We start from the raw sequence: 72,089 nt of genomic DNA, 5'->3' as shown, positions 1-72,089 counted from the left end.
CCATCCTGTGGGCAGTAGTGGACCCTATACCCATTCTGCGGGCACTTGTGGACCCCATACCCATTCTGCGGGCAGTAGTGGACCCCATACCCATTCTGTGGGCAGTAGTTGACCCCATACCCATTCTGTGGGCAGTAGTTGACCCCATACCTATCCTGCGGGCAGTAGTGAATCCCATACCCATCCTGTTGGCAGTAGTGGACCCCATACCCATCCTGTGGGCAGTAGTGGACCCCATACCCATTCTGTGGGCAGTAGTGGACCCCATACCCATTCTGTGGGCAGTAGTTGACCCCATACCTATCCTGCGGGCAGTAGTGAACCCCATACCCATCCTAAGACAATAGTTGACCCCATACCCATCCTGCGGGCTGCAGTGGACCCCATACCCATTCAGTGGGCAGTAGTGGACCCCATACCCATTCTGTGGGCAGTAGTGGACCCCATACCCATTCTGTGGGCAGTAGTTGACCCCATAGCTATCCTGCGGGCAGTAGTGAACCCCATACCCATCCTAAGACAATAGTTGACCCCATACCCATCCTGCGGGCTGCAGTGGACCCCATACCCATTCAGTGGGCAGTAGTGGACCCCATACCCATTCTGCGGGCAGTAGTGGACCTCATACACATCCTGTGGGCAGTAGTGGACCCCATACCCATCCTGTGGGCAGTAGTGGACCCCATACCCATCCTGTGGGCAGTAGTGGACCCCATACCCGTCCTGTGGGCAGTAGTGGACCCCATACCCATTCAGCGGGCAGTAGTGGACCTCATACCCATCCTGCGGGCAGTAGTAGACCTCATACCCATCCTGTGGGCAGTAGTTGACCCCATACCCATTCTGCGGGCAGTACTGGACCCCATACCCATCCTGCGTGCAGTAGTGGACCCCAGACCCATACTGCGGCAGTACTGGACCCCATACCCATCCTGCGGGCAGTAGTGGACCCCATACCCATCCTGCGGGCAGTAGTGATCCCCATACGCATTCTGCGGGCAGTAGTGGACCCCATACTCATCCTGTCGGCAGTAGTGGACCCCTTACTCATCCTGTGGGCAGTAGTGGACCCCATACCCATCCTGTGGGCAGTAGTGGACCCCATGCCCGTCCTGTGGGCAGTAGTGGACCCCATACCCATCCTGTGCGCAGAAGTGGACCCCATACCCATCCTGTGGGCAGTAGTGGCCCCAATACCCATCCTGTGGGCAGTAGTGGACCCCATACCCATCCTGCGGGCAGTAGTGAACCCCATACCCATTCTGCGGGCAGAAGTGGACCCCATACTCATCCTGTCGGCAGTAGTGAACCCCTTACTCATCCTGTGGGCAGTAGTGGACCCCATACCCATCCTGTGGGCAGTAGTGGACCCCCATACCCATTCTGCGGGCAGTAGTGGACCTCATACCCATCCTGTGGGCAGTAGTGGACCCCATACCCATTCAGTGGGCAGTAGTGGACCCCATACCCATTCTGCGGGCAGTAGTGGACCTCATACCTATCCTGTGGGCAGTAGTGGACCTCATACCCATCCTGTGGGCAGTAGTGGACCCCATACTCATCCTGTGGGCAGTAGTGGACCCCATACCCATCCTGTGGGCAGTAGTGGACCTCATACCCATCCTGCGGGCAGTAGTGGACGTCATACCCATTCTGCGAGCAGTAGTGGACCTTATACCCATTCTGCGGGCAGTAGTGGACCCCATACACATCCTGTGGGCAGTATTGGACCCCAAACCCATTCTGTGGGCAGTAGTTGACCCCATACCCATCCTGCGGGCAGTAGTGAACCCCATACCCATCCTAACACAATAGTTGACCCCATACCCCTCCTGCGGGCTGTAGTGGACCCTATACCCATTCTGCGGGCAGTACTGGACCCCTTACTCATCCTGTGGGATGTAGTGGACCCCATACCCATCCTGTGGGCAGTAGTGGACCCCATGCCCGCCCTGTGGGCAGTAGTGGACCCCATACCCATCCTGTGGGCATAAGTGGACCCCATACCCATCCTGTGGGCAGTAGTGGACCCCATACCCATCCTGTGGGCAGTAGTGGACCCCATACCCATCCTGTGGGCAGTAGTGGACCCCATACCCATCCTGTGGGCAGTAGTGGACTCCATACCCATCTTATGGGCACTAGTGGACTCCATACTCATCCTGTGGGCAGTAGTGGACCCCATACCCATCCTGTGGGCAGTAGTGGACCCCATACCCATCCTGTGGGCAGTAGTGGACCCCATACCCATTCTGTGGACAGCAGTGGACCCCATACCCATCCTGTGGGCAGTGGCTGACCCCATACCCTTTGCGTGGGCGGTAGTGGACCCCATACCCATCCTGTGGGCAGTAGTGGACCCCATACCCATCCTGTAGGCAGTATTGGACCACATACCCATTCAGTGGGCAGTAGTGGACCTCATACACATCCTGTGGGCAGTAGTGGACCCCATACCCATCCTGTGGGCAGTAGTGGACCCCATACCTGTCCTGTGGGCAGTAGTGGACCCCATCCCCATCCTGTGGGCATTAGTGGACTCCTTACCCTTCTTGTGGGCAGTAGTGGACCCCATACTCATCCTGTCGGCAGTAGTGGACCCCTTACTCATCCTGTGGGCAGTAGTGGACCCCATACCCATCCTGTGGGCAGTAGTGGACCCCATGCCCGTCCTGTGGGCAGTAGTGGACCCCATACCCATCCTGTGCGCAGAAGTGGACCCCATACCCATCCTGTGGGCAGTAGTGGCCCCAATACCCATCCTGTGGGCAGTAGTGGACTCCATACCCATCTTATGGGCACTAGTGGACCCCATTCTCATCCTGCGGGCAGTAGTTGACCCCATACACATCCTGTGGGCAGTAGTGAACCCCATACGTATCCTGTAGGCATTAGTGGACCCCATACCCATCCTGTGGGCAGTAGTGGACCCCATACCCCTTCTGTGGACAGCAGTGGACCCCATACCCATCCTGTGGGCAGTAGTGGACCCCATATCCATCCTGTGGGCAGTGGTTGACCCCATACCTTTGCGTGGGCGGTAGTGGACCCCATACCCATCCTGTGGGCAGTATTGGACCCCATACCCATCCTGTAGGCAGTAGTGGACCCCATACCCATTCTGCGGGCAGTAGTGGCCCCCTTATACCCATCCTACGGGAAGTAGTGGACCCCATACCCATCCTGTAGGCAGTAGTGGACCCCATACCCATTCTGCGGGTAGTAGTGGACCCTATACCCATTCTGCGGGCAGTTGTGGACCCCATACCCATTCTGCGGGCAGTAGTGGACCCCATACCCATTCTGTGGGCAGTAGTTGACCCCATACCCATTCTGTGGGTAGTAGTTGACCCCATACCTATCCTGCGGGCACTAGTGAACCCCATACCCATCCAGCGGCAGTACTGGACCCCATACCCATCCTGCGGGCAGTAGTGGACGTCATACCCATTCTGCGAGCAGTAGTGGACCCCATACACATCCTGTGGGCAGTAGTGGACCCCATACCCATTCTGTGGGCAGTATTTGACCCCATACCTATCCTGCTGGCAGTAGTGAACCCCATACCCATCCTAAGACAATAGTTGACCCCATACCCATCCTGCGGGCTGTAGTGGACCCCATACCCATTCTGCGGGCAGTACTGGACCCCATCCCCATCCTGCGTGCAGTAGTGGACCCCATACCCATCCTGCGGCAGTACTGGACCCCATACCCATCCTGCGGGCAGTAGTGGACCCCATACCCATCCTGCGGGCAGTAGTGAACCCCATACCCATTCTGCGGGCAGTAGTGGACCTCATACACATCCTGTGGGGAGTAGTGGACCCCATACCCATCCTGTGGGCAGTAGTGGACCCCATACCTGTCCTGTGGGCATTAGTGGACCCCATCCCCATTCTGTGGGCATTAGTGGACTCCTTACCCTTCTTGTGGGCAGTAGTGGACCCCATACTCATCCCGTGGGCAGTAGTGGACCCCATACCCATCCTGTGGGCAGTAGTGTCCCCAATACCCATCTTATGGGCACTAGTGGACCCCATACTCATCCTGTCGGCAGTAGTGGATCCCTTACTCATCCTTTGGACAGTAGTGGACCCCATACCCATCCTGTGGGCAGTAGTGGACCCCATACCCATCCTGTGGGCAGTAGTGGCCCCAATACCCATCCTGTGGGCAGTAGTGGACTCCATACCCATCTTATGGGCACTAGTGGACCCCATACTCATCCTGTGGGCAGTAGTTGACCCCATACACATCCTGTGGGCAGTAGTGAACCCCATACGTATCCTGTAGGCATTAGTGTACCCCATACCCATCCTGTGGGCAGTAGTGGACCCCATACCCCTTCTGTGGACAGCAGTGGACCCCATACCCATCCTGTGGGCAGTAGTGGACCCCATATCCATCCTGTGGGCAGTGGTTGACCCCATACCCTTTGCGTGGGCGGTAGTGGACCCCATACCCATCCTGTGTACAGTATTGGACCCCATACCCATCCTGTAGGCAGTAGTGGACCCCATACCCATTCTGCGGGCAGTAGTGGCCCCCTTATATCCATCCAACGGGAAGTAGTGGACCCCATACCCATCCTGTAGGCAGTACAGGACCCCATACCCATCCTGTGGGCAGTAGTGGACCCTATACCCATTCTGCGGGCAGTTGTGGACCCCATACCCATTCTGCGGGCAGTAGTGGACCCCATACCCATTCTGTGGGCAGTAGTTGACCCCATACCCATTCTGTGGGCAGTAGTTGACCCCATACCTATCCTGCGGGCAGTAGTGAATCCCATACCCATCCTGTTGGCAGTAGTGGACCCCATACCCATCCTGTGGGCAGTAGTTGACCCCATACCCATTCTGTGGGCAGTAGTGGACCCCATACCCATTCTGTGGGCAGTAGTTGACCCCATACCTATCCTGCGGGCAGTAGTGAACCCCATACCCATCCTAAGACAATAGTTGACCCCATACCCATCCTGCGGGCTGCAGTGGACCCCATACCCATTCAGTGGGCAGTAGTGGACCCCATACCCATCCTGTGGGCAGTGGCTGACCCCATACCCTTTGCGTGGGCGGTAGTGGACCCCATACCCATCCTGTGGGCAGTAGTGGACCCCATACCCATCCTGTAGGCAGTATTGGACCACATACCCATTCAGTGGGCAGTAGTGGACCTCATACACATCCTGTGGGCAGTAGTGGACCCCATACCCATCCTGTGGGCAGTAGTGGACCCCATACCTGTCCTGTGGGCAGTAGTGGACCCCATCCCCATCCTGTGGGCATTAGTGGACTCCTTACCCTTCTTGTGGGCAGTAGTGGACCCCATACTCATCCTGTCGGCAGTAGTGGACCCCTTACTCATCCTGTGGGCAGTAGTGGACCCCATACCCATCCTGTGGGCAGTAGTGGACCCCATGCCCGTCCTGTGGGCAGTAGTGGACCCCATACCCATCCTGTGCGCAGAAGTGGACCCCATACCCATCCTGTGGGCAGTAGTGGCCCCAATACCCATCCTGTGGGCAGTAGTGGACTCCATACCCATCTTATGGGCACTAGTGGACCCCATTCTCATCCTGCGGGCAGTAGTTGACCCCATACACATCCTGTGGGCAGTAGTGAACCCCATACGTATCCTGTAGGCATCAGTGGACCCCATACCCATCCTGTGGGCAGTAGTGGACCCCATACCCCTTCTGTGGACAGCAGTGGACCCCATACCCATCCTGTGGGCAGTAGTGGACCCCATATCCATCCTGTGGGCAGTGGTTGACCCCATACCTTTGCGTGGGCGGTAGTGGACCCCATACCCATCCTGTGGGCAGTATTGGACCCCATACCCATCCTGTAGGCAGTAGTGGACCCCATACCCATTCTGCGGGCAGTAGTGGCCCCCTTATACCCATCCTACGGGAAGTAGTGGACCCCATACCCATCCTGTAGGCAGTAGTGGACCCCATACCCATTCTGCGGGTAGTAGTGGACCCTATACCCATTCTGCGGGCAGTTGTGGACCCCATACCCATTCTGCGGGCAGTAGTGGACCCCATACCCATTCTGTGGGCAATAGTTGACCCCATACCCATTCTGTGGGTAGTAGTTGACCCCATACCTATCCTGCGGGCACTAGTGAACCCCATACCCATCCAGCGGCAGTACTGGACCCCATACCCATCCTGCGGGCAGTAGTGGACGTCATTCCCATTCTGCGAGCAGTAGTGGACCCCATACACATCCTGTGGGCAGTAGTGGACCCCATACCCATTCTGTGGGCAGTATTTGACCCCATACCTATCCTGCTGGCAGTAGTGAACCCCATACCCATCCTAAGACAATAGTTGACCCCATACCCATCCTGCGGGCTGTAGTGGACCCCATACCCATTCTGCGGGCAGTACTGGACCCCATCCCCATCCTGCGTGCAGTAGTGGACCCCATACCCATCCTGCGGCAGTACTGGACCCCATACCCATCCTGCGGGCAGTAGTGGACCCCATACCCATCCTGCGGGCAGTAGTGAACCCCATACCCATTCTGCGGGCAGTAGTGGACCTCATACACATCCTGTGGGGAGTAGTGGACCCCATACCCATCCTGTGGGCAGTAGTGGACCCCATACCTGTCCTGTGGGCATTAGTGGACCCCATCCCCATTCTGTGGGCATTAGTGGACTCCTTACCCTTCTTGTGGGCAGTAGTGGACCCCATACTCATCCCGTGGGCAGTAGTGGACCCCATACCCATCCTGTGGGCAGTAGTGTCCCCAATACCCATCTTATGGGCACTAGTGGACCCCATACTCATCCTGTCGGCAGTAGTGGATCCCTTACTCATCCTTTGGACAGTAGTGGACCCCATACCCATCCTGTGGGCAGTAGTGGACCCCATACCCATCCTGTGGGCAGTAGTGGCCCCAATACCCATCCTGTGGGCAGTAGTGGACTCCATACCCATCTTATGGGCACTAGTGGACCCCATACTCATCCTGTGGGCAGTAGTTGACCCCATACACATCCTGTGGGCAGTAGTGAACCCCATACGTATCCTGTAGGCATTAGTGTACCCCATACCCATCCTGTGGGCAGTAGTGGACCCCATACCCCTTCTGTGGACAGCAGTGGACCCCATACCCATCCTGTGGGCAGTAGTGGACCCCATATCCATCCTGTGGGCAGTGGTTGACCCCATACCCTTTGCGTGGGCGGTAGTGGACCCCATACCCATCCTGTGTACAGTATTGGACCCCATACCCATCCTGTAGGCAGTAGTGGACCCCATACCCATTCTGCGGGCAGTAGTGGCCCCCTTATATCCATCCAACGGGAAGTAGTGGACCCCATACCCATCCTGTAGGCAGTACAGGACCCCATACCCATCCTGTGGGCAGTAGTGGACCCTATACCCATTCTGCGGGCAGTTGTGGACCCCATACCCATTCTGCGGGCAGTAGTGGACCCCATACCCATTCTGTGGGCAGTAGTTGACCCCATACCCATTCTGTGGGCAGTAGTTGACCCCATACCTATCCTGCGGGCAGTAGTGAATCCCATACCCATCCTGTTGGCAGTAGTGGACCCCATACCCATCCTGTGGGCAGTAGTTGACCCCATACCCATTCTGTGGGCAGTAGTGGACCCCATACCCATTCTGTGGGCAGTAGTTGACCCCATACCTATCCTGCGGGCAGTAGTGAACCCCATACCCATCCTAAGACAATAGTTGACCCCATACCCATCCTGCGGGCTGCAGTGGACCCCATACCCATTCAGTGGGCAGTAGTGGACCCCATACCCATCCTGTGGGCAGTGGCTGACCCCATACCCTTTGCGTGGGCGGTAGTGGACCCCATACCCATCCTGTGGGCAGTAGTGGACCCCATACCCATCCTGTAGGCAGTATTGGACCACATACCCATTCAGTGGGCAGTAGTGGACCTCATACACATCCTGTGGGCAGTAGTGGACCCCATACCCATCCTGTGGGCAGTAGTGGACCCCATACCTGTCCTGTGGGCAGTAGTGGACCCCATCCCCATCCTGTGGGCATTAGTGGACTCCTTACCCTTCTTGTGGGCAGTAGTGGACCCCATACTCATCCTGTCGGCAGTAGTGGACCCCTTACTCATCCTGTGGGCAGTAGTGGACCCCATACCCATCCTGTGGGCAGTAGTGGACCCCATGCCCGTCCTGTGGGCAGTAGTGGACCCCATACCCATCCTGTGCGCAGAAGTGGACCCCATACCCATCCTGTGGGCAGTAGTGGCCCCAATACCCATCCTGTGGGCAGTAGTGGACTCCATACCCATCTTATGGGCACTAGTGGACCCCATTCTCATCCTGCGGGCAGTAGTTGACCCCATACACATCCTGTGGGCAGTAGTGAACCCCATACGTATCCTGTAGGCATCAGTGGACCCCATACCCATCCTGTGGGCAGTAGTGGACCCCATACCCCTTCTGTGGACAGCAGTGGACCCCATACCCATCCTGTGGGCAGTAGTGGACCCCATATCCATCCTGTGGGCAGTGGTTGACCCCATACCTTTGCGTGGGCGGTAGTGGACCCCATACCCATCCTGTGGGCAGTATTGGACCCCATACCCATCCTGTAGGCAGTAGTGGACCCCATACCCATTCTGCGGGCAGTAGTGGCCCCCTTATACCCATCCTACGGGAAGTAGTGGACCCCATACCCATCCTGTAGGCAGTAGTGGACCCCATACCCATTCTGCGGGTAGTAGTGGACCCTATACCCATTCTGCGGGCAGTTGTGGACCCCATACCCATTCTGCGGGCAGTAGTGGACCCCATACCCATTCTGTGGGCAATAGTTGACCCCATACCCATTCTGTGGGTAGTAGTTGACCCCATACCTATCCTGCGGGCACTAGTGAACCCCATACCCATCCAGCGGCAGTACTGGACCCCATACCCATCCTGCGGGCAGTAGTGGACGTCATACCCATTCTGCGAGCAGTAGTGGACCCCATACACATCCTGTGGGCAGTAGTGGACCCCATACCCATTCTGTGGGCAGTATGTGACCCCATACCTATCCTGCGGGCAGTAGTGAACCCCATACCCATCCTAAGACAATAGTTGACCCCATACCCATCCTGCGGGCTGTAGTGGACCCCATACCCATTCTGCGGGCAGTACTGGACCCCATCCCCATCCTGCGTGCAGTAGTGGACCCCATACCCATCCTGCGGCAGTACTGGACCCCATACCCATCCTGCGGGCAGTAGTGGACCCCATACCCATCCTGCGGGCAGTAGTGAACCCCATACCCATTCTGCGGGCAGTAGTGGACCTCATACACATCCTGTGGGGAGTAGTGGACCCCATACCCATCCTGTGGGCAGTAGTGGACCCCATACCTGTCCTGTGGGCATTAGTGGACCACATCCCCATTCTGTGGGCATTAGTGGACTCCTTACCCTTCTTGTGGGCAGTAGTGGACCCCATACTCATCCCGTGGGCAGTAGTGGACCCCATACCCATCCTGTGGGCAGTAGTGTCCCCAATACCCATCTTATGGGCACTAGTGGACCCCATACTCATCCTGTCGGCAGTAGTGGATCCCTTACTCATCCTTTGGACAGTAGTGGACCCCATACCCATCCTGTGGGCAGTAGTGGACCCCATACCCATCCTGTGGGCAGTAGTGGCCCCAATACCCATCCTGTGGGCAGTAGTGGACTCCATACCCATCTTATGGGCACTAGTGGACCCCATACTCATCCTGTGGGCAGTAGTTGACCCCATACACATCCTGTGGGCAGTAGTGAACCCCATACGTATCCTGTAGGCATTAGTGTACCCCATACCCATCCTGTGGGCAGTAGTGGACCCCATACCCCTTCTGTGGACAGCAGTGGACCCCATACCCATCCTGTGGGCAGTAGTGGACCCCATATCCATCCTGTGGGCAGTGGTTGACCCCATACCCTTTGCGTGGGCGGTAGTGGACCCCATACCCATCCTGTGTACAGTATTGGACCCCATACCCATCCTGTAGGCAGTAGTGGACCCCATACCCATTCTGCGGGCAGTAGTGGCCCCCTTATATCCATCCAACGGGGAGTAGTGGACCCCATACCCATCCTGTAGGCAGTACAGGACCCCATACCCATCCTGTGGGCAGTAGTGGACCCTATACCCATTCTGCGGGCAGTTGTGGACCCCATACCCATTCTGCGGGCAGTAGTGGACCCCATACCCATTCTGTGGGCAGTAGTTGACCCCATACCCATTCTGTGGGCAGTAGTTGACCCCATACCTATCCTGCGGGCAGTAGTGAATCCCATACCCATCCTGTTGGCAGTAGTGGACCCCATACCCATCCTGTGGGCAGTAGTGGACCCCATACCCATTCTGTGGGCAGTAGTGGACCCCATACCCATTCTGTGGGCAGTAGTTGACCCCATACCTATCCTGCGGGCAGTAGTGAACCCCATACCCATCCTAAGACAATAGTTGACCCCATACCCATCCTGCGGGCTGCAGTGGACCCCATACCCATTCAGTGGGCAGTAGTGGACCCCATACCCATTCTGTGGGCAGTAGTGGACCCCATACCCATTCTGTGGGCAGTAGTTGACCCCATAGCTATCCTGCGGGCAGTAGTGAACCCCATACCCATCCTAAGACAATAGTTGACCCCATACCCATCCTGCGGGCTGCAGTGGACCCCATACCCATTCAGTGGGCAGTAGTGGACCCCATACCCATTCTGCGGGCAGTAGTGGACCTCATACACATCCTGTGGGCAGTAGTGGACCCCATACCCATCCTGTGGGCAGTAGTGGACCCCATACCCATCCTGTGGGCAGTGGTTGACCCCATACCCTTTGCGTGGGCGGTAGTGGACCCCATACCCATCCTGTGTACAGTATTGGACCCCATACCCATCCTGTAGGCAGTAGTGGACCCCATACCCATTCTGCGGGCAGTAGTGGCCCCCTTATATCCATCCAACGGGGAGTAGTGGACCCCATACCCATCCTGTAGGCAGTACAGGACCCCATACCCATCCTGTGGGCAGTAGTGGACCCTATACCCATTCTGCGGGCAGTTGTGGACCCCATACCCATTCTGCGGGCAGTAGTGGACCCCATACCCATTCTGTGGGCAGTAGTTGACCCCATACCCATTCTGTGGGCAGTAGTTGACCCCATACCTATCCTGCGGGCAGTAGTGAATCCCATACCCATCCTGTTGGCAGTAGTGGACCCCATACCCATCCTGTGGGCAGTAGTGGACCCCATACCCATTCTGTGGGCAGTAGTGGACCCCATACCCATTCTGTGGGCAGTAGTTGACCCCATACCTATCCTGCGGGCAGTAGTGAACCCCATACCCATCCTAAGACAATAGTTGACCCCATACCCATCCTGCGGGCTGCAGTGGACCCCATACCCATTCAGTGGGCAGTAGTGGACCCCATACCCATTCTGTGGGCAGTAGTGGACCCCATACCCATTCTGTGGGCAGTAGTTGACCCCATAGCTATCCTGCGGGCAGTAGTGAACCCCATACCCATCCTAAGACAATAGTTGACCCCATACCCATCCTGCGGGCTGCAGTGGACCCCATACCCATTCAGTGGGCAGTAGTGGACCCCATACCCATTCTGCGGGCAGTAGTGGACCTCATACACATCCTGTGGGCAGTAGTGGACCCCATACCCATCCTGTGGGCAGTAGTGGACCCCATACCCATCCTGTGGGCAGTAGTGGACCCCATACCCGTCCTGTGGGCAGTAGTGGACCCCATACCCATCCTGCGGGCAGTAGTAGACCTCATACCCATCCTGTGGGCAGTAGTTGACCCCATACCCATTCTGCGGGCAGTACTGGACCCCATACCCATCCTGCGTGCAGTAGTGGACCCCATACCCATACTGCGGCAGTACTGGACCCCATACCCATCCTGCGGGCAGTAGTGGACCCCATACCCATCCTGCGGGCAGTAGTGAACCCCATACCCATTCTGCGGGCAGTAGTGGACCCCATACTCATCCTGTCGGCAGTAGTGAACCCCTTACTCATCCTGTGGGCAGTAGTGGACCCCATACCCATCCTGTGGGCAGTAGTGGACCCCCATACCCATTCTGCGGGCAGTAGTAGACCTCATACCCATCCTGTGGGCAGTAGTGGACCCCATACCCATTCAGTGGGCAGTAGTGGACCCCATACCCATTCTGCGGGCAGTAGTGGACCTCATACCTATCCTGTGGGCAGTAGTGGACCTCATACCCATCCTGTGGGCAGTAGTGGACCCCATACTCATCCTGTGGGCAGTAGTGGACCCCATACCCATCCTGTGGGCAGTAGTGGACCTCATACCCATCCTGCGGGCAGTAGTGGATGTCATACCCATTCTGCGAGCAGTAGTGGACCTTATACCCATTCTGCGGGCAGTAGAGGACCCCATACACATCCTGTGGGCAGTATTGGACCCCATACCCATTCTGTGGGCAGTAGTTGACCCCATACCCATCCTGCGGGCAGTAGTGAACCCCATACCCATCCTAACACAATAGTTGACCCCATACCCCTCCTGCGGGCTGTAGTGGACCCTATACCCATTCTGCGGGCAGTACTGGACCCCTTACTAATCCTGTGGGATGTAGTGGACCCCATACCCATCCTGTGGGCAGTAGTGGACCCCATGCCCGTCCTGTGGGCAGTAGTGGACCCCATACCCATCCTGTGGGCATAAGTGGACCCCATACCCATCCTGTGGGCAGTAGTGGACTCCATACCCATCCTGTGGGCAGTAGTGGACCCTATACCCATCCTGTGGGCAGTAGTGGACCCCATACCCATCCTGTGGGCAGTAGTGGACTCCATACCCATCTTATGGGCACTAGTGGACTCCATACTCATCCTGTGGGCAGTAGTGGACCCCATACCCATCCTGTGGGCAGTAGTGGACCCCATACCCATCCTGTGGGCAGTAGTGGACCCCATACCCATTCTGTGGACAGCAGTGGACCCCATACCCATCCTGTGGGCAGTGGCTGACCCCATACCCTTTGCGTGGGCGGTAGTGGACCCCATACCCATCCTGTGGGCAGTAGTGGACCCCATACCCATCCTGTAGGCAGTATTGGACCACATACCCATTCAGTGGGCAGTAGTGGACCTCATACACATCCTGTGGGCAGTAGTGGACCCCATACCCATCCTGTGGGCAGTAGTGGACCCCATACCTGTCCTGTGGGCAGTAGTGGACCCCATCCCTATCCTGTGGGCATTAGTGGACTCCTTACCCTTCTTGTGGGCAGTAGTGGACCCCATACTCATCCTGTCGGCAGTAGTGGACCCCTTACTCATCCTGTGGGCAGTATTGGACCCCATACCCATCCTGTGGGCAGTAGTGGACCCCATGCCCGTCCTGTGGGCAGTAGTGGACCCCATACCCATCCTGTGCGCAGAAGTGGACCCCATACCCATCCTGTGGGCAGTAGTGGCCCCAATACCCATCCTGTGGGCAGTAGTGGACTCCATACCCATCTTATGGGCACTAGTGGACCCCATTCTCATCCTGCGGGCAGTAGTTGACCCCATACACATCCTGTGGGCAGTAGTGAACCCCATACGTAACCTGTAGGCATTAGTGGACCCCATACCCATCCTGTGGGCAGTAGTGGACCCCATACCCCTTCTGTGGACAGCAGTGGACCCCATACCCATCCTGTGGGCAGTAGTGGACCCCATATCCATCCTGTGGGCAGTGGTTGACCCCATACCTTTGCGTGGGCGGTAGTGGACCCCATACCCATCCTGTGGGCAGTATTGGACCCCATACCCATCCTGTAGGCAGTAGTGGACCCCATACCCATTCTGCGGGCAGTAGCGGCCCCCTTATACCCATCCTACGGGAAGTAGTGGACCCCATACCCATCCTGTAGGCAGTAGTGGACCCCATACCCATTCTGCGGGTAGTAGTGGACCCTATACCCATTCTGCGGGCAGTTGTGGACCCCATACCCATTCTGCGGGCAGTAGTGGACCCCATACCCATTCTGTGGGCAGTAGTTGACCCCATACCCATTCTGTGGGCAGTAGTTGACCCCATACCTATCCTGCGGGCACTAGTGAACCCCATACCCATCCAGCGGCAGTACTGGACCCCATACCCATCCTGCGGGCAGTAGTGGACGTCATACCCATTCTGCGAGCAGTAGTGGACCCCATACACATCCTGTGGGCAGTAGTGGACCCCATACCCATTCTGTGGGCAGTATTTGACCCCATACCTATCCTGCGGGCAGTAGTGAACCCCATACCCATCCTAAGACAATAGTTGACCTCATACCCATCCTGCGGGCTGTAGTGGACCCCATACCCATTCTGCGGGCAGTACTGGACCCCATCCCCATCCTGCGTGCAGTAGTGGACCCCATACCCATCCTGCGGCAGTACTGGACCCCATACCCATCCTGCGGGCAGTAGTGGACCCCATACCCATCCTGCGGGCAGTAGTGAACCCCATACCCATTCTGCGGGCAGTAGTGGACCCCATACTCATCCTGTGGGCAGTAGTGGACCCCATACCCATCCTGTGGGCAGTAGTGGACCCCATGCCCGTCCTGTGGGCAGTACTGGACCCCATACCCATCCTGTGTTCAGAAGTGGGCGCCACACCCATCCTGTGGGCAGTAGTGGACCCCATACCCATCCTGTGGGCACTAGCGGACTCCATACTCATCCTGTGGGCAGTAGTTGACCCCATACACATCCTGTGGGCAGTAGTGAACCCCATACCCATTCTGTGGACAGCAGTGGACCCCATACCCATCCTGTGGGCAGTAGTGGACCCCATACCCATCCTGTGGGCAGTAGTGGACCCCATACCCATTCTGTGGACAGCAGTGGACCCCATACCCATCCTGTGAGCAGTAGTGGACCCCATACCCATCCTGTGGGCAGTGGTTGACCCCATACCCTTTGCGTGGGCGGTAGTGGACCCCATACCCATCCTGTGGGCAGTACTGGACCCCATACCCATCCGTTGGGCAGTAGTGTACCCCATACCCATTCAGTGGGCAGTAGTGGACCCCATACCCATTCTGCGGGCAGTAGTGGACCTCATACACATCCTGTGGGCAGTAGTGGACCCCATACCCATCCTGTGGGCAGTAGTAGACCCCATACCCATTCAGTGGGCAGTAGTGGACCCCATACCCATCCTGTGGGCAGTAGTGGACCCCATACCCATTCTGCGGGCAGTAGTTGACCTCATACCCATCCTGCGAGCAGTAGTGGACGTCATACCCATTCTGCGAGCAGTAGTGGACGTCATACCCATTCTGCGAGCAGTAGTGGACCTTATACCCATTCTGCGAGCAGTAGTGGACCTTATACCCATTCTTCGGGCAGTAGTGGACCCCATACCTATCCTGCGGCAGTAGTGGACCCCATACCCATCCTGCGGGCAGTAGTGGACCCCATAACCAATGTGCGGGCAGTAGTGGACCCCATACCCATCCTGCGGGCAGTACTGGACCCCATACCCATCCTGCGGGCAGTAGTCGACCCCATATTCATCCTGCGGGCAGTACTGGACCCCATACCAATCCTGCGGGACGTAGTCGACCCCACACCCATCCTGTGGGCAGTAGTGAACCCTATACCCATTCTGCGGGCAGTAGTGGACCCCATACCCATCTTGTAGGCAGTGGTGAACCTCATACCTATCCTGCGGGCAATAGTGGACCCCATACCTATCCTGTGGGCAGTAGTGGACCCCATACCAATCCAGTGGGCAATAGTGGACTCCATACCCATCCTGTGGGCAGTAGTACACCCCGTACCCATCCTGTGAGCATTACTGGACCCCATACTCATCCTGTGAGCGGTAGTGAACCCCATACCCTTCCTGTTGGCAGTAGTGGACCCCATACCCATTTTGTGGGTGGTAGTGGACCCCATACACATCCTGTGGGCGGTAGTGAACCCCATACCCATCTTTTGGGCAGTAGAGGACCCCGTACCCATTCTGTGGGCAGTAGTGGACCCCATACCCATCCTGTTGGCAGTAGTGGACCCCATACCTGTCCTGTGGGCAGTAGTGGACCTCATACCGATCCTGTGGGCAGTAGTGGACCCCATCGTCATCCTGTGGGCAGTAGTGGACCCCTTACCCATCCTGTGGGCAGTAGTGGACCCCACACCCATCCTGTCGGCAGTAGTGGACCCCCTACCTATCCTGTGGGCAGTAGTGGACCCCATACCCATCCTGTGGGCAGTAGTGGACCCCATGCCCGTCCTGTGGCCAGTAGTGGACCCCATACCCAGCCTGTGGGCAGAAGTGGACCCCATACCCATCCTGTGGGCAGTAGTGGACCATATACCCATCCTGTGGGCAGTAGCGGACTCCATACCCATTTTATGGGCACTAGTGGACCCCATACCCATCCTGTGGGCAATAGATGGCCCCATACACATCCTGTGGGCAGTAGTGAACCCCATACCCATCCTGTAGGCATTAGTGGACGCTATACCCATCCTGTGGGCAGTAGTGGACCCCATACCTATTCTGTGGACAGTAGTGGACCCCATACCCATCCTGTGGGCAGTGGTTGACCCCATATCCTTTCTGTGGGCGGTAGTGGACCCCATACCCATCCTGTGGGCAGTAGAGGACCCCATACCCATTCTGTGGGCGGTAGTGGACGACACACCAATCCTGTGGGCGGTAGTGGACCCCATACCCATTCTGTGGGCAGTAGTGGACCCTCATACCTATTCTGTCGTCGGTGGTGGACCCTACACCCATCATATGGGAGGTAGTGGACACTAATACCCATTCTGTGGGCAGTGGTGGACCCTATACCCTTTCTTTGGGCGGTAGTGGACCCCATACCCATCCTGTGGGCAGTAGTGGACGCCATACCTATCCTGTGGGCAGTAGTGGACCCCTTACCCATCGTGTGGGCAGTAGTGGACCCCATACCCATCCTGTAGGCAGTAATGGACCCCATACCCGTCCTGTGGGCAGTAGTGGACCCCATACGTATCCTGTGGGCAGAAGTGAACCCCATAATACCCATCCTGTGGGCAGTAGTGGACCCCATACCCATCCTGTCGGCAGTAGTGGACTCCATACCCATCTTATTGGCACTAGTGGACCCCATACACATCCTGTGGACAGTAGTGAACCCCATACCCATCCTGTAGGCATTAGTGGACCCCATACCTATCCTGTGGGCAGTAGTGGACCCCATACCCATTCTGTGGACAGTAGCGGACCCCATTTCCATCCTGTGGGCAGTAGTGGACCCCATACCCATCCTGTGGGCAGTGGTTGACCCCATACCCTTTCTGTGGGCAGTAGTGGACCCCATACCCATCCTGTGGGCAGTAGAGGACCCCATACCCATTCTGAGGGCGGTAGTGGACCACACACCAATCCTGTGGGCGGTAGTGGACCCCATACCCATTCTGTAGTCAGTAGTGGACCCCCATACCTATTCTGTAGTCGGTAGTGGACCCCACACCCATCATGTGGGAGGTAATGGACACCCATACCCATTCTGTGGGCAGTGGTGGACCCCATACCCTTTCTCTGGGCGGTAGCAAACCCCTATACCCATCCTGTGGCCAGTAGCGGACCCCATACCCATTCTGTGGGCAGTAGTGGACCCCATATCCATCCTGTGGGCAGTAGTGGACCCCATACCCATCCTGTGGGCAGTAGTTGACCCTTATACTCATCCTGTGGGCAGTAGTGGACCCCATACCCATCCTGTGGGCAGTAGTGGACCCCATAAACATCCTGCGGGCAGTAGTGAACCCAATACCCATCCTGTGGGCAGTAGTGGACCCCATACCCATTCTGCGGGCAGTAGTGGACCTCATACACATCCTGTGGGCAGTAGTGGACCCCATACCCATCCTGTGGGCAGTAGTAGACCCCATACCCATTCAGTGGGCAGTAGTGGACCCCATACCCATCCTGTGGGCAGTAGTGGACCCCATACCCATTCTGCGGGCAGTAGTTGACCTCATACCCATCCTGCGAGCAGTAGTGGACGTCATACCCATTCTGCGAGCAGTAGTGGACGTCATACCCATTCTGCGAGCAGTAGTGGACGTCATACCCATTCTGCGAGCAGTAGTGGACCTTATACCCATTCTGCGGGCAGTAGTGGACCCCATACCTATCCTGCGGCAGTAGTGGACCCCATACCCATCCTGCGGGCAGTAGTGGACCCCATAACCAATGTGCGGGCAGTAGTGGACCCCATACCCATCCTGCGGGCAGTACTGGACCCCATACCCATCCTGCGGGCAGTAGTCGACCCCATACTCATCCTGCGGGCAGTACTGGACCCCATACCAATCCTGCGGGACGTAGTCGACCCCACACCCATCCTGTGGGCAGTAGTGAACCCTATACCCATTCTGCGGGCAGTAGTGGACCCCATACCCATCTTGTAGGCAGTGGTGAACCTCATACCTATCCTGCGGGCAATAGTGGACCCCATACCTATCCTGTGGGCAGTAGTGGACCCCATACCAATCCAGTGGGCAATAGTGGACTCCATGCCCATCCTGTGGGCAGTAGTACACCCCGTACCCATCCTGTGAGCATTAGTGGACCCCATACTCATCCTGTGAGCGGTAGTGAACCCCATACCCTTCCTGTTGGCAGTAGTGGACCCCATACCCATTTTGTGGGTGGTAGTGGACCCCATACACATCCTGTGGGCGGTAGTGAACCCCATACCCATCTTTTGGGCAGTAGAGGACCCCGAACCCATTCTGTGGGCAGTAGTGGACCCCATACCCATCCTGTTGGCAGTAGTGGACCCCATACCTGTCCTGTGGGCAGTAGTGGACCTCATACCGATCCTGTGGGCAGTAGTGGACCCCATCCTCATCCTGTGGGCAGTAGTGGACCCCTTACCCATCCTGTGGGCAGTAGTGGACCCCACACCCATCCTGTCGGCAGTAGTGGACCCCCTACCTATCCTGTGGGCAGTAGTGGACCCCATACCCATCCTGTGGGCAGTAGTGGACCCCATGCCCGTCCTGTGGCCAGTAGTGGACCCCATACCCAGCCTGTGGGCAGAAGTGGACCCCATACCCATCCTGTGGGCAGTAGTGGACCATATACCCATCCTGTGGGCAGTAGCGGACTCCATACCCATTTTATGGGCACTAGTGGACCCCATACCCATCCTGTGGGCAATAGATGGCCCCATACACATCCTGTGGGCAGTAGTGAACCCCATACCCATCCTGTAGGCATTAGTGGACGCTATACCCATCCTGTGGGCAGTAGTGGACCCCATACCTATTCTGTGGACAGTAGTGGACCCCATACCCATCCTGTGGGCAGTGGTTGACCCCATATCCTTTCTGTGGGCGGTAGTGGACCCCATACCCATCCTGTGGGCAGTAGAGGACCCCATACCCATTCTATGGGCGGTAGTGGACGACACACCAATCCTGTGGGCGGTAGTGGACCCCATACCCATTCTGTGGGCAGTAGTGGACCCTCATACCTATTCTGTCGTCGGTGGTGGACCCTACACCCATCATATGGGAGGTAGTGGACACTAATACCCATTCTGTGGGCAGTGGTGGACCCTATACCCTTTCTTTGGGCGGTAGTGGACCCCATACCCATCCTGTGGGCAGTAGTGGACGCCATACCTATCCTGTGGGCAGTAGTGGACCCCTTACCCATCGTGTGGGCAGTAGTGGACCCCATACCCATCCTGTAGGCAGTAATGGACCCCATACCCGTCCTGTGGGCAGTAGTGGACCCCATACGTATCCTGTGGGCAGAAGTGAACCCCATAATACCCATCCTGTGGGCAGTAGTGGACCCCATACCCATCCTGTCGGCAGTAGTGGACTCCATACCCATCTTATTGGCACTAGTGGACCCCATACACATCCTGTGGACAGTAGTGAACCCCATACCCATCCTGTAGGCATTAGTGGACCCCATACCTATCCTGTGGGCAGTAGTGGACCCCATACCCATTCTGTGGACAGTAGCGGACCCCATTTCCATCCTGTGGGCAGTAGTGGACCCCATACCCATCCTGTGGGCAGTGGTTGACCCCATACCCTTTCTGTGGGCGGTAGTGGACCCCATACCCATCCTGTGGGCAGTAGAGGACCCCATACCCATTCTGAGGGCGGTAGTGGACCACACACCAATCCTGTGGGCGGTAGTGGACCCCATACCCATTCTGTGGTCAGTAGTGGACCCCCATACCTATTCTGTAGTCGGTAGTGGACCCCACACCCATCATGTGGGAGGTAATGGACACCCATACCCATTCTGTGGGCAGTGGTGGACCCCATACCCTTTCTCTGGGCGGTAGCAAACCCCTATACCCATCCTGTGGCCAGTAGCGGACCCCATACCCATTCTGTGGGCAGTAGTGGACCCCATATCCATCCTGTGGGCAGTAGTGGACCCCATACCCATCCTGTGGGCAGTAGTTGACCCTTATACTCATCCTGTGGGCAGTAGTGGACCCCATACCCATCCTGTGGGCAGTAGTGAACCCCATAAACATCCTGCGGGCAGTAGTGAACCCAATACCCATCCTGTGGGCAGTAGTGGACCCAATACTCATCCTGTGGGCAGTAGTGGACCCCATACCCATCCTGTGGGCAGTGGTGGACCCCATACCCATCCTGTGGGCAGTAGTGGACCCCATACCCATCCTGTGGGCTGTAGTGGACCCCAATACCCATCGTAAGGGCGGTAGTGGACCCCATACCCATCCTGTGGGCGGTAGTGGACCCCAATACCCATCGTGTGGACGGTAGTGGACCCCCATACCCATCCTGTTGCCGGTAGTGGACCCCCATACCCATCCTGTTGGCAGTAGTGGACCCCATACCTATCCTGTGGGCGGTACTGGACCCCATATCTATCCAGTTGGCGGTACTGGACCCCATACCCATCCTGTGGGCAGTAGTGGACCCCATACCCATCTTGTGGGCAGTAGTGGACCCTATACCCATCCTGTTGGCGGTATTAGATCCCATACCCATCCTTTGGGCGGTAGTGGACTCCATACCCATCCTGTGGGCAGTAGTGGACCCCACACCCATCCTGTGGGCAGTAGTGGACCCCATACCCATCCAGTGGGCAGTAGTGGACCCCACACCCATCCTGTGGGCGATAGTGGACCCCATACCCATCCTGTGTGCAGTAGTGGACCCCATACTCATCCTGTGGGCAGTAGTGGACCCCATACTCATCCTGTGGGCAGTAGTGGACCCCCTATCCACTCTGTGGGCAGTAGTGGACACCATACCCATCCTGTGGGCAGTAGTGGATCCCATACTCATCCTATGGGCGGTAGTGGACCACCTACCCACTCTGTGGGCAGTAGTGGACACCATACCCATCCTGTGGGCAGTAGTGGACCCTATACCCATCCTGTGGGTGGTAGTGAACCCCATACCCACCCAGTGGGCGCTAGTGAACCCCATACCCATCCTTTGGGCAGTAGTTGACCCAATACCCTTTCTGTGGGCAGTAGTGGACCCTATACTAGTCCTTTGGGCAGTAGTGGATCCCATACCCGTCCTGTGGGCAATAGTGAACCCCATACCCATCCTGTAGGCAATAGTGGACCCCATACTCATTCTGCGGGCAGTAGTGGACCCCATACCCATCCTGTGGGCAGTAGTGGACCCCATACCTATCCTGATGGCAGTAGTGGACCCCATACCCATCCTGTTGGAAGTAGTGGACCCCATACCCATCCTGTTGGCAGTAGTGGATCCCATACCCATCCTGTGGGCAGTAATGGACTCCGTACCCATCCTGTGGGCGGTAGTAGACCCCAATACCCATCGTAAGGGCGGTAGTGGACCAAATACCCATCCTGTGGGCGGTAGTGTACCCCAATACCCATCGTGTGGACGGTAGTGGACCCCCATACCCATCCTGTTCGCGGTAGTGGACCCCCTACCCATCCTGTTGGAAGTAGTGGACCTCATACCCATCCTGTGGGCAGTTGTGGACCCCATACCCATCCTGTGGGCAGTAGTGGACCCATACCCATCCTGTGGGCAGTAGTGGACCCCATACTCATCCTATGGGCAGTAGTGGACCCCAATCCCATCCTGTGGGCAGTAGTGGATCCAATACCCATCCTGTGGGCAGTAGTGGACCCCATACCCATCCTGTGGGCAGTAGTGGACCCCATACCCATACTGTGGGCAGTAGTGGACCTCATACCCATCCTGTGGGCAGTACTGGACCCCATACCCATCCTGTGGGCAGTAGTGGACCCCATACCCATCCTGTGGGCAGTAGTGGACCCCATACCCATCCTGTGGGCAGTAGTGGACCCCTTACCCATCCTGTGGGCAGTAGTGGACCCCATACCTATCCTGTGGGCAGTTGTGGACCCCATACCCATCCTGTGGGCAGTGGTGAACCCCATACCCATTCTGTGGGCAGTAGTGGACCCCATACCCATCCTATGGGCAGTAGTGGACCCCATACTCATCCTATGGGCGGTAGTGGACCCCTTACCCATCCTGTGGGCAGTAGTGGACCCAATACCCATCCTGTGGGCAGTAGTGGACCCCATACCCATCCTGTGGGCAGTAGTCGACCCCATACCTATCCTGTGGGCAATAGTGGACTCCATACACATCCCGTGGGCAGTAGTGTACTTCATACCCATCCTGGTGGCAGTAGTGGACCCCATACCCATCCTGTGGGCAGTAGTGGACCCCATACCCATCCTGTGGGCAGTAGTGAACCCCATACGTATCCTGTAGGCATTAGTGTACCCCATACCCATCCTGTGGGCAGTAGTGGACCTCATACCCATCCTGTGGGCAGTGGTGAACCCCATACCCATTCTGCGGGCAGTAGTGGACCCCATACCCATCCTGTGGGCAGTAGTGGACCCCATACTCATCCTATGGGCAGTAGTGGACCCCATACCCATCCTGCGGGCAGTAGTGGACCCAATACCCATCCTGTGGGCAGTAGTGGACCCCATACCCATCCTGTGGGCAGTAGTGGACCCCATACCCATCCTGTGGGCAGTAGTGGACTCCATACCCATCCCGTGGGCAGTAGTGGACCTCATACCCATCCTGTGGGCAGTAGTGGACCCCATACCCATCCTGTGGGCAGTAGTGGACCCCATACCCATCCTGTGGGCAGTAGTGGACCCCATACCCATCCTGTGGGCAGTAGTGGACCCCTTACCCATCCTGTGGGCAGTTGTGGACCCCATACTCATCCTGTGGGCAGTAGTGGACCCATACCCATCCTGTGGGCAGTACTGGACCCCATACCCATCCTGTGGGCAGTAGTCTACCCCATACCCATCCTGTGGGCAGTAGTGGACCCCATACCCATCCTCTGGGCAGTAGTGGACCCCATACCCATCCTGTGGGCAGTAGTGGACCCCATACCCATCCTGTGGGCAGTAGTGGACCCCATACCCATCCTGTGGGCAGTAGTGGACCCCATACCCATGCTGTGGGCAGTACTGGACCCCATACCCATCCTGTGGGCAGTACTGGACCCCATACCCATCCTGTGGGCAGTACTGGACCCCATACCCATCCTGTGGGCAGTACTGGACCCCATACCCATCCTGTGGGCAGTACTGGACCCCATACCCATCCTGTGGGCAGTACTGGACCCCATACCCATCCTGTGGGCAGTAGTGGAAAACTATTATGGAGGCACATAAAGGGTTCAGGAATTGAACTTCATAATTAATTTAGCTGAGCAAGTGAAAAATGATTTGATTAAGCTATTTACCTAATTATACGCAATATTTACGTGGTAAGGATAAAAAGGGATAGCATACATTTTTAGTTTAAAAGTTACAATGCAGAATTATTTGTTATGAGGAATTAAGAGTCTTATATGTTACATGATGTTAATTATATATTGCTTAGTTTCTCTTTTAAACTGGTTGGGAGACGAACAGATTTTAATTACGTCTTGGAGGTTATACCACAAATTGGGACTCTTGATTTGTATAGCATTTGGGCTTTGGTTGAGTCCCACTTCAGGAATATGAAATAGAGAGTTTTCTCCTTGAAGTGCCCATGGTCCTGTTGCACTCCTCTAGGAAGTGTTTGAGGTCAGGATATTATTGCAGTGCACAGTGTGTGGGAGAGAGTTGATATTTAACATTTTGAAGGACTGCAGTAAGGGTGTTGAGCGGTGTCTGGGATTGCAGTTTATTGTCGTTCTCACTGTTGATTTATGTTGAGTAATAATGGGTCGTCGGTAATTTTGGGTTGTAGATCCCCAAGTACAGGTACTGTAGGTGAGACACTGATAGATGAGTGAATCATTAAATATTACCAAAGCAGAGGAGCGAGGTACGTAGTGTCCGGACTTTAGAGACAATGTCTACTGATTTAGAAACATTTTCTGTTATGATTTTTATATGGTAATTGAAATTCAATATTTTGTCAGTGTAAACACCAGGATGTTTGACATTAACTCTGCTCATTTTGGAAATTGTTAAGTTTAGTTTGATTGTTGACTTGTTTCCAAATAATATGTAATATTATTTTTCAATGATAAGGGTGTTTGATAGCAGTGTGCCACAAATAGAATCTCTTGAGTTCATTATTCACTGTTCTACATTGTGGCTTGATGAACTGGAAAAAGTTGGCTCTTGTATGTGTTACATTTGACTTTTCAAATGCGTACATCCATGGAATTCTCTAAGGGTTTAAGTACCACACGAGTACCTGATCAGGTAACATAAAGCTAAGTGAGTTATTTTACAAAATATGGACCAAATAAATCACTGGATAAATTATAGATAAGAAGAAACCTAAACCGAATAAAATGAGACGTGAAGCGTGCTATCTATTACCAACAATTATGAGTAATGATGTCATTGTACATGACATTATCAAATGAACAAAACCACAAGAGCCGTAATGAGGGTTCGAACCTACGTACGGCATGTCCCCAGATGCGCCCTAGTCAACTGTGCCACCACATGGTTAAAAGAATTGCAGCCTGGAGTGCTACTCCCCCCACCAGGATCCCGCAGCTTCCCCGAAGCCCAACCGGGGTTTCAGACAGTTCTCTCTCCCCCCATGCACCCGGGCTCTGTCAATCACACGTTCTTCCTCTAAGCCTTTACTTCAATATACACAGAAATCACAATAGCATGATATATCAAATGAACATTGGGGGGGGGGGGAGGCTGTCTGAAACCCCGGTTGGGCTTCGGGGAAGCTGCGGGATCCTGGTGGGGGCAGTAGCACTCCAGGTTCCAATTCTTTTAACCATGTCGTGGTACAGTTGACTAGGGCACATCTGGGAACATCCCGTGCATAGGTTCGAACCCTCATTACGGCTCTTGTGGATTTGTTCATTTGTTACATCATGGTATTGTAATTTCTGTGTGTAACGACATTATCAGTTTGACAGAGAACACAATGCTGTTATGTGGTGGAAAGTTGAGAGGAAAGATGGTAGTGTAAAGCATCGTAAAGCCTTTCATCCCGGCCTTTATATTTGAATTAGACAACAGTGAAGACAGTCTCCGTGGTGCAGTGGTAAGACACTCGCCTGGCGTTCCGTGAGCGCTATGTCATGGGTTCGTATCCTGGCCGGGGAGGATTTACTGGGCGCAAATCCTTAACTGTAGCCTCTGTTTAACGCAACAGTAAAATGTGTACTTGGTTGTAACAACGATTCTTCGCGGCAGGGGATCGTATTCCAGGGACCTGCCCGAAACGCTACGCGTACTAGTGGCTGTACAAGAATGTAACAACTCTTGTATATATCTAAAGAAAAAAGAGTACTTGAGAGAGCGGCCACGTCCTCACCTGCTCAAGCACCTCTCAGTAATATTAAGTGTCTTAACAAGGAGAAGCTATACTAAATTCTGACATGGAACTTGTAGCACAGCAGTCTACGTCCTGGGAGCATTATGGATTGAAGGACCCTGGTTCAATCCCCGACAGGAACGCAAACGGTTGGGTACATTTTCTTTCACCTGATGCCCTCTGTTCACCCAGCAGTAAAATAGGAACCCGGGAGTTAGGGAATTAATGTGCGTTGCATCCTGAGGAAGGTCAATAGTTGACCAAGAGACGAGACCTCGATAGGCCTAAATGCAGGCTTCCTGTCCCCAACAACTGGAATTATAATTAAAACAAACCTTTACCTATAGGGAAAAAGTTGTGATGGTTGTGTAAGACTCGCTTGTGTAGCACCAGCGTGGCCAGGCAGGAAGACCTCGCCTCTCAACACCACGTTACCATATTCGGGAAAAGTTCAGTTGAGAGCGCCAAGAATGCGCCGAGAGGTAAGTTGTGTGTGAGGCAGGAGAGGCAGAGGGCCAGCAGGACACTCACAAGGCCACAAACAGGAAACAACAGGGCTGGAAGATCACCGAGACAGAGGGCCAGGACACTCACAAGGCCACAAACAGGAAGCAACAGGGCTGGAAGATCACCGAGACTCACAACACGGAGCGACACACGGCCATAAACAGGACCACTTCTTCATAACCTCGACGTACCCAGCAGGCCACCTCACCGCGCCTCAGTCTGGACAACACTTGCTGCTATTTCACGGCCTCGCGGCTCCGCCCACAGCATTAAGGTCACCAGGGTGCTGCAGGTCACGACACAGCTGGAGAAACTCCTCAGGAAGAACCAGAGAACCTTTCGCAAGCCATTGGCTTCCTGTCCCCCGCCATGGCTACGAGAGACAGTGGCCATCACATTTAGTTATCACGTGAACTTAAGAAGGTATGATAAAAAATATTTTCGCAACAATAATGTATGTTGCTGGGTGCAAGGTTGGAAATTATATTTGTTAAAAGCTAATATATTTGCATATATTTCGTACAGAAAAGTGTATATGTATATACATACACAATGGGAGTTTATATGTATATACATACAAAATGAGAATGTATTTTAGTCCTGTTCTCTGTTTGAGATACATGAATAATTCCATTAATCGGGGACAGGAAGCCTGCACTCAGCTTTATCGAGGTCCTCCGGCCAACTACTGACTCTTCCCAGCAACCCACAACAGTTGCCTAACTCCTGGGTACGTATTTAATGTTAAGTAAACAGAGGCATCAGGCGAAGGGAACGTGACAAACCGTTTCAGTCCTGCCAGATGACTGAGCCCGCGAGGTCATTAGGCTGCGAGCGGCAACTATGTCAACGTCGCCGTCGAAAGTCAGAAAATGTCAGCCTGAGGCATTGTTTACGTTATCCTGCACGCTAATATACGATATCTTGGATATCTTATCCTGCACGCTTATATACGATATCTTGGATATCTTATCCTGCACGCTTATATACGATATCTTGGATATCTTATCCTGCACGCTTATATACGATATCTTGGATATCTTATCCTGCACGCTAATATACGATATCTTAGATATCTTATCCTGCACGCTAATATACGATATCTTAGATGCCTCAATATTTTATCCTGCACGCTAATATACGATATCTTGGATATCTTATCCTGCACGCTAATATGCGACATCTTGGATATCTTATCCTGCACGCTAATACGACATCTTGTATATCTTATCCTGCACGCTAATATACATCTTGGATATCTTATCCTGCACGCTAATACGACAATATGGATATCTTATCCTGCACGCTAATATACGACATCTTGGATATCTTATCCTGCACGCTAATACGACAACTTGGATATCTTATCCTGCACGCTAATATACGACGTCTATGATATCTTATCCTGCACGCTAACATACGATATCTTGGATGCCTCAATATCTTATCCTGCACAATAATATACGATATCTTGGATGCCTCAATATCTTATCCTGCACACTAATTTACGATATCTTGGATGCCTCAATATCTTATCCTGCACACTAATATACGATATCTTGAATGCCTCAATATCTTATCCTGCACGCTAATATACGATATCTTGTATGCCTCAATACCTTATCCTGCACGCTAATATACGATATCTTGGATGCCTCGATATCTTATCCTGCATGCTAATATACGACATCTTGGATGTCACATTATCTTATCCTGCATGCTAATATACGATATCGCGGATGCCTTAATATCTTACACTGCACGCTAATATACGATATCTTGGATGCCTCAATATCTTATCCTGCACAATAATATACGATATCTTGGATGCCTCAATATCTTATCCTGCACACTAATTTACGATATCTTGAATGCCTCAATATCTTATCCTGCACACTAATTTACGATATCTTGGATGCCTCAACATCTTATCCTGCACGCTAATATACGATATCTTGTATGCCTCAATACCTTATCCTGCACGCTAATATACGATATCTTGGATGCCTCGATATCTTATCCTGCATGCTAATATACGATATCTTGGATGTCTCAATATCTTATCCTGCATGCTAATATACGATATCTTGTATGCCTCAATATCTTATCCTGCATGCTAATATACGATATCTTGTATGCCTCAATATCTTATCCTGCATGCTAATATACGATATCTTGGATGCCTCAATATCTTATCCTGCACGCTAATATACGATATCTTGGATGCCTCAGTATCTTATCCTGCACGCTAATATACGATATCTTTGATGCCTCGATATCTTATCCTGCATGCTAATATACGATATCTTGGATGCCTCGATATCTTATCCTGCACGCTAATATACGATATCTTTGATGCGTCGATATCTTATCCTGCATGCTAATATACGATATCTTGGATGCCTCGATATCTTATCCTGCATGCTAATATACGATATCTTGGATGTCTCCGTATCTTATCCTGCATGCTAATATACGATATCTTGTATGCCTCAATATCTTATTCTGCATGCTAATATACGATATCTTGTATGCCTCAATATCTTATTCTGCATGCTAATATACGATATCGTGGATGCCTTAATATCTTATACTGCACGTTAATATATGATATCCTGGATGCTTATATATGATATCCAGTTAGCGCATATATGATATCCTGATACCTCATATGATACTAAACAGTTTGGAAGATGTTGAGCCAGACAACTTCTTCAAAAGGTCAGATGTAACACAAACAAGGAACAATGGTTTCAAGCTCAACAAGCCACAATGTAGGACTGAGATTATAAACCCATGGAACCGCCTACCCGCCGAAGCCGTAAATGCCAAAAAACTGTTAAATTTTTAAATCAAGCTGGAAAACATTTTCAGAACAAATGTGGGGACCATTGACAAGCCGCCGGCTTCCTGTATCCGTCGAGACTACTTGAGTGTTAGTTTTTTTTTTTTGAGATATATACAAGAGTTGTTACATCCTTGTACAGCCACTAGTACGCATAACGTTTCGGGCAGGTCCTGGAATACGATCCCCGCCGCGAAGAATCGTTGTTACAACCAAGTACACATTTTACTGTTGCGTTAAACAGAGGCTACAGTTAAGGATTTGCGCCCAGTAAATCCTCCCCGGCCAGGATACGACTGAAGCATTAGGTCTTTTTTCTGGGTGCAATACCCAACAGTGACTTGTTCTTTTACAGTGGCTACGATATCTTTGGGGAGAACGGACATTACTACCAGAATTTTCACCTTGGTCAACCTTAGGTGCCATGGGGAGAGTGACCTTGGTCACTCTCCACACTGTGACCTTGCGGAACAATTGCCTCACTTTCCGTCTCGCTTCAGTCCACCTTTGGCAATGATGAATAAGAACACCCGCTTCCGGCCTCGGCTTTTAGGGTAGCAACTTTCTGGTGGCAAAGGGCAACGAATGATAGTTGATGCAGAGATTGTTGGGGGATGTTGGTGGATGTTGGGTGATGTTGGGATAAGTTAGGGGATGTTGGTGGATGTTGGGGGATGTTGGTGGATGTTGGTGGACGTTGGGGTAAGTTAGGGGATGTTGGTGGATGTTGGGGTATGTTAGGGGGATGTTGGGGAATGTTGGTGGATGTTGGGGTATGTTGGGGGATGTTGGGTTATGTTGGGGTATGTTAGGGGGATGTTGGTGGATGTTGAGGAATGTTGGTGGATATTGGGGGATGATGGTGGATGTTGATGGATGTTGGGGGATGTTGGTGGATGTTGGTGGATGTTGGGGGATGTTGGGGTATGTTAGGGGGATGTTGGTGGATGTTGAGGAATGTTGGTGGATATTGGGGGATGATGGTGGATGTTGATGGATGTTGGGGGATGTTGGTGGATGTTGGGGGATGTTGGTGGATGGTGGGGGATGTTGGTGGATGTTGGGGGATGTTGGTGCATGTTGGGGGATGTTGATGGATGTTGGGGGATGTTGGTGGATATTGGGGGACGTTAGTGGATGTTGGGGGATGTTGGGGAAGTAGGTGAAAGTTGGTGCATGTTAGTGGATGTTGGTGGATGTTGGGGGATATTGGGGGATGTTGGTGGATGTTGGAGGATGTTGAGGGATGTTGCTGGATGTTGGGGGGATGTTGGGGGATGTTGGTGGATGTTGGGGGATGTTCTGGATGTTGGCGGATGTTAGCGGATGTTGGGGGGTGTTGGGTGTTGGGGGATGTTGCTGGATGTAGGGGGATGTTGTGAGATGTTGAGGGACGTTGCTGGATGTTGGGGCGATGTTGGGGGATATTGGTGGATGTTGGGGGATGTTTGGGGGATGTTGGTGGATGTTTTGGGATGTTGGGGGATGTTGGGGGATGTTGGGAGATGTTGGGGGATGTTGGTGGATGTTGGGGGATGTTGGGGGATTTTGGGGGATGCTGGTGGATGTTGGGGGATGTTAATGAATGTTGGGGGATGTTAGGGGATGTTGGTGGATGTTGGTGGATGTTGGGGATGTTAGTGGATGTGGGGGATGTTGGTGGATGTTGGTGGATGTTGGGGGATGTGGGGGGATGTTGGTGGATGTTTGGGGGACGTTGGTGGATGTTGGGGGATGTTGGTGGATGTTGGGGGATGTTGGTGGATGTTGGAGGATGTTGGTGGATGTTGGAGGGTGTTGGGGGATGTTGCTGGATGTAGGGGGATGTTGGGGATGTTGGTGGATGTTGTGGGATGTTGGTGGATGTTAAAGGATGTTGCTGGATGTTGGGGGAATGTTGGGGGATGTTTGGGGGTTGTTGGTGGATGTTTTGGGATGTTAGGGGATGTTGAGGATGTTAGGAGATGTTGGGGGATGTTGGGGGATGTTGCAGGATGTTGAGAGATGTTGGGGGATGTTGGTGGATGTTGGGGGATGTTGTTGGAGGTTGGTGGATGTTGGGGGATGTTGATGGATGTTGGGGGATGTTGGGGATGTTGGTGGATGTTGGGGGATGTTGGTGGATGTTGGTGGATGTTGGGGGACGTTAGTGGATGTTGGGGGATGTTGGGGAAGTTGGTGAAAGTTGGTGCATGTTGGTGGATGTTGGGGGATATTGGGGGTTGTTGGTGGATGTTGGAGGATGTTGAGGGATGTTGCTGGATGTTGGGGGGATGTTGGGGGATGTTGGTGGATGTTGGGGGATGTTCTGGATGTTGGCGGATGTTGGGGGATGTTGGTGGATGTTGGGGGGGGTGGTGTTGGGGGATGTTGCTGGATGTAGGGGGATGTTGGGGATGTTGGTGGATGTTGTGGGATGTTGGTGGATGTTGAGGGATGTTGCTGGATGTTGGGGGGATGTTGGGGGATATTGGTGGATGTTGGGGGATGTTTGGGGGATGTTGGTGGATGTTTTGGGATGTTGGGGGATGTTGGGGTATGTAGGGGGATGTTGGGAGATGTTGGGGGATGTTGGGGGATGTTGGGGGATGTTGGTGGATGTTGGGGGATGTTGGTGGATGTTGGGGGGATGTTAGTGAATGTTGGGGGATGTTAGGGGATGTTGGTGGATGTTGGGGGATGTGGGGGGATGTTGGTGGATGTGGGGGGATGTTGGTGGATGTGGGGGGATGTTGGTGGATGTTGGGGGATGTTGGTGGACGTTGGATGATGTTGGTGGATGTTGGATGATGTTGGTGGATGTTGGAGGGTGTTGGGGGATGTTGCTGGATGTAGGGGGATGTTGGTGGATGTTGAAGGATGTTTGTGGATGTTGGGGGAATGTTGGGGGATGTTGGGGATGTTTGGGGGTTGTTGGTGGATGTTTTGGGATGTTGGGGGATGTTGGGGATGTTAGGAGATGTTGGGGGATGTTGGGGGATGTTGGGGGATGTTGGTGGATGTTGGGGGATGTTGTTGGAGGTTGGTGGATGTTGGGGGATGTTGGGGGATGTTGGTGGATGTTGGGGGATGTTGGGGGATGTTGGTGGATGTTGGGGGATGTTGGTGGATGCTGGAGTATGTTGGTGAATGTTGCGGGATGTTGGTGAATGTTGGGGGATGTTAGGGGTTGTTGGTGGATGTTGGTGGATGTTGGGGATGTTGGGGGATGTTAGTGGATGTTGGTGGATGTTGGGGATGTTGGAGTATGTTGGTGGATGTTGGTGGATGTTAGTGGATGTTGGTGGATATTGGGGATGTTGGTGGATGTTGGTGGATGTTGGGGGATGTTGGTGGATGTTGGGGAATGTTGGTGGATGTTGGGGGATGTTGGTAGATGTTGGTGGATGTTGGGGGATGTTGGTGGATGTTGGTGAATGTTGGTGGATGTTGGTGGATGTTGGGGGATGTTGGTGGACGTTGGGGGGATGTTGGGGGATGTTGGTGGATGTTGGGGATGTTTGGGGGATGTTGCTGGATGTTTTGGGATGTTGGAGGATGTTGGGGGATGTTGTGGGATGTTGGGGGATGTTTGGGGGATATTTTGGGATGTTGGGGGATGTTGGAGGATATTTGGGGGATTTTAAGTGGATGTTTTGGGATGTTGAGGGATGTTGGGGGATGTTGGGGGATGTTTTGGGATGTTGGGGGTGTTGGGGGATGTTGGTGGATGTTGGGGAAAGCTAGAGTATGTTGGGGGATGTTGGTGAATGTTGAGAGATGTTAGGGGATGTTGGTGGATGTTGGGGGATGTTGGTGGATGTTGGTTTATGTTGGGGGGTTCTTGGGGGATGTTGGTGGATGTTAGGGGATGTTGGTAGATGTTGGTGGATGTTGAGGGATGTTGGGGAATGTTGGGGGATGATGAGGATGTTGGAGGATGTTGGGGGATGTTGGTGGATGTTGGGGGATGTTGGTGGATGTTGGGGGATGTTGGGGGATGCTGGTGGATGTTGGGGGATGTTGGTGGATGTTGGGGGATGTTGGGGGATGTAGGTGAATGTTGGGGCTGCTGGAAAACGTTGGTGGATGTTGGAGGATGTTGGTGGATGTTGGGGAATGTTGGTGGATGTTGGAGGATGTTGGTGAATGTTGGAGGATGTTGGTGGATGTTGGGGGATGTTGGTGAATGTTGGGGGATGTTGGTGGATGTTTGTGGATGTTGGTGGATGTTGGAGGATGTTGGTGGATGTTGATGGATGTTGGAGGATGTTGGTGGATGTTGGGGGATGTTGGGCGAAGTTGGGGAATGTTATGGATGTAGGTGAATGTTAGAGGATGTTGGTGGATGTTGGTGGATGTTGGAGGATGTCGGGGGATGTTGGTGATGTTGGTGGTTGTTGGAGGATGTTGGTGGATGTTGATGGATGTTGGAGGATGTTGGTGGATGTTGGGGGATGTTGGGCGAAGTTGGGGGATGTTATGGGTGTAGGTGAATGTTGGAGGATGTTGGTGGATGTTGGTGGATGTTGGAGGATGTTGGGGGATGTTGGTGATGTTGGTGGATGTTGGTAGATGTTGGGGGATGTTGGGGGATGTTGGTGGATGTTGGGGGGACGTTGGTGGATGTTGGAGGATGTTGGTGGATGTTGGAGAATGTTGGGGGTTGTTGGTGGATGTTGGGGGATGTTGGTGGATGTTGGGGGATGTTGGTGGATGTTGGTGGATGTTGGGGGATGTTGTGGGATGTTGGGGGATGTTGGGGGATGTTAGTGGATGTTGATGGATGTTGGTGGATATTAGGGGATGTTGGGGGATGTTGGGGGATGTTGGTGGATGTTGGGGGGGACGTTGGTGGATGTTGGAGGATGTTGGTGGATGTTGGAGGATGTTGGGGGATGTTGGTGGAAGTTGGGGTGGGGCGTTGGTGGATGTTGGAGGATGTTTGTGGATGTTGGTGGATGTTGGAGGATGTTGGTGGATGTTGGTGGATGTTGGAGGATGTTGGTGGATGTTGGAGGATATTGGTGGATGTTGGTGGATGTTGGTGGATGTTGGGGGCTGTTGGTGAATGTTGGGGGATGTTGGTGGATGTTGGTGGATGTTGGGGGATGTTGGTGAATGTTGGCGGATGTTGGTGGATGTTGGAGGATGTTGGTGGATGTTAATGGATGTTGGAGGATGTTGGTGGATATTGGGGGATGTTGGGGGATGTAGGTGAATGTTGGAGGATGTTGGTGGATGTTGGAGGATGTTGGTGGATGTTGGTGAATGTTGGGGGATGTTGGAGGATGTTGGTGGATGATGGTGGATGTTGGAGGATGTTGGTGGATGTTGGAGGATGTTGGGGGATGTTGGGGGATGTTGGTGGATGTTGGGGGATGTTGGTGGATGTTGGGGGATGTTATGGATGTAGGTGAATGTTGGAGGATGTTGGTGGATGTTGGTGGATGTTGGGGGATGTTGGTGATGTTGGTGGATGTTGGGGGATGTTGGGGATGTTGGTGATGTTGGTGGATGTTGGGGATGTTGGTGGATTTTGGGGGATGTTGGGGGATGTAGGTGAATGTTGGGGATGTTAGGGGATCTTGGGGGATGTTGGGGATGTTGATGGATGTTTGTGGATGTTGGGGGATGTTGGTGGATGTTGGGGGGATGTTGGGAGATGTTGAGGGATCTTGGGGGATGTTGATGGATGTTTGTGGATGTTGGGGGATGTTGGGGATGTTGAGGGATGTTGGTGGATGTTGGAGGATGTTGGTGGATGTTGGGGGATGTTGCTGAATGTTGGTGGATGTTGGTGGATGTTGGTGGATGTTGGGGGATGTTGGTGAATGTTGGGGGGATGTTGGTGGATGTTGGAGGATGTTGGTGGATGTTGGAGGATGTTGGTGGATGTTGGTGAATGTTGGGGGATGTTGGTGGATGTTGGTGGATGTTGGAGGATGTTGGTGGATGTTGGTGGATGTTGGAGGATGTTGGGGGAGGTTGGTGGATGTTGGGGGATGTTGGGGGATGTTGGTGGATGTTGGGGGATGTTATGGATGTAGGTGAATGTTGGAGGATGTTAGTGGATGTTGGTGGATGTTGAGGGATGTTGGGGGATGTTGGTGATGTTGGTGGATGTTGGTGGATGTTGGGGATGTTGGTGATGTTGGGGGATGTTGGAGGATGTTGGTGGATGTTAGGAGGATGTTGGAGGATGTTGGTGATGTTGGTGGATGTTGTGGATGTTGGGGGATGTTGGGGGATGTAGGTGAATGTTGGGGATGTTAGTGGATCTTGGGGGATGTTGATGGATGTTTGTGGATGTTGGGGGATGTTGGTGGATGTTGGGGGATGTTGAGGGATGTTGGGAGATGTTGAGGGATCTTTGGGGATGTTGGGGATGTTGATGGATGTTTGTGGATGTTGGGGGATGTTGAGGGATGTTGGGGGATGTTGGTGGGTGTTAGGGGATGTTGGGGGATGTTGGGGATGTTGAGGGATGTTGGGAGATGTTGGGGGCACGTTGGTGTGGGTGTACTCACATAATTATGTTTGCGGGCGTTGAGCTTGGTCTCTTTGGTCCCGCCTCTCAACTGTCAATCAGCTGATTGCCCGAAACGCTTTGCGTCATAGTGGCTTTAGGCATTTTATGTACCAGCTCTATCTATAAATCTATCAATGTTTGTATCACACTTTGTATGTATGCACTTTACCTAAATAAACATTTGAATTTTTTAATTTGAATTTGAAATATAGATTCCTGAGCCTACTTGGCTCTATCATATCTACTATCTATAAATCTATCAATGTTTGTATCACACTTTGTATGTATGCACTTTACCTAAATAAACATTTGAATTTTTTAATTTGAATTTGAAGTATAGATTCCTGAGCCTACTGGGCTCTATCATATCTGCATTTCAAACTGTGTATGGAGTCAGCCTCCACCACATCACTGCCTGTTGCATTCCACCTGTTAACTACTCTGACACTGAAAAAGTTCTTTCTAACGTACCTGTGGCTCATTTGGGTTCTCAGTTTCCACCTGTATCTCTGTGTTCACGTACCACCCGTGTTAAACAGTTTGTCTTTACCTACCCTGTCAATTTCTCTGAGAATTTTGTAAGTAGTGATCAAGTCTCCCCCTAATTCTTCTCTCTTCCAGAATCGTGAGGTTCAGCTCCAGTAATCTCCCCTCATATCTCATTCCTCTCAGCTCGGGGACTAGCTTCGTGGCATACCTCTGAAACTTTTCGAACTTTGTTTTGTGTTTGACTAAATGTGGAAGCCACGCTGTAGCCGTATATTCCAGTATTGGTCTGACATATGAGGTATACAAGGTTCTGAATGATTTCTTACACAAGTTTCTGAAGACAGTTCTTATGTTCACCCGCCTTGCATACGCTGCTGATTTTATCCTTTTGATGTTGACTTCTGGGAACAGGTTTGATGTGATAACAACCCCAGAATTTTTTTTCGTCCTGACTCCAAACGGATTTCCTCTCCCAGCTGGTACCTTGCTCAGTAAGGCTATCTTCATTACTTTGCACTTGCTCGAGTTAAACTCTATTAGTCATTTGTTGGACCATTACTTCAGTCTGTTCGGGTCATCCTGTAGCCTCCTGCTGTCCTCCTTCTCATAAGTAATCCTGTCTTAATCTTTCTCATAAATTTAGAATCGTGTAGTTGGTGGATATTGGTGGATGGTGGGGGCAGGTTGGTGGATGGTTGGGGCAGGTTGGTGGATGTTGGTGGATATTGGTGGATGGTGGGTGCAGGTTGGTGGATGGTGGGTGCAGGTTGGTGGATGGTGGGGGCAGGTTGGTGTGTGTTGGTGGATGTTGGTGGATGGTGGGGGGCAGGTTGGTACTCACCTGGTTGTACTCACCTAGTTGTGCTTACGGGGGGTTGAGCTCTGGCTCTTTGGTCCCGCCTCTCAACAGATCAATCAACAGGTGTACAGGTTCCTGAGCCTATTGGGTTCTATCATATCTACACTTGAAACTGTGTATGGAGTCAGCCTCCACCACATCACTGCCTAATGCATTCCATTTGTCAACCACTCTGATACTAAAAAAGTTCTTTCTAATATCTCTGTGGCTCATTTGGGCACTCAGTTTCCACCTGTGTCCCTTAGTGCGTGTGCCCCTTGTGTTAAATAGCCTGTCTTTATCAACCCTGTCGATTCCCTTGAGAATCTTCAATGTTGTGATCATGTCCCCCCTAATTCTCCTGTCTTCCAACGAAGTGAGGTTTAATTCCCGTAGTCTCTCCTCGTAGCTCATACCTCTCAGCTCGGGTACTAGTCTGGTGGCAAACCTTTGAACCTTTTCCAGTTTAGTCTTATGCTTGACTAGATATGGACTCCATGCTGGAGCCGCATACTCCAGGACTGGTCTGACATATGTGGTATATAATGTTCTGAAAGATTCCTTACACAAGTTTCTAAAGGCCGTTCTTATGTTAGCCAACCTGGCATATGCTGCTGATGTTATCCTCTTGATATGAGCTTCAGGGGACAGGTCTGGCGTGATATCAACCCCCAGGTCTTTCTCTCTCTCTAACTCTTGAAGTATCTCATCTCCCAAATGATACCTTGTATCTGGTCTCCTGCTTCCTACCCCTATCTCCATTACATTTGCTTGGGTTAAACTCTAACAGCCATTTGTTCGACCATTCCTGCAGCTTGTCCAGGTCTTCTTGAAGCCTCAAACAGTCCTCCTCTGTCTTAATCCTTCTCATAATTTTGGCGTCGTCAGCAAACATTGAGAGGAATGAGTCTATACCCTCTAGGAGATCATTTACGTATATCAGAAACTGGATAGGTCCAAGTACAGAGCCCTGTGGGACTCCACTAGTGACTTCACGCCATTCTGAGGTCTCACCCCTTACTGTAACTCTCTGCTTCCTATTGCTTAGGTACTCCCTTATCCACTGGAGCGCCCTACCAGTTACTCCTGCCTGTTTCTCCAGCTTATGCATCAACCTTTTATGGGGTACTGTGTCAAAGGCTTTCCGACAGTCCAAAAAAATGCAGTCAGCCCATCCTTCTCTTTCTTGCCTAATCTTTGTCACTTGATCATAGAATTCTATCAAGCCTGTAAGGCAAGATGTACCCTCCCTGAACCCATGTTGATGGGTTGTCACGAAGTCTCTTCTCTCCAGATGTGTTACTAGGTTTTTTTTTCTCACAATCTTCTCCATCACCTTGCATGGTATACAAGTTAAGGACACTGGCCTGTAGTTCAGTGCCTCTTGTCTATCACCCTTTTTGTGTATTGGTACTACATTAGAAGTCTTCCATATTTCTGGTAGGTCTCCCGTTTCCAGTGACCTACTATACACTATGGAGAGTGGCAAGCAAAGTGCTCCTGCACACTCTTACAATACCCATGGTGAGATTCCGTCCGGCCCAACAGCTTTTCTCACATCCAGCTCCAATAGGTGCTTCTTGACCTCATCTCTTATAATTTCGAACCTATCCAAGGTCACCTGGTTTGCTGCCACCTCTCCTAGCGCCGTGACTTCTCCCTGTTCTATTATAAAGACCTCCTGGAACCTTTTGTTGAGTTCTTCACACACCTCTTTGTCATTTTCTGTGTACCTGTCCTCGCCCACCCTAAGTTTCATCACCTGTTCCTTCACTGTTGTCGTCCTCCTGATGTGACTGTTGTTACGGTGCCCTCTCCTATTTCTTTCGTTTGCCGGCTTAAAGAGTCATATCAGCTCTCCCTACTGATTCTCTGAGGTTCAGGGAGTCTAATGATATATGTGGCGACCAAACCGGCTGCCATTTAATGGAATGAGGTTATATTATAAGTTGTAAATAAAGGAAAATTGGCGCCCTGTTATAAAATGAAACAGTATCCCCTACGGCAGATGTGACCTTTTGGAAGGGACATTAGTCAATCGCGGATTGGCCGACGTAGGTCGCGGGCGACAAATCAGGGTCCGCCATGACGTCACCGAGTGCCCCGGGCGGCGCCAACGTCAGAGTTGTACTGACCGTGGAAGCGACAGGACGCGCCTCGGTCTGCTCTCAAGGATTGGAGGCTCTGCAAGCCTTGTTCAGTGGATTGAGCTGGCCTTCGTTGCCCACCATAGTTATTGGAGACCCTGCGCTTCTGGGAAGCCAAAGAGGAACCAAGTTCAGTGAGCAGAGAAGTGCCCAAACTTGGAAAATAGTCGGCGACGACGCTGGGCGGCGCCGCTGGCTGGACGTTGAGGTCTGGAAGGTGGGCGAGCAAGCTAGCTGTGACTGGGGTCACATCCACTGAGAATCTTGGAAGGACGACACCGTGCCTAGGACAAGGAGCGACGCCCTGTGGGAGAGGCGAGTGTGGGGAAAGATAGTGATTAGCTCAGCGCCCATCGATGAACCAGGATTGGGGCAGCTGAATCTCAGGGATTGGAACGGCGACGACGCGAAGGCTTCACGACACCTGAGGACCTGTGGAACGCCCTGGATCGTCGAGGATCGACCCAAGGAAGCGTGGGAACCTCACACCATCGAGGGACAGGCGTCGTGAGCCAGGAGTGTAAGGTAGATCATTTTTCCCTCCCATTACCCCTTGTATGAGTAGGCTAGTTAGGCCACAATATTTACTTGTGTATGTGGCAGCAAGACTTTATTACTTTAATAGTAGAATAGGCTGCAAGGCAGCTTGTGTCCAGGACTGTCAGAGAGGACAGTGTGTATGGATGGCAGGACAGTGAAGAAGAGGTGCCGACGTGGTGAAGAGGCCCTCCTGTGAGAGTGTGAGACTCCTGTCTTCCTGCCCAGTTGAAGGAGAGTTGGAGGTCGTGGAAGAAGAGGCTGACGATCTCCAGACTCATCATCCATATTCCATATTCATGTATTACTTGTGATTGTGTGTGTGTGTTCATGTAATTTGCGTCAGTAAATCCACACATTTTATTACTGTGTTTGAGTGTGCCTCCATTTGTGATATTTCTCTATGAGCATACATTTCTGGCTACAAACGATATAGGATACACCCACTGAACTGCATTGCTGGGGTGCAGATATAATAACCCAGCTGGCGACCTTGCTAAGAGGAAGATAGAGAAGACAGGCGGGAAAGGAGTTCCTGCAACCTTTTTTTGTCTGGCAGGCAAGACTCAGGGAGGTTATGGTTATAGGTAAGCCTGAGTCTTCCTTCACTCCCCCACGGGTCTAGGCCGGAACTGTTAACAGCAGTTTCCCCGTGGTTGACTGAAGGGCTTCCAGGGTGAATCAGTGGCACCCCTTTGTGGTGGAAGCAAAGACCTGCGGAGGTGGGCATTGTTGGTCCTATCTTGTGTGACCAAGGAGACTCCGGTGAATCCAGGGAGTCGGAGGGGCTGAGTATTTGGGCCTTTTGAGCCCCTAGCAGCCGAGTGTTAGCAGAGCCCCGGACCGCCCACCCCCCACGTGACAAGAGAACTGGCGACCTTGCCAGGATTCGAACCCCAGTAGCCAAGAACTGGGAACTTCGCCAGGAAGCGTGGATCAAGCTACAGTGTGGACCAAATTGCAAGACAAGTGTTGCCAGGGTACTAATACAGTGTGGCCAGTGAATTCGGTGGTACTGTTACTCAACCAGCTAAGGGACTGAAACGGTGAAATTAGTGCCTACTAACTTGTCTGTGCTGTCGTGTATGCTCAATGATATAGAGATGGAGGAAGACAAAGTAAAGAAATTTATTGACACAAGGGACGAGAGAATTTTGGAAGAGTGTACCAAGGCCCAGCTCCAACAAGTGGCAAACCACTTTGGGATCAGGTTGAGGACGACTAAGGTAGCGGAGCGAAGGATAGAGATCATGGCACAGCTCACAGCTCGAGAGGAAGCGACGGGAGAGGAGCCATCTCAAGAGGAGCCGTCCCGAGGAGAGCCGTCGCAAGGTGAACCATCCCGACTAGGGCCACCCCAAGCGCCTACCAGTGTGGAGAGAATTCACAGTGAACATGGGAGCAGTGGAAGGTCCAGCTGTAGTAAGAGGAGCCTGCAACTGGAAATAATGAAGATGCAACTGGAAGCCCAGCTGCGACGAGAGGAAAGAGAAGCGCAAATGCAGCGAGAGGAACGTGCAGCTGAGCTGCAGCGAGGTGAGCGAGAAGCACGGCTGCAGCTGCAGCGAGAGGAGCGAGAAGCTCGGCTGCAGCGAGAAGAAGGAGAGAGACAACTGCGACTGGAGGAGATAAAGGCAAAGAAAGAAGTCGAATTGCGTCGCGTTGAACGTGGTCTGCCCTCACTACCTGCACGGCGGGATGACCTCAAGGTAAGGGAACGTGACTTACCTACGTTCGAACCACAAGAAGCTGAGGCGTTCTTCGAACACTTTGAACGGATAGCGACTCTGAAGGAGTGGCCGGAAGATGATTGGGCTGCTCTGGTCCAGGGCAGGTTGACTGGTGAGGCCCGGGAAGCCTATAACATGCTGGACCTAGAGGAGTGTACTAGTTATGATGCGATTAAGAATGCGGTTCTCCACTCATTCCGGCTGACTCCGGAGATGTACCGGAAGCGGTTCAGAGAGTGTACAAGAGCGTCGGGAAAGACTTACGCCGAGACCGCCAGGGATATGGAACGGAAATTCCTACGATGGTTGAAGGCGGAGGAAGCGGAGTCGGTGGATGATGTTAAACGACTGATAGTGATGGAGAAGTTCATGTCGGTGCTCCATCCTGAGTTGCGAGTAAGGGTGAGAGAAGCAGGTATTAAGGACCTGAAGGCTGCAGCGGATCGAGCCGACATGCTGGAGGAGGCACTACATATCAGGAGGGAGTGGCCGCCCAGACACTCGCCTTACCCCAGGTCGGGAGGGAACTTTAGGAGTTCAGGAGGAGCGAGGACGAGTGGGGACTCTCCCATGAGTAGTGTGCCCGATGAAGTGACGCGGTTCAAGAGCTCAAGAGACGCGGGGAGGAAGCCCCAAGCTGTGAGCAGTGGACCTAACTCGGGAGCAAGTGCTGCAGTCCCGGATACGACGACAGGGAATCCAAGGAGGACCCAGGGGACGTCTGCAAGTGGTACCGCCAGAGTGACTAGCGAGTGGCCGCCCAGGGGAGGTGGCCGATGCTACAACTGTGGTGTGAGAGGACATTATGCCCGCGAGTGTGAGGAGCACCAAAGGAATGTAGGATTAATGTTGGAAGAGGAGAGAGTGTTTGTTCACACCCCATATTATAGTGGACCCAACGTGAATGGTTGGGAAATGAAGTTGGGTGAACATCCCTTCGTTTTCGGGGCCAACGTGAAGTTTGGAAGGTCAGACCCAGTGGAGGTTGCCGTGCTTCGAGATACGGGTGCTGACATAAGTGTGGTGACCAGGAGTATTCTCCCCAAGGAATTTAATGATTCACCTGTGGGAGTGGTGAGGATACGCAGTGTGGGGGAGGAATACAGGTTGCCACTTCACGAAGTACAGCTGATTGCCGACTGCGGAGTCGAGAAAGCTATAGTAGCTGTAGCCCCTAAGTTACCCCTAGAGCATGTACAGATGGTGCTGGGTAATGACCTCGGAGGAGGCAGGATACAACCCGATTGGGCCAGGAGTGCCTATGTTGCAAGCAGCGGTACAACCCTGCCAGGTGAGGTATCGGTCGTTCCAGATGGTCGTGAGGAAGCCGACTTCGCCAGGGAAAACGTCGCCAGAGACGACGACAACGAGGGCGAGAGTGCAGAGAGGTCGTCGGAGGTTGTGGAAAACCCCGACGGGGACCTCCGACTAAGCCTGATGATGAGTGTGGAGGAGTGGCGAGGAGCAGCTGTACAAACGCCTGGGGCGGTGAAGAGGCTGCAGACCGCACTCCCTCCATACAGAAACGTGAATAAAGTAAGCTCAGTGGATGAGCGAACGGCAGTGAGGGGCAGAGTGGAGGAGCCACGACGCAAGGCACCCTATGCCGGCCAGATGAATAGTGGTAGGTGCAAGATGAACCACCGTGGTGAGGTGAGCCACAGGGAGGTGGAAGAGCCCAACCACGAACCGAAGAAGACGTCTGCAGGGAAGAAAATCTCATGGAGGAGTGAAGATGTTCGTCGGGAACGAAGGAGCGAGTGGTATAGGAAAGGCAATACGAAGAAAGCAGGGAATAGGTACACCCAGGGTAGGCGCCAGCTTAACCAGAGGGGCATTGGGCCATCGCAAAAGCCTAGTGTGGAAGAGAGGGAGCTGCTGGATGGAGTACAGGTTACAAGTGCCACTGTGAGGAGACAACGCACCTACGGGAGAAGAGGAACCGAGAAGAGAGAAGATTGGCGAAGAGGAGATCATGGGAGGAAACATGGAGTACCTGTAGGACGCAATGGAAATGCAAGACTATCTCGGAGTGCACGACGCGGTGGAGGCGCTGCATGCACTGAATCTTACAGTGGTAACGAGCCGTGGGAGTACACTCGTAGCCACGGAGAGAGGATTTCTTGTAGGTGTTCAGGGAACACCCATCACACCCGGTACTATACGAGGTGGAGATACAATGAGGCAAGTGACTGGCAAGGTGGTACGAGCCACGTCACCAACTGGAGGAGTGACACTTCAGGAACGGAGGGAGCAAGAGTATAGATTGCCCTCTTGAGTGCTGCTCTTCCGATATGACTCTTATTTTAAGGGGAGGGGTATGTTACGGTGCCCTCTCCTATTTCTTTCGTTTGCCGGCTTAAAGAGTCATATCAGCTCTCCCTACTGATTCTCTGAGGTTCAGGGAGTCTAATGATATATGTGGCGACCAAACCGGCTGCCATTTAATGGAATGAGGTTATATTATAAGTTGTAAATAAAGGAAAATTGGCGCCCTGTTATAAAATGAAACAGTATCCCCTACGGCAGATGTGACCTTTTGGAAGGGACATTAGTCAATCGCGGATTGGCCGACGTAGGTCGCGGGCGACAAATCAGGGCCCGCCATGACGTCACCGAGTGCCCCGGGCGGCGCCAACGTCAGAGTTGTACTGACCGTGGAAGCGACAGGACGCGCCTCGGTCTGCTCTCAAGGATTGGAGGCTCTGCAAGCCTTGTTCAGTGGATTGAGCTGGCCTTCGTTGCCCACCATAGTTATTGGAGACCCTGCGCTTCTGGGAAGCCAAAGAGGAACCAAGTTCAGTGAGCAGAGAAGTGCCCAAACTTGGAAAATAGTCGGCGACGACGCTGGGCGGCGCCGCTGGCTGGACGTTGAGGTCTGGAAGGTGGGCGAGCAAGCTAGCTGTGACTGGGGTCACATCCACTGAGAATCTTGGAAGGACGACACCGTGCCTAGGACAAGGAGCGACGCCCTGTGGGAGAGGCGAGTGTGGGGAAAGATAGTGATTAGCTCAGCGCCCATCGATGAACCAGGATTGGGGCAGCTGAATCTCAGGGATTGGAACGGCGACGACGCGAAGGCTTCACGACACCTGAGGACCTGTGGAACGCCCTGGATCGTCGAGGATCGACCCAAGGAAGCGTGGGAACCTCACACCATCGAGGGACAGGCGTCGTGAGCCAGGAGTGTAAGGTAGATCATTTTTCCCTCCCATTACCCCTTGTATGAGTAGGCTAGTTAGGCCACAATATTTACTTGTGTATGTGGCAGCAAGACTTTATTACTTTAATAGTAGAATAGGCTGCAAGGCAGCTTGTGTCCAGGACTGTCAGAGAGGACAGTGTGTATGGATGGCAGGACAGTGAAGAAGAGGTGCCGACGTGGTGAAGAGGCCCTCCTGTGAGAGTGTGAGACTCCTGTCTTCCTGCCCAGTTGAAGGAGAGTTGGAGGTCGTGGAAGAAGAGGCTGACGATCTCCAGACTCATCATCCATATTCCATATTCATGTATTACTTGTGATTGTGTGTGTGTGTTCATGTAATTTGCGTCAGTAAATCCACACATTTTATTACTGTGTTTGAGTGTGCCTCCATTTGTGATATTTCTCTATGAGCATACATTTCTGGCTACAAACGATATAGGATACACCCACTGAACTGCATTGCTGGGGTGCAGATATAATAACCCAGCTGGCGACCTTGCTAAGAGGAAGATAGAGAAGACAGGCGGGAAAGGAGTTCCTGCAACCTTTTTTTGTCTGGCAGGCAAGACTCAGGGAGGTTATGGTTATAGGTAAGCCTGAGTCTTCCTTCACTCCCCCACGGGTCTAGGCCGGAACTGTTAACAGCAGTTTCCCCGTGGTTGACTGAAGGGCTTCCAGGGTGAATCAGTGGCACCCCTTTGTGGTGGAAGCAAAGACCTGCGGAGGTGGGCATTGTTGGTCCTATCTTGTGTGACCAAGGAGACTCCGGTGAATCCAGGGAGTCGGAGGGGCTGAGTATTTGGGCCTTTTGAGCCCCTAGCAGCCGAGTGTTAGCAGAGCCCCGGACCGCCCACCCCCCACGTGACACTGTGTAGTAGCTTTGGTTCGGTCTTGGCTTTATTTGCTATATTATTTTCATACCTTTTCTCAGCTGCTCTTCTCACACTAACATACTCGTTCCTGGTTCTCTGGTATCTCTCTCTACTTTCTGGTGTTCTGTTATTACGGAAGTTCCTCCATTCCCTTTTGTTCAGCTCCTTTGCTTTCATACATTTTCTATTAAACCACGGATTCTTCCTTTGCTTCTCTGTTTTTTCCTGTCGGGCTGGGACAAACCTGCTTACAGCCTCCTGACATTTTTGGGTGACATAGTCCATCATGTCTTATACGGACTTGGTTCCGAGTTCTGTGTCCCAATGTATATCCCATAGGAATTTATTCATCTCCTCATAGTTTCCCTTTCGGTACGCCAGCCCTTTGTTTCCCAGTTCTTTTTTGGGGGTGATAATTCCTAGCTCAACCAGGTACTCAAAGCTCAATACACTATGATCACTCATTCCCAAGGGGGCTTCCAACTTAACTTCCCTTATATCCGACTCATTTAGGATAAATATCAGATCAAGCAAGGCTCGTTCATCCTCTCCTCTCATTCTTGTCGGTCCCTTGACGTGTTGACTTAGAAAGTTTCTTGTTGCCACATCCAGCAATCTTAGCTCTCCATGTGTCTGGGCCTCCATGTGGGTGTCTGTTCCCCCAATCTATCTTCCCATGGTTGAAGTCTCCCATGATTAGTAGTCTGGATCTGTTCCTGCTAGCCACAGAAGCTGGTCTCTCTATTATATTGATGGTGGCCAAGTTGTTTGTATCATATTCCTGTCTGGGTCTTCAGTCATTTGGTGGGGGGTTATATATGACTACTACTATAATTTTCTGTCCTCCAGTTGCTATGGTGCCTGATATGTAGTCACTGAAACCTTCACAGTTCTGAATTACCATCTCTTCGAAACTCCAACCTTCTCTTAGTAGCAAAGCTACACCACCTCCTCCTCCCCCTTCTCTCTCTTTCCTCACTACATAGTAGCCCTGTGAAAACACTGCATTTGTTATGGTTTTCATTAGCTTTGTTTCTATGAGTGCTATTATGTCTGGGTTTTCTTCTAGTGCCCATTCTCCGAGTTCACTTGTTTGGTGGATGTTGGTGGATGGTGGGGGGGGGGGGGCAGGTTGGTGTGTGTACTTACCTAATTGCCTAATTTACCTAATTGTGCTTGCGGGGGTTGAGCTCTGGCTCTTTGGTCCCACCTTTCAACTGTCAATCAACTAATGTACAGGTTCCTGAGCCTATTGGGCTCTATCATATCTATACTTGAAGCTGTGTATGGAATCAGCCTCCACCACATCACTTCCTAATGCATTCCAATTGTCTACTACTCTGACACTGAAAAAATTCTTTCTTATGTCTCTATGGCTCATTTGCGCACTGAATTTCCACCTGTATCTCCTAGTGCATATGCCCCTTGGGGTAAATAGTCTGTCTTTATCTACCCTATCAATTCCTCTGAGAATCTTGAATGTGGTGATCATGTCCCCTCTAACTCTTCTGTCTCCCAGGGACGTGAGGTTTAATTCCCGTAGTCTTTCCTCGTAGCTCATACCCCTCAGTTCTGGAATTAGTCTGGTGGCAAACCTTTGAACCTTTTCCAGTTTAGTCTTATGCTTGAATAGATATATGGACTCCATGCTATCTTGAGTTGATTTCGGGGCTTTAGTGTCCCCGCGGCCCAGTCTTCGACCAGGCCTCCACCCCGAGGAAGCAGCGCGTGACAGCTGACTAACTCCCAGGTACCCATTTACTGCTAGGTAAAGAGACATAGGGTGAAAGAAACTCTGCCCATCGTTTCTCGCCGGCGCCCGGGATCGAGCCCGGGACCATAGGATCACGTGTACAGCGTGCTGTTCGCTCGGCCGGCCGGCTCCCTCATTATGCTGGAGCCGCATAATCCAGGATTGGTCTGACATGTGTGTTATACAAAGTTCTGAAAGATTCCTTACACAAGTTTCTAAAGGCCGTTCTTATGTTAGCCAACCTGCCATATGCCGCTGATGTTATCCTCTTGATATGAGCTTCAGGGGATAGGTCTGGCGTGCTATCAACCCCCAGGTCTTTCTCTGTCTCTGACTCTTGAAGTATTTCATCTCCCAAAGATACCTTGTATCTGGTCTCCTGCTTCCTACACCTATCTTCATTATATTGCATTTGTTTGGGTTAAACTCTAACAACCATTTGTTAGACCATTCCTGCAGCTTGTCCAGGTCTTTTTGAAGCCTCAAGCTGTCCTATTCTGACTTAATCCTTTTCATAATTTTGGCGTCGTCAGCAAACATTGAGAGGAATGAGTCTATACCCTCTGGGAGATCATTTACGTATATAAGAAACAGGATAGGTCCGAGTACAGAGACCTGTGGGACTCCACTGGTAACTTCACGCCAGTCTGAGGTCTCACCCCTCACTGTAACTCTCTGCTTCCTATTGCTTAGGTACTCCCTTATCCACTGGAGCGCCCTACCTGTTACTCCTGCCTGTTTCTCCAGCTTATTCATCAGCCTTTTTTATGGGGTACTGTGTCAAAGGTTATCCGACAATCCAAAAAAATGCAGTCCGCCCATCCTTCTCTTTCTTGCTAAATTTTTGTCACCTGATCGTAGCCTATTAAGCCTGTAAGGCAAGATTTACCCTCCCTGAACCAATGTTGATGGGTTGCCACGAAGTCTCTTCTCTCCAGATGTGTTACTAGGTTTTTTCTCACGATCCTCTCCATCACCTTGCATGGTATACAAGTTAAGGACACCGGTCGAGAATTCAGTGCCTCTTGTCTGTCACCACTTTTGTATATAGGGACTACATTAGCCGTCTTCCATTTTCTGGTAGGTCTCCCGTCTCCAGTGACCTACTATACACTATGGAGAGTGGCAAGCAAAGCGCTCCTGCAAACTCTTTCAATACCCATGGTGAGATTCCGTCCAGGCCAACAGCCTTTCTCACGTCCAGATCCAACAGGTGCCTCTTGACCTCATCTCCTGTAATTTCGGAACCTTCCAAGGCCGCCTGGTTTACAGCCACCTCTCCTAGCACAGTGACCTCTCCTTGTTCTATTGTAAAGACCTCCTGGAACATATTGTTGAGTTCCTGTTATAAATATATGTGTGTGGGCTATGCTTCTATGGGGAACTGGTACTATTAAGGGGTAAGGGTAGTTAGAAGACAGAGTATCAAATATGGGAGAGCTAAAAGGCCCGGCCCCCAAAAATAAACTATCCACAGTAGTAATAACTTGCTACTAGACCATATATGTTAGTCTAAGGGTTGATCAATGCGCTCCCACATAGGAAGAAGGGATACTCTGTAATTCATGTACTTATTTATTAACCCCTTAACAACCCCCCATATACACTCACACCAATAACAATAATAATAATAACTTTACCACACTATCTTACGTTAAAAGCCTTGGTCCACTTAGGCAGGATACAAGGTTTACACTAATAACAAGCTAGGGTAAAGTACTACTGGATAAGCACTGAAGCTGGATGCAGCTTAGGGTAGGGAAACCACGTGGGACCCTAATACAAAACACAACACTTAGGGGTACCCAAAACACTGGCAAATACTACCCCCAGGTCTCACCAATCGTTACTACCAGAGTAGGCACACTTAACACCATATAATACTTAACTTAAGGGTACAGGAACTTAGGGTAAGGGAAATAAGTAAGAGGAGAAGGGAGAAGAGTAGGGGTGCAGCCACAGAGTAGGTCTCGTCCGCACGAACACCAGCCAGAGAAGGACCTTCTAGCGACCAGCTAGGCCTCCCATGTCGTGGTGCCGGAAGGAGCCTAATTGATCGTGCAGCTAAGCACATTAAAGATCTTCCCCTATGCAATGTATTGTTACTTTACAAATGATTAGAAAGTATTAGTAAGCAAAGTTGGTGCCTATGTTATTATTTAATAATCAACCCCCAGCTCAGTCTTTAAATGCTCTTTGAGAAACAACAATAGTCTTACGTCTGGCAGGGAAGATACAAACAATTGCCGCTAGTGATGCACCCAACTGTACTACCAGAAAGTTTAATAGCTCAATTTTGACCTCTGGTTTCCACTGGAGAACCCAGGGTCGTAACACTCCTCCCCCCTTCAGAGAAAAAAAAATGTGACTACTAGAATAGTAGTCATATTTTTTGTAAGAGTATACAGAGAATAAAAAGAAAAAACATATGACAAAAACAAAAAATCAAACAAAAACAATTTCTCTGCAAAAAAAAAATACAAAGGAGTTCTCTGAAAGAAAAAAAAAACATACACAAAAAAAATAAAAGAACAGGGAAGTAAATAAATTGGACACGGAATATTTAATGTCACAGGAGAACCTAAAAAAAAATTAACTAAAGCATGACAGTTGGTAAATGGCTTTCTGTGGCTCAGATGAATGATATTCAGGCAACCGGGACAGAGCGTCGGCTATCACGTTGAGTCTGCCCGGTAGGTGGGTAATGGAAAGATTGAAGTCCTGTAGGTACAATGCCCACCTGAGGATGCGTTTATTCTTACCCTTCATCTGAGTCAGGAAGACTAGTGGGTTATGGTCCGTGTACACTTCCACTATATTACCTGTGAGGTAAACTTCGAACTTTTTACATGTTAACACTAGCGCCAACGCCTCTTTTTCTACCACTGAATAATTGCGTTGCGCCTTGTCGAATTTCACAGAGTAATAATATACTGGGTGTTCCACCTGATCATCCCCAGTTTGCAACAACACTGCACCAGCACCCGAGTCAGACGCGTCAACATGAATTTTAAACGGTCGGTCGAACCTTGGACTAGCAAGCACTGGGGCGGAAGCTAAGATCAATTTCAAATTTTTAAATGCCTCTGCACAGTCTGATGACCACTTAAATTTAACGGCTTTCCGCAACAAGTCTGTGAGAGGAGTGGCAACACTGGAAAAGTTCTGACAAAAACGTCGATAGTACGCACACATACCGATAAATCTTTGAACATCCTTTTTAGACTTTAGTACTGGATACTCCAGAATGGCACTGATTTTATCTTGCCGAGGTAACACTTTTCCTTGGCCCACTTCATAACCGAGGTACGTCACTGTGCCTTGGCCAAAATGACACTTTTTAGCATTTAAGGTAAGATTTGCCCTTTTCAAGATGGCAAACAACTGGCGTAACCTAGCTATGTGGTCAGCCCAATTACTGTCAAACAGCACGATATCATCTAAATACGCCCGACAATTTGGCACCTTAGCGAGTAGAGAGTTCATGAGCCTCTGGAACGTGGCAGGAGCATTACGCAAGCCAAACGGTAACACTTGATACTCAAAAACACCCTCGGGTGTCACGAACGCGGTTAGCTGTTTAGCACGTTCAGTGAGTGGGATTTGATAATACCCCCTCGAGAGGTCGAATTTCGAAACGTACTTGGCATTTCCCAACTCGTCGATGCAGTCCTCGAGGAGGGGCAGCGGATAGGCATCCACAATGGTCACCTTGTTGAGCTGCCGATAGTCGGTGCATAATCGCCAGGAGCCGTCTGGTTTGGGGACCAAAAGGCAGGGCGAGCACCAAGAGCCCTGGCTCGGCCGGATGAGGCCGTGCTGGAGCAAGAAGTCGACCTCCTTCCGTACGATGGCCTTCTTTTCTGGACTCATCCGATAGGGTTGAAGGCGAATGGGAGTGTAGTCCGTCAACTCGACATCATGGCAAATGGCATCAGTCTGGGTCGGGACCTCCCCGAACAGACTGGAGAATTCATCAACCAACGACTGCACCTCTTCACGTTGGGCCATCTGCAAATGGGACAGTCCCTCCACAGCATTCACAGAACTAGAATTATTGAAAATGAGATTAGTTGGGTCCCCAGAACAATCATCCCCTCTCTCACTGGAAATGGAAACATTGGTTAGTGCAATGGGCCTGGGGCCCTGGAACTTCTTCAGTCGATTTACATGTATGAGCATTACCTGGTTACGTTTGTCAGAGTGCCTCACTTTGTACGTGAGGTCCCCAGTCTTTTCTGTCACAATGTAGGGGCCTTCGTACTTGTGGGACATAGTGTTCCCTAGTCGAGGCTTTAATACCAGGACAGGGTCGCCAGGTTGAAATACCCGTAACTTAGATTTAGCATCGTTACGTTCTTTCATCTTTTCTTGGGCCTTGCCAAGATACTTTAATGCAGCCGCCTTGCAGTCCTTGAGTCTCTGGTGGTGTTGCGCAAAGAAAGCCGAACCTTCGATTAACGTTACGTTCCCTAACAGATTCTCCTGTAACATTTGCAAGGGTCCACGAACTTTATGGCCAAAGACTAACTCAAAAGGAGAACAGCCCAGTGAACTTTGTAATCCCTCTCTAGCCGCAAACAAAACATACAGTAAATTCTCATCCCAGAAGGTGTGGGAACTCTCGCACGATGTCTTTAACATCTGCTTCAGAGTTAGATGGAAACGTTCAATTACCCCCTGACTCTGTGGATGGTATGGGCTGGAAACCTTATGAGTTATTCCATGTTCCTTACAAAATTGCTCGAAAACATCAGACTTAAAATTAGTACCATTGTCAGTTTGCACGACCCGAGGCAGTCCAAAAGTGGAAAAAAATTGCAACATACGAGCAACAACAGTTTTTGCTCGGATGTTCCTTACAGCAAAAGCCTCTGGGTAACGAGTAGTGATACACATCATCATGATTAGGTAAATATTACCAGACTTAGTTCTAGGTAATGGTCCAACACAGTCCATTACCACATGAGAAAATGGTTCCTCCGGCACGACAATAGGCCTTAGAGGAGCTTTAGGTGGAGTCTGGTTTGGTTTCCCAACCAGTTGACAAACAATACACGCATTACAAAATTTTGCCACATCGCTTTTCAGCTTGGGCCAGAAAAAATACTTTAAAATTTTGTGATACGTAATATTAATACCTTGATGTCCCCCCATAGGATCATCATGAGCAGCTGCCAAAACTCTTTCTCTATAGCAGGTCGGCAACATAACCTGGTGGACTACCTCCCACTCATTTGACAAGGGAGCACTCTGTGGTCTCCATTTTCTCATCAAAATCCGATCATTGTAGTAGTACCCAGTTGCTGCGTCTACAATTTCCTCCATAGAGACGGCTGTCTCATGACAATCTGCAAGAGTGGGGTCAGCTTTCTGTAACTCACTCAAGGAGGCATCTAGGCCTTGGTCAGATGCCATTGGCCGAGGCTCAACAGTGTTCTCCTCCACCTCCCCACTACTCTCGGTAGATGGTGGTGGCAGGCTCTCCACAATGTCCTCGGCCACGTCATCGAGTCGGGCCATGAATGTGTCCGCGAGGTCCACTTGGTTTTCACCACTCAGAAAGTTCCTTGTGTCCTCGGGATTTACCACCTTGGCAAGCACAGGGCTGCCCTTACATTTAAGTCCAATAGACCTGGTCACCGCGCACGCAGGGTACACAACATTATCCTCTGCGGCGGGTGGATCCAGGCAAACCTTAGGGGTAGGCAACATAATAGGCAGTCTGGAGTCCCCTACCTTATCCCCTGCTAAATCATTACCGACTATTACATCAACATTAGGGAAAGGTAGGTATGAAGTGACTCCGACTGTACAAACACCCTTGTGGAAATCAGATTCCAGGGTAACCTTATGGAGGGGTACTGCTCGAGTATCACTAGTGACACCCTCGACCAGTACCACCTCTCCAGTGTCGAGTGTTGGCACCTTGCAATGCACTCTCTAAAATTAAAGTCTGGATGGCACCGGTGTCTCGGAAGATCACCACGTCCTTCCAGGAAGAACCCTCAGACAAAAGTAGTCTCCCTTTCGATAAGAATGGGGTAAGCAAGTCCAACCACTGTGGGTTGGAGGTCTTACTCCCTAACCCTTCCGAAGGCCTCAAGCCCTGTGTCACAACTAGAGCATTGGGTCTTTTTTCTGGGTACAGTTGCCAACAACGGCTAATATTGTGGTTTGAACGATTACAGTGACCACAAAAACGTCGGGGAGAAGAGACATTGCTAACAGAATTACCCTTCGGTTCACCTTTAGGTGCCGTTGGGCTAGACACTTTAACAGGGTTAGTTATGTCTGAAACAGAAGGTGCATTAGGTAAAGGGTTAGAATGAGCTGGTCTGGACTGGCTGTGGGTATAAGTTTTGCTACTCTGTGGGGTATAATTATTTTTATTGGGCCTTTTGCCCGCCAATTGGTAGTTTTCTGCCAACTTGGCCAAATCCCCTATTTTAGAATTTACCTCTACCCTTCCTCTAATGTAATGTGATACGTTCTCTGGCATAATATCTATAAAATGCTCCATTAAAACTAAGTTCCTGAGAGCCTCGTATGTTTCGGCTTTCGCCGAGCGAATCCATCTATCAAATAATCGAATTTGATCATTCACAAATTCAGTGAGCGGTTGGTTGTGAGTAGGCCTAAGGTTACGATAAACTTGGCGGTGAGCTTCAGGAGTAATTTCATATGCCCGCAAAATACATTCCCTGACTTTATCATATTCGAAACACTCGTCGTCAGGCATGTTTATAAAAATATCTTGTGCTTTACCCCTAAGTCTTCCCTGTAGGATTTTCACCCACTCTTCCTTTGGCCAGTTCATGGACATGGCCAATCTCTGAAAATGGTTGAAAAACCTTTCAGGGTCTGACTCGGAAAATTCAGGCAAATTATGCTTTTTCTCATAATGCCTGGGGTTTGAATCCCCGGCAGGTGGAGGTCCAGTGGTATTCGCTCTAATTCTAGCCTCCTCGGTTTTGAGTCTTTGCTCCTCTAATTTTATTTTTGCTAACTCTAAAGCTAATTCTCTATCCCTATGAGTTGCACTTTCTGCTTGGCTAGGCTGGCATAAAGGTGTATCACTTGCCAATAGTTCTTCATCAATACAATGCTGTAATATTTCATTCACCAAAGTCCACTTTTTATCCGCGTCATTTAATTCTAGGCCAAATTCCTTGCCTAACAATACTAAATTAGACTTTTTAAGTTTCTTTATCTCTACCACTGAAGGCTCCATTGCCAGTCTCTGCATTTCAGATGACATCACTAACAATTTTAGCTCCCAGCCAAAGAAAAAATTAAAAAAATAAAAATTGGGAAAAAACAAAAATTTGCACGGCCCCTAACACAAGGCCACACTAACCTTAATCGTGAAGGGATCCAGCTGGGTGTCCAGTCAGTGCAAGAATGTCCTTTGCTAGATGAGCTGGACCCTAGGCTAGCACACAACCGTTCTGCGGAAAACAAAAAATTTTAATTTTGGCACTCAAGAATCTAATTTTTTACACTTATAATGTTCATCCCGGACAGGCCCCCACTTGTTTTAAATATATGTGTGTGGGCTATGCTTCTATGGGGAACTGGTACTATTAAGGGGTAAGGGTAGTTAGAAGACAGAGTATCAAATATGGGAGAGCTAAAAGGCCCGGCCCCCAAAAATAAACTATCCACAGTAGTAATAACTTGCTACTAGACCATATATGTTAGTCTAAGGGTTGATCGATGCGTTCCCACATAGGAAGAAGGGATACTCTGTAATTCATGTACTTATTTATTAACCCCTTAACAACCCCCCCATATACACTCACACCAATAACAATAATAATAATAACTTTACCACACTATCTTACGTTAAAAGCCTTGGTCCACTTAGGAAGGATACAAGGTTTACACTAATAACAAGCTAGGGTAAAGTACTACTGGATAAGCTCTGAAGCTGGATGCAGCTTAGGGTAGGGAAACCACGTGGGACCCTAATACAAAACACAACACTTAGGGGTACCAAAAACACTGGCAAATACAAACCAAATATTGGTGAGACCCCAGGTCTCACCAATCGTTACTACCAGAGTAGGCACACTTAACACCATATAATACTTAACTTAAGGGTACAGGAACTTAGGGTAAGGGAAATAAGTAAGAGGAGAAGGGAGAAGAGTAGGGGTGCAGCCACAGAGTAGGTCTCGTCCGCACGAACACCAGCCAGAGAAGGACCTTCTAGCGACCAGCTAGGCCTCCCATGTCGTGGTGCCGGAAGGAGCCTAATTGATCGTGCAGCTAAGCACATTAAAGATCTTCCCCTATGCAATGTATTGTTACTTTACAAATGATTAGAAAGTATTAGTAAGCAAAGTTGGTGCCTATGTTATTATTTAATAATCAACCCCCAGCTCAGTCTTTAAATGCTCTTTGAGAAACAACAATAGTCTTACGTCTGGCAGGGAAGATACAAACAATTGCCGCTAGTGATGTACCCAACTGTACTACCAGAAAGTTTAATAGCTCAATTTTGACCTCTGGTTTCCACTGGAGAACCCAGGGTCATAACAGTTCCTCACGCACCTCTTTGTCGTTCTCTGTGTACCTGTCCTCACCCGTTCTAAGTTTCATCACCTGTTCCTTCACTGATGTTTTCCTCCTGATGTGATTGTGTAGTAGCTTTGGTTTGGTCTTGGCTTTATTAGCTATATCATTTTCATACTTTTTCTCACACTAACATACTCATTCCTGGTTCTCTGGTATCTCTCTCTCTACTGTCTGGTGTTTTGTTATTTCGGAAGCTCCTCCACGCTCTTTATTCAGTTCCTTTGCTTTCATACATGACCTATTAAACCACGGATTCTTCTTTTGCTTCTCGTTTTTTTTCCTGTCGGGTCGGGATAAAGCTGTTTACTGCCTCCTGACACTTTTGGGTGACATAGTCCATTATGTCTTGTATGGGCTTAGTTGTGAGTTCGGTGTCCTATGGTATATCCTCTAGGGATTTTCTCATCTCCTCATAATTTCCCTTTTGGTATGCCAGCCCTTTGTTTCCCAGTTCTGTTTTTAAGGAGATAATTCTAGCTCTACCAAGTACTCAACGATCAATACACTGTGATCACTTCATTCCCAAGGGGGCTTCCAGCTTAACTTCCATTATATCCGACTCATTTAGGGTAAATATCAGATCAAGCAAAGCTGGTTCATCCCCTCCTCTCATTCTTGTCAGTCCCTTGACGTGTTGACTTAGAAAGTTTCTTGTTGCTTCGTCCAGCAGCTTAGGTCTCCATGTTTCCAGTCCTCCATGTGGGTCTCTGTTCTCCCAATCTATCTTCCCGTGGTTGAAGTCTCTCATGATTAGTAGTCTGGATCCGTTCCGGCTAGCTACAGAAGCTGCTTTCTCTATTATGTTGATGGTGGCCATGTTGTTTCTATCATATTCCTGCCTGGGTCTTCTGTCATTTGGTGGGGGGTTATATATGACTACTACTGTAATTTTTGTTCTCCAATTGCTATGGTACCTGTTATGTAGTCACTGAAATCTTCACAGCCCTGAACAACCATCTCTTTAAAATTCCAGCCTTTTTGTTATCAGCAGGGCTACACCACCTCCTCCTGTTACTTCTCTCTCTTTCTTCACTACAAAGTAGTCCTGTGGAAACACTTCATTTGTTATGGTTTTCGTTAGCTTTGTTTCTGTGAGTGCTATTATGTCTGGGTTTTCTTCTAGTGCCCATTCTCCGAGTTCACTTGTTTTATTCGTAATCCCATCAATGTTAGTGTACATTGCCTTGAAACTCACTTTCTTCTGTTCATTCTCTTGTCCCCTTCTTGGTGAACATTCTGCTGGTGGGGAAAGCTGTTCAATAGATGTGTAGATCTGTGAGGAGGTTAACAGGGTCTCAGTGGATTCTGGGGGGGGGGCGGCGTTCAAGGGAAGGGGGGACAGGTAGGGTATGGGGTAAGGAGGTAGGGGGACATGGAGGATACGAGGTGAGGGGGGAGGAGTGATTGGGAGAGTATGGGATAAAGGGGGAGGGTGGACAGGGGTGGAAAGAGGGGAAAGGGGACATGGTGGGAATGAGGGATGGGTGACAGGGTCGGAATGGGGTGGGGGGGAGGGAGGAAGGGTTGAGTGAGCATTTGAGTAAGGGCAGGTAGGGTGAGGGGAAGGGAGGGTTTCCTATGAAGGAGAGGAGGGTGGCGGTGTTGCCCTCCCCTTTTTTGTTGCTGGGATGCTGGTTGTGGGTTCCCCTCTTGTTTCTGGGACTGTTGTGTTGGTGGCTGTGATTTCCTGGTTTGCTCCTCTCTCTCTGCGCTTCCTCTTTGCCTCTGTCTCCCTGGCTCTCTCCTCCTTCGTCCTGTCCCTCTGGAGGAACCTTTTTGTATTCCTCCACATACTGCAGATGACTCTTCCTTTCTAGAATAACCTCCTTCGTGGTCTTCGTTTGCAACCACTATCTTCACCAGGCAGTCTCTGTCCTTGTTGTACCAGCCCAACCTGAAAACCTTCTCAATATTTTGTTCAGCCCCTTCCATCTTTAACCCTTTTAGTAGCCCATTTACTGCCTCTCTGTTCTTGCCTATTGGATCCTTCCTGCTCTTTGTGCCTACAGCTATCACTGATCTTTGTGAGATTATCCTCTTTTTAGTGGTAAATAGGTTACAAGAAACCTCAGTCAGAAAAGGACTGAACTAGCACCAAACATATGCTGAGGGCAGATTATACTTTAATGACTGACCAGGGATGCATAGAGCAGCTGCAGGAGTCCAAATCCTTGGCACTCCTTATCCACCAGGTCGTGGAGCTTCTGGGACCTCAGAGGGAGGTCATCAGAGTAGCTCAAACGGTCCTCACAACAAATTAGTATTTATAATTTGATGTGTGTGGCCATGAACGCAGTTAAAATCCAAGTAATCCAGGCAACATAAAAAGGATCACATTAATAGCACAAATACTGACAGAGTCAATACTGGGCACAATGGGTCTGAAGGTGTGAACGCAAAGACACTTGTACTTAACAATTAGTTTATTCATAAAACTTAATGCTAATGATACATGGCAAGAACAATCTGACGTTATGTTAATGTCGGACTTTTTTTTTATTTATTTATTTTTACATGCAAGCATGCTTATAAGTACAATAAAAGTAAACAAAAACTACATAGAACAGACCAAAATAACAAAGCACAAACGTGCAAAAACAAAGGAACAAATGTACCAAACACAAAAACGCCGACCGGAAGGGCCGACCATAAAACAACAATAATTACAAACAAATCACAACAAGCAAGTTAAAACACAGTGGAATACAATGCAGAAATAACACACCAAAATATGAAATATTCAGAACAAGGCTACCAGCACCTCAAACCCACACGGAGAGGCACCAACACAAAACGAAAATAATTATAATAATAACAATAATAATAATAATAATAATAATAATAATAATAATAATAATAATAAAAATAACAACTAGAAAGGAACAAATATACAACAAAGAAAAGCACAATGGCAAAATACGACAAAAAGCATAAACCCAGACCGGGTCACGCCAACAGCCTGAAGGGCACTCAACACTACACAAACAAGTGCACAAACAGCAACATAAAAAACATAGAACCACAAAGCATAACATAAGGACACGACACCCACAACCAGACACACACCAATCAAACCCCGGACCGCACAGGAATTGGACACACACACACAAGCCACACAAACCCATAACCACAAACCGGAGCACGCAGGAACCGGGAAACAAACCCGCCCCACCCACACATACACACACCCGACCCGCACCCCACAACCATGCACACAAATGGAAACAACCCACATACACAAAGGAATCATGATCGAGGAATACATTTCTCAGAGACAGGAATATATTTATCAGGGAACGAATCCCAAGGATACCGTCGCTTATAGGCCTGCCAAATCAAATACTCCAAGTCGGTGGGGGGACGATCCCCCTGTCGCCGTGGGCCCAGCATAAACTCGAGAACCTCCAGATCAGGTGGAAACGACCACTCCTGAAGCTCACCGACGCAAGTCGCATAACGAGGCTGGGGAAGCGCAATCCACGTCTTTCGAGGTAGTAGACGACACCGATGAAGTGTATGAGGGCTGCCGGGACGGCCGCGTCGCCGTACGCACAGGAGCAGGGGACAAGCAACGAGATGGTAACGTCCCCACCGAGACCGCAGGAGACACTGAAGAGACGGCTGGAGACGAAAGAGGCGTCGAGACCGCAGTCGATGAAACGGGGACCGAGGAAGGGGTAACAGAATCCCCAGAGCGAGCAGTCTTTTTCAACACCATCACCAGGCCACCCCGCTCACCGCGAACCTCAGCAGGGGAAACCACCCCCCCATGAAGAACCGGAGCCATCCGAGGCAGGCGACGCACCTTAAGCAGGAACCTCAGACACCTCGTACCGGGGGGCCTCGTAGCCTGGTGGATAGCGCGCTGGACTCGTAATTCTGTGGCGCGGGTTCGATTCCTGCACGAGGCAGAAACAAATGGGCAAAGTTTCTTTCACCCTAAATGCCCCTGTTACCTAGCAGTAAATAGGTACCTGGGAGTTAGTCAGCTGTCACGGGCTGCTTCCTGGGGGTGGAGGCCTGGTCGAGGACCGGGCCGCGGGGACACTAAAGCCCCGAAATCATCTCAAGATAACCTCAAGATAACCATATCTGAAGTGGAGGCCGAAACACCGGCACTGGCATCCTCAGGCAAATGCACCTCCGCCGTCACCGTAGTCTGCAAAGCAACCGGAGCCACCCCTCCGTTGCCGGCAGATCCACAAGCGTCGAAATCGCCAATGTCAGCCCAAGCTGAAGACGAACGCCGGGAACGCTTAGGCTCTGGCCGCACATCATCAGACCCGGAGGCCGACTCAGAGACACGCGCAACACAAGCCGGGAGAACCGACGCACGACGCAGAGCGGCAGCATCCTCAACCACATGGGGCACCAGGCCAGGCACAGGAGGAAGCGCCGGATCCACCCCATCACCCAGCACAGCCGGAACAGCCGGCGAGGGTGCAGGGACAGGGTCAGACGCAGCAGAGGACGAACTGGAAGACGGGGGAATCGAGCAGCAGGCAGTCTTAAGAACCCCAGGGACACTAGTCGGACCAAGACGATCACCCTGCGACGCCACAACCTCTTGAGTAGAGGCGACAACAACAGGGGGCGCACCAGGGGGCGCAACAAGCGACATAGGGGACACATCCGCGGCTGAAGAGACGGCCACATCCACTGAATCCTCCTCCACAGGAAGCGGCGGAAAATCCTCCTCACTGAAGAGGTTCACGGGTGCAACGGCAGGCGCAGAACAGTCAGCAGCCTGATGGCCCAAGAGGCCACAACGATAACACGTCCGAGGCTGGCGGGCGTAAAACACCCGAACGTTGTAGCCCATAAACTGCACAGAGGACGGAATATCTTCCCGGAGCCTCATGCCCAGGGTGCGAATGTCAGTCCTCACACCCTTAAGTGGACTGGAAGACACCACGTTCACCCGCACACTAACCACCGCGCCATACCGGCCGAAGTACCGCCGTAGCAGACTCTCTGGAAACTCCAACGGAGCCCCATGCACACTGACGTAAGTGAGGGCACCACTCCGATCAGATAGTGACACAGTGCCCGCACCATCCGGCAGGGGCAATGTCCGCCCCTCGTAACGATGGAGAAAGTCGCAATATGCCAATTCCTCGGTAAACTTCAATATCGCTCGACGAGCCGTCACCAGCTCGACACCATAAATGTTGATCACAGGGACATGAAGCAACTCACACACCAGCGCTATCTCTGGGTACCCAGCCCGGCCGGAAAATTCGAGGCCCACAGACTGAGCCCGCAGTACAGGGGGGAGGGGGACCCCCATCGCGAACTCCACGTCAGCACAGGCAGGTAGAGACACACCCGCCCTCAACCGGCCAAATTGGTAAACAACACCAACAGCCGGAGCGCCGATTCAACACGTCCGTCCCCTACCGAAGCTAGGGCTAGACTCTAGTGTATTCATAAAACTTAATGCTAATGATACATGGCAAGAACAATCTGACGTTATGTTAATGTCGGACGCGGTGCTTGACACGGCTAAACTAGCCAGAACGCTTCTGGTTCGGACCGCTAGCGGTATCGCCGACCCTGTCTACACTTAACAATAGTGGGCAACCACTCCAGACGCAATTCTGGCAGCTTGACGAGACTGTGGCAAGTAGCAATAACATACAATGAAAGACAATGGCCCACGTTGGTGTCAGATGTGAATCTGGGATCAATGAAGGGTGATTAGAGTTGCGACAATACACAGCCCCACGTTGGTGCTAAATGTGAGATCCGTGACCAGTGTGGGGTGACTGATGACTGAATAACAACAACTGACAGACTGGTCACTGAGACGAGTCTTCCCTGTCAGTGACAACAGTGACACCAACACTCACTTGATTACGTTACTTTAATCAGTAAATATATTTACGTTATTATGTCATTAAGACATGCAATCAAAACAAATGTCAATGGAATCAACAATGGCTACGGGTAATTAGCAATCCCTTAGTAATCGTACAAGGATATATCAAAGCTTGACAGCTCACTTAATTCAAGAATAATTTACGTTATAGCTCGGCGTCACTGAGACCTCTTAACCAACATCGATCAGTCAATACGATTACTAATCACCGCGTATTAAATCAATTGATAATCAATCACGTTAAATTAATTCACTGACATCCCAAGGATAATTGAACGCAAGTACACTGACGTCTCAAGAATGTATGAAGATAAAGTATACTGACGTCTCGAGATACTGAACACAAGTTACACTGACTTCTCGGGATACTGAAAACAAGTTTTAACTGAACACTGAGTATACTGACGTCTCAAGTTAATGAACACGAAGTTAACTGACTTTACAAGGTACTGAACACAAAGTTACACTGACGTCTTGAGATTAACTGAACGCAAATATACTGACGACACTGAGTCACCACGACATGAGAATAATAATATTGTACACACCAATACGGGTCAGTGAGATCACTAAAATATGTGACCTGGTAAACCACAGTACACCAGGTCACAGAGACCACCTACAATAGTAAACACAACACACCACACTGACACACTCACGTGTCAATAATTCAATAAAAAACACACAGTAAAATAATCTTACTTGAATCTACAGCATGTCCCCTGGAAATATAGACAGAACGGCATGGAAATGAATTAACACACAGGGTTGGTATATATTGCAACCACACTAAAGCAGTGGAGGCCTGGAGACCAGGCCTCCACTGCTTCCTGGGAGTGGAGGCCTGGTCGAGGACCGGGCCGCGGGGACACTAAAGCCCCGAAATCATCTCAAGATAAGATCGTGCTTCCTCGGGGAATCGAACTCGGTCCCGTAGGGGAACTAGTGAGAACGAACACCGGGTGGCTGAAATAAATTCAACTCAAGAAATTTTGCCACACAACAGATGATACAGAGAAAATAATGTTTGAGTATTCACGTTAATTTATACCGGTATGACACACCCACAAGCAATCAATCACACTCACTAGCCCAGGCTGTTGATTGAAGCACAAACCAGGGACGACGGAGTGAGGTGCAGCTGAGATGAGACACTGGGCTCAGAGGCAGTGAGGCTGGCCTTAAGGTGGCGAGATGAGGCGAGCGGCCTGGCTGGTGGCTACAGTGGAGGTAGCCACAAGCTCGTGACACTATGTCGAAAGTTGCTTAACTCCCACACCAATAAAATGGGAGAGTACACGCTCACTATAAACACCGGTTTTAAGCACAAGCGTGATATATATTGCTGAAGGCTGAATGAGAGCATGCTGACATAGATGCTCGGATGGGCACGTTGGTAAATGAAGTTCCTGTATATATATATATATATATATATATATATATATATATATATATATATATATATATATATATATATATATATATATATATATATATATATATATATTTTATTAAATATGACCGAAAAAGTAAGATTAATAATTCTAACACGAATTTTCTCATTATTTCTTATGTTTCTTTTCACTGTCGATGGTAATTGAAAAATCAAGTCTGACGCGACACTTGAACGCGTTTCGTAATAACTTATTACATTTTCAAAGACTTTAGTTTACACACACACAACTATAACCTGCAAACACTAAACAGAGTTCTACTATGCTATAATTTAAACGGCTTTCATTTTTTATACCTGCATTTGGGTGAAGTGATATGTTACAACAGTTTTGGATGAGGTGAAAACAAACTTTCAACACAAGATAGAACACGAAACAATGGGTATAATATTTTGTAAGTTAAAGGGAAGAATGGAAGTAACTGCAAAGGGCCTATTGGCCCATATTTCTTGATGCTTCTATATTGGTGCGGAGTCTTGAAGTGGGTAGAATATAGTTTTGCATTAATTGGCTGTTGATTGCTGGTGTTGATTTCTTGATGTGTAGTGCCTCGCAGATATCAAGCCGCCTGCTATCGCTGTATCTATCGATGATTTCCGTGTTTTTTGTTAAGACTTCTCTGGTGATGGTCTGGTTGTGGGAAGAGATTATATGTTCCTTAATGGAGCCCTGTTGCTTATGCATCGTTAATCGCCTGGAAAGAGATGTTGTTATCTTGCCTATATACTGAGTTCTTTGAGGCTTACAGTCACCAAGTGGGCATTTGAAGGCATAGCCGACATTGGTCTCTTTTAAAGCGTTCTGCTTTGTGTCTGGAGAGTTTCTCATGAGTAGATTGGCCGTTTGTTTGGTTTTATAGTAAATCGTCAATTGTATCTTCTGATTTTTGTCTGTAGGGATAACGTTCCTTTTAACAATATCTTTCAGGACCCTTTCCTCTGTTTTATGAGCTGTGGAAAAGAAGTTCCTGTAAAATAGTCTAATAGGGGGTATAGGTGTTGTGTTAGTTGTCTCTTTAGAGGTTGCATGGCGTTTCACCTTCCTTCTTATGATGTCTTCAATGAAACCATTGGAGAAGCCTTTGTTGACTAGGACCTGCCTTACCCTACAGAGTTCTTCGTCGACTTGCTTCCATCCTGAGCTGTGGCTGAGAGCACGGTCGACATAAGTGTTAACGACACTCCTCTTGTACCTGTCTGGGCAGTCACTGTTGGCATTGAGGCATATTCCTATGTTTGTTTCCTTAGTGTAGACTGCAGTGTGGAAACGTCCGCTCCTTTCCATGACTGTTACATCTAGAAAGGGCAGCTTCCCACTCTTCTCCTTCTCGAAAATGAAACGCAATACAGAATTCTGCTCAAATGCCTCCTTCAGCTCCTGCAGATGTCTGACATCAGGTACCTGTGTAAAAATGTCATCAACATACCTGCAGTATATGACCGGTTTCAAGTTCATGTCGACTAAGACCTTTGTTCGATGGTACCCATGTAGAAGTTCGCAAACAGGACACCTAGGGGAGAACCCATGGCGACCCCATCTACTTACTTATACATGTGCCCATCCGAGCTCAAGAAGGGTGCCTCTTTAGTGCAAGCTTGGAGTAGTTTCCTTAGAATGTTTTCTGGTATGTCAAGAGGAGTACAGGCCGGATCACGATACACTCTGTCTGCTATCATCCCGATTTTTTCATCCACAGGTACGTTGGTAAACAGTGATTCTACGTCCAACGAGGCTCTTATCCCTGTGGCCCGTGTTCCCCGCAGTAAGTCAACAAATTCCTTTGGAGACTTCAGGCTGAAGGCACAAGGGACATAAGGAGTCAGCAAGCCGTTGAGTCGCTTCGCCAGTCTGTACGTGGGTGTGGGTATCTGGCTGATGATTGGCCGAAGTGGGTTTCCAGGCTTATGTGTCTTGACATTTCCATACGCGTATCCAGGTTTATATTCCCCTATAATCTTTGGCAGGTGGAGTCCGGATTTCTTGGCGTTCACAGTTTCGATCAATTTGTTGACCTTTGCTTTCAGTTCGGCTGTAGTGTCCTTCGTTACCCTTTGGAATTTAGTTTGGTCAGAGAGAATGAGGTTCATTTTCGCCAGATATTCGTCTTTTTTAAGAATGACGTATATTGGCGACTTGTCACCTCTTGTGACGACTATCTCCTTGTTCTCACGAAGGCTCGTAGCTGCCTCTTTGAGCTCGGGGGACAGTATGGTGCTTCTGTAGTTGCCTCGATTCTTTCCTCCTTCTGCAATAAGTTCTGCTTGTAAGGTGTCCTTGGTAGTGACCTTCTTTTGTCTCGAGGTCGAATATGTCGTCCAACAGGATCTCCAACTCCACTTTCCGGGCCATCTCACTTGGTATGGACATAACGTGACATTTTATACCCAGATTTAGGAGAGTGACTTGGTCCTCAGTGAGGTTGATTCCTGCAAGGTTGCAAGGTTCAGAAAGCCGTCTCTTGGTCGTGGAATTGCCATAGGTCCTCCATATAACGTTGTTTGTTTCTTGATTATCCTGGTTTCGGTGCTGAGGTGATCTCGATCTGTAAGGATGTCGAGGTGTTGCTCGATGCGAGTACGGAGACTTTCGTCGATGTTGCTGTTTCTCCATTGGTGTGTAGCATGAAGTAGTTGCGTTTTGCTGTCTTTGATTTCATTTTCTGCCTTATGTATCTGATTACGAATCAGATCTTGGCGATATTTTATCGTGAAGGCTTGATTCCTTGCTGCTGGGTCGTGTGTTTTAATATTAGTATATTTTGGTAGCAGTCTTTCCTGTAGACATATATTATTAAATATGACCGAAAAAGTAAGATTAATAATTCTAACACGAATTTTCTCAATATTTCTTATATTTCTTTTCACTGTTGATGGTAATTGAAAAATCAATTCTCCAAAATTCATTTTTTTTTATTTTGATTTTTCAATTACCATCTTTTCAGTGAAAAGAAATATAAGAAATACACAAAGCCCCAAAGAATGAGGTGATTTGATAAACTGCTGTGCCCAAGATTACCATCCGAGAGCCGGCGGGGAAGTGGTTCAAATAGGTTCGGCTATCACTTCCTTTTGTCCGGTCATGATGGTCAAGCAGATTAAGGCGTCCAGTTGCGTTGCTCCTGGCAGTATGGGTTCGAGTCACTTCTGGGGTGTGAGTTTTTAGTCGCATATAGTCCTGGGGACCATTCAGGCTTGTTTGCATTTGTGTTCCTCACGTGTGCCCCAAAGAATGAGGTGATTTGATAAAATGCTATACCCAAGATTACCATCCGAGTGCCGGCGGGGAAGTGGTTCAAATAGCTTCGGAGGTGGAGGTGGCGGCTGCCACCTCCACCCAGCCACCTTCTCCCCAGCTTGCCGCCCAGCTCAGACTGAAGATTTTGGCAGCATAGGGGAACTCAAATGCCCATATCTCCCCCTACCTTGTCTTGCCCAATCAGCACAAAGCCGGCACAACTCTATCGTGCCGCTTCCAATCACAGCCGTTCGCGCCAAAACTCACCTAGAGGCGGAGATGCATCGACCAATCACAGACGACCTCACCATGAGGCAAAATCTCATCCCATTTCACAGAAACAGGAAAAATTCTGTAACTCTCTCTACAGAGCAATCACGACCCCTGGCTAGACTTAAACGACAGTCCTTAGCATAAGCTTTCATCCAACACCACACAAGTGCATGTAGTTTGAAAACTTCTTGTCTAGAGTCCCTAGAGCGACTCTAGCCTAATGTAGAAAAACTAGAAAAACTAGCTGAGGGAATCTTCATTCCCTCTCAGTCATACCTATGTACTTAGATTGAAGGTTACATCCTTTGTGGGGGCAATTGTACAAGTATACAACGCTTGACTGCTGTAGAGGGTTCTCCCTCGGCTTCGGGCTGTTTTTGATAAGGAGTTCGGGAGCTTTCTTGGTTTTGTTGAATATGATTAGGTCTATGTTTTGGTTAGGAGTAATGCCTAACCAAATATATATATATATATATATATATATATATATATATATATATATATATATATATATATATATATATATATATATATGTATATATATATATATATATATGTATATGTATATATATATATATATATATATATATATATATATATATATATATATATATATATATATATATATATATATATATATATATATATATATATATATATATATATATATATATATATATATATATATATATATATACATATATTAGTATATTTTGGTAGCAGTCTTTCCTGTAGACATATATTATTAAATATGACCGAAAAAGTAAGATTAATAATTCTAACACGAATTTTCTCAATCTTTCGTACATTTCTTTTCACTGTTGGAGGTAAATCAAAAATCAATTCTCCAAAATTCATTTTTATTTCAAGTCTGACGCGACACGAGCGCGTTTCGTAAAACTTATTACATTTTCAAAGACTTTAGTTTACAAATACACAACTGAATAGAACTTACGCATCTCCGATTTTATATCTACATTTGAGTGAGGTGGATGGGGTGAGGTGGCATTAATAGGGTATTAATTTCATCAACACAAGACAGAACACGAAACAATGGGTATTGAATAGAAGTGTTTGTAGAAAGCCTATTGGTCCATATCTCTTGATGCTTCTATATTGGAGTGGAGTCTTGAGGTGGGTAGAATATAGTTGTGCATTAATTGGCTGTTGATTGCTGGTGTTGACTTCTTGATGTGTAGTGCCTCGCAAACGTCAAGCCGCCTGCTATTGCTGTATCTATCGATGATTTCTGTGCTGTTTACTAGGATTTCTCTGGCGATGGTTTGGTTGTGGGAAGAGATTATATGTTCCTTAATGGAGCCCTGTTGCTTATGCATCGTTAAACGCCTAGAAAGAGATGTTGTTGTCTTGCCTATATACTGTTTTTTTTTTGAGCTTACAGTCCCCAAGAGGGCATTTGAAGGCATAGACGACGTTAGTCTCTTTTAAAGCGTTCTGTTTTGTGTCTGGAGAGTTTCTCATGAGTAGGCTGGCCGTTTTTCTGGTTTTATAGTAAATCGTCAGTTGTATCCTCTGATTTTTGTCTGTAGGGATAACGTTTCAATTAACAATATCTTTCAGGACCCTTTCCTCCGTTTTATGAGCTGTGGAAAAGAAGTTCCTGTAAAATAGTCTAATAGGGGGTATAGGTGTTGTGTTAGTTGTCTCTTCAGAGGTTGCATGGCGTTTCACTTTCCTTCTTATGATGTCTTCGACGAAACCATTGGAGAAGCCGTTGTTGACTAGGACCTGCCTTACCCTACAGAGTTCTTCGTCGACTTGCTTCCATTCTGCAACATAGCAACATCGACGAAAGTATCCGTACCCGCATTGAACAACACCTCGACATCCTCACAGACCAACATCACCTCAGCACTGAAACAAGGATTATCAAGAAACTAACAACATTATATGGAGGACCTATGGCAATTCCACGACCAAGAGATGGCTTCCTGAACCTTGCAGGAATTAACCTCACTGAGGACCAAGTCACTCTCCTAAATCTGGGCATAAACTGTCATGTTATGTCCAGACCGAGTGAGATGGCCCGGAAAGTAGAGTTGGAAATTCTGTTGGATGACATATTCGACCTCGAGACACAAAAGAAGGTCACTACCAAAGATACCTTACAAGCAGAACTTATTGCAGAAGGAGGAAAGAATCGAGGCAATTACAGAAGCACCATTGTTACGACCCTGGGTTCTCCAGTGGAAACCAGAGGTCAAAACTTGAGCTATTAAACTTTCTGGTAGTACAGTTGAGTGCATCACGAACGGCAATTGTTTGTATCTTCCCTGCCAGACGTAAGACTATTATTGTTTCTCAAAGAGCATTTTAAAGACTGAGCTGGGGGTTGATTATTAAATAATAACATAGGCACCAACTTTGCTTACTAATACTTTCTAATCATTTGTAAAGTAACAATACGTTGCATAGGGGAAGATCTTTAATGTGCTTAGCTGCACGATCAATTAGGCTCCTTCCGGCACCACGACATGGGAGGCCTAGCTGGTTGCTAGGAGGGTCTTCTCTGGCTGGCGTTCGTGCGGACGAGACCTACTCTGTGGCTGCACCCCTAATCTCCTCCCTTCTCCTCTTACTTATTTCCCTTACCTTAAGTTCCTGTACCATTAAGTTAAGTATTGTATGATTTCTAAGTGTACCTTCTCTGGTAGTAACGATTGGTGAGACCTGGGGGTAGTAGTTGCCAGTGTTTTGGGTAACCCTAAGTGTTGTGTTTTGTATTAGGGTACCACGTGGGGTCTCACTACCCTAAGCTGCATCCAGCTTCAGTGCTTATCCAGTAGTACTTTACCCTAGCTTGTTATTAGTGTAAACCTTGTATCCTGCCTATGTGGACCAAGGCTTTTAACGTAAGATAGGGTGGTAAAGTTATTATTATTATTGTTATTGGTGTGAGTGTATATGGGGGGTTGTTAAGGGGTTAATAAATAAGTACATGAATTACAGAGTATCCCTTCTTCCTGTGTGGGAGTGCATTGATCAACCCTTAGACTAACATATATGGTTTAGTAGCAAGTTATTACTACTGTGGATAGTTTATTTTGGGGGCCGGGCCTTTTAGCTCTCCCATATTTGATACTCTTGTCTTCTAACTACCCTTACCCCTTAATAGTACCATTACCCCATAGAAGCCCAACACACCATTATTTATAACAACCATACTTTCCCCCGAGCTCAAAGCGGCAGCTAAAAGCCTTCGTGAGAACAAGGAGATAGTTGTCAGGAGAGGTGACAAGTCGCCAATATATGTCATTCTTAAAAAAGACGAATATCTGGCGAAAATGAACATCATACTCTCTGACCAAACTAAGTTCCAAAGGGTAACGAAGGACACTACAGCCGAATTAAAAGCAAAGGTCAACAAACTGATCGAAACTGTGAACGCCAAGAAATCCGGACTCCACCTGCCAAAGATCATTGGGGAATATAAACCTGGATATGCGTATGGAAATGTCAAGACACACAAGCCTGGAAACCCACTTCGGCCAATCATTAGCCAGTTACCCACACCCACGTACAGACTGGCGAAGCGACTCAACGGCCTGCTGACTCCTTATGTTCCCTGCGCCTTCAGCCTGAAGTCTCCAAAGGAATTTGTTGACTTACTGCGGGGCACACGGGCCACAGGGATAAGAGCCTCGTTGGACGTAGAATCGCTGTTTACCAACGTACCTGTGGACGAGACAATCGGGATGATAGCCGACAGAGTGTATCGTGATCCAGCCTGTACTCCTCTTGACATACCAGAAAATATTCTGAGGAAACTACTCCAAGCTTGTACTAAAGAGGCACCCTTCTTGAGCCCGGATGGGCACATGTATAAGCAAGTAGATGGGGTCGCCATGGGTTCTCCCCTAGGTGTCCTGTTTACAAACTTCTACATGGGTACCATCGAGCAAAAAGTCTTAGTCGACATGAACTTGAAACCGGCCATATACTGCAGGTATGTTGATGACATTTTTACACAGGTACCTGATGTCAGACATCTGCAGGAGCTGAAGGAGGCATTTGAGCAGAGTTCCGTGCTGCGTTTCACTTACGAGATGGAAAAGGATGGGAAGCTGCCCTTTCTAGATGTAACAGTCATGGAAAAGAGCGGAGGTTTCCACACTGCAGTCTACACTAAGGAAACGAACATAGGAATGTGCCTAAATGCCAACAGCGACTGCCCAGACATGTACAAGAGGAGTGTCGTTAACGCATATGTCGACCGTGCTCTCAGCCACAGCTCAGAATGGAAGCAAGTCGACGAAGAACTCTGTAGGGTAAGGCAGGTTCTAGTCAACAACGGCTTCTCCAATGGTTTCGTCGAAGACATCATAAGAAGGAAAGTGAAACGCCATGCAACCTCTGAAGAGACAACTAACACAACACCTATACCCCCTATTAGACTATTTTACAGGAACTTCTTTTCCACAGCTCATAAAACGGAGGAAAGGGTCCTGAAAGATATTGTTAATAGAAACGCTATCCCTACAGACAAAAATCAGAGGATACAACTGACGATTTACTATAAAACCAGAAAAACGGCCAGCCTACTCATGAGAAACTCTCCAGACACAAAACAGAACGCTTTAAAAGAGACTAACGTCGTCTATGCCTTCAAATGCCCACTTGGGGACTGTAAGCTCCAAGAAACCCAGTATATAGGCAAGACAACAACATCTCTTTCTAGGCGTTTAACGATGCATAAGCAACAGGGCTCCATTAAAGAACATATAATCTCTTCCCACAACCAAACCATCGCCAGAGAAATCCTAGTAAACAACACAGAAATCATCGATAGATACAGCAATAGCAGGCGGCTTGACGTTTGCGAGGCACTACACATCAAGAAGTCAACACCAGCAATCAACAGCCAATTAATGCACAACTATATTCTACCCACCTCAAGACTCCGCTCCAATATAGAAGCATCAAGAAATATGGACCAATAGGCTTTCTACAAACACTTCTATTCAATACCCATTGTTTCGTGTTCTGTCTTGCGTTGATGAAATTAATACCCTATTAATGCCACCTCTTGTTCTGTCTTGTGTTGACGAAATTAATACCTATTAATGCCACCTCACCCCATCCACCTCACTCAAATGTAGATATAAAATCGGAGATGCGTAAGTTCTATTCAGTTGTGTATTTGTAAACTAAAGTCTTTGAAAATGTAATAAGTTTTACGAAACGGGCTCGTGTCGCGTCAGACTAGAAATAAAAATGAATTTTGGAGAATTGATTTTTGATTTACCTCCAACAGTGATAAGAAATGTACGAAAGATTGAGAAAATTCGTGTTAGAATTATTAATCTTACTTTTTCGGTCATATTTAATAATATATATATACATATATATATATATATATATATATATATAT

General features: G+C 49.8%; 1 protein-coding gene across 1 annotated transcript; it reads right to left on the bottom strand.

Moving 5' to 3' along the window:
* Positions 1–30,830: 30,830 nt before the first annotated feature.
* On the bottom strand, positions 30,831–57,787 carry LOC138367664 (mucin-2-like). Its single transcript, XM_069329618.1, has 4 exons — positions 57,650–57,787; positions 36,402–36,479; positions 33,254–35,697; positions 30,831–32,706 (listed from the first exon to the last, which is right to left on the bottom strand). Exons 1-4 carry the CDS (start codon positions 57,785–57,787, stop codon positions 30,831–30,833), a joined length of 4,536 nt encoding a protein of 1,511 aa, XP_069185719.1.
* Positions 57,788–72,089: the final 14,302 nt, after the last annotated feature.

This window comes from Procambarus clarkii, chromosome 23, assembly GCF_040958095.1.
Source record: "Procambarus clarkii isolate CNS0578487 chromosome 23, FALCON_Pclarkii_2.0, whole genome shotgun sequence".
NCBI lineage: Eukaryota > Metazoa > Arthropoda > Malacostraca > Decapoda > Cambaridae > Procambarus > Procambarus clarkii.
This window is presented reverse-complemented; position numbering and strand designations above follow the sequence as displayed.

What these genes read in the sequence shown, in the direction of transcription:
- LOC138367664 (XM_069329618.1), bottom strand. Translation starts at nt 57,787, where the DNA reads ATGGAAGGGGCTGAACAAAATATTGAGAAGGTTTTCAGGTTGGGCTGG. An exon ending in AAGTTCGAAAAGTTTCAGAG is followed by an intron (nt 35,698 to 36,401) that starts GTATGCCACGAA and finishes TAATTATGTGAG; the next exon opens with TACACCCACACCAACGTGCC. An exon ending in ATCCTCCAACATCCACCAAC is followed by an intron (nt 32,707 to 33,253) that starts GTTTTCCAGCAG and finishes CAAAACATCCAG; the next exon opens with CAACATCCCCCAAACATCCC.